This window comes from Lissotriton helveticus, chromosome 8, assembly GCF_964261635.1.
Source record: "Lissotriton helveticus chromosome 8, aLisHel1.1, whole genome shotgun sequence".
Lineage (NCBI taxonomy): Eukaryota > Metazoa > Chordata > Amphibia > Caudata > Salamandridae > Lissotriton > Lissotriton helveticus.
Window position 1 is genome coordinate 1009794771 of NC_136069.1, and position 72089 is coordinate 1009866859.

Sequence of the window (72089 nt, forward strand, 5' to 3'; positions counted from 1 at the left end):
AAGTAAGGAATCCTTGGTTATTGAGCAGTTTGCTAAAACACACGGAAGGTACAGAAGGTCTCAGAAATACAGAGGGAGAGAAAAGAAAATAGCAAATCTCTCTATTGGGACCTAATAGTGTCCTCTTTACATGCCCAGAATACACAGTTAATCTGGAAACAACCAAGAAAACAAAAACAAGAGAAGATGCACAAGGAGAGGAAAAAGATACCCATCAGCCCACTCATAAGTGGAATCTCGTCATCTGGGTATATGTTGGTAAATGGTGTCCTCTAGGGTCTGCCTTGGAAACAATCCATAGGACTGCCTAGTGATGGACCCAGAACATTTCACCAACAGATGACAGTATATGAGCGGGAGGGGTTGAGGTTGCAGTGCTCAAAGAAAAAGAAGAAGAAAAGGAAAATAATCCAAGTGATTCTAAAAATACCTACGATGATGTCATGAAATACTTTATTAGGGCTGACCATCAAAGTGGTATGGTTAAAAACAGTATGCTGATAGCATGTAAGGAATTGCTACCCACCAATGTTGTTATTCGGTCAACATGTTTCAGCCTCAAGGGCTTTCGTCAGGACCTATGGTGCTACTGCAACACTTACTTAAGTGATGTGAAAGTGGGATCTACATCTGCTTTCCAAACTGAAAAGAGTGTATCTTCTCCTGCATAGACACAATACAAAAGACAGAAACAGAGACATGGACAAATTATGTCAACAAAAAGAAGTGCACAGACTGCAAACTCTCGTTTCTATGGTCTTTATAATATGGCTATGAACACTTGAAAGACACTCACCCTTATTGTGGGGAGAGAAAACCTCACCTCACCTGGCCACTGCTCAGGAAGAAAGGGAGGCCACGCACTGGAAATAAACAGAACACTTAGAAAGTTATAACCAGTGGTAGTAGAAACACAATCTACAGACAAGAAAAACTGGATTCAAAACACATAAATCAGAGACACACATGGTGACACAATGGCCAGACTGGTTTCCTCTTGCATCAGGAAAGTATACCACAAAGCCTCACTGACTGCACTGCTTGCACAAACCTGTAGACCTATAAAGTACAAAGGCCCAGGTAGCCAGCCGCAGTCACTGGGAATAAAGGCGCCTACTCCTGTGCTTTCCACCTAGTACTCAAAGACCAAAGACCAAAGCAATAATGCTATTGACTGTACCACCACCACTGACCTCTCTGTCGTTGCCTCGGAGTGAAAACTGAGCCGAGGGGGAGGCGACGACTGATGGTCACACGCGATGTTAAATACACTGCAGTGGACCTGAAAGGAAACTCCTTTGTTTCAAAATTTGATTGGCTCATGTGTAGGCCAATGGGAATCGGCTCACAGGCAGCCAACCGTGACCTACACTGATAAGCCTGCAGTGGACCTGAAAGGAAATTCCTTTGTTTCAAAATTTGATTGGCTCATGTGTAGGCCAATGGGAATCGGCTCACAGGCAGCCAACCGTGACCTACACTGATAAGCCTGCAGTGGACCTGAAAGGAAACTCCTTTGTTTCAAAATTTGATTGGCTCATGTGTAGGCCAATGGGAATCGGCTCACAGGCAGCCAACCGTGACCTACACTGATAAGCCTGCAGTGGACCTGAAAGGAAACTCCTTTGTTTCAAAATTTGATTGGCTCATGTGTAGGCCAATGGGAATCGGCTCACAGGCAGCCAACCGTGACCTACACTGATAAGCCTGCAGTGGACCTGAAAGGAAACTCCTTTGTTTCAAAATTTGATTGGCTCATGTGCAGGCCAATGGAAATCGGCTCACAGGCAGCCAAACGTGACCTACACTGATAAGCCTGCAGTGGACCTGAAAGGAAACTCCTTTGTTTCAAAATTTGATTGGCTCATGTGTAGGCCAATGGGAATCGGCTCACAGGCAGCCAACCGTGACCAACACTGATAAGCCTCAGCCACATTAACAGGCCGACCGTGAGACATACCTCACGCGCATATGCACACCAGTCAAATCGTAAGGCAGTAAGATGGTGTGTTGTATTCTATCCAAAGAAGAGCCATAAGAAGAGCTAGGTGTGTTTATTTATTTATACTGCTAGAGGGCAGTCTGGAATGTTTGAACAATTCCTCCGGACCCTCAAGAACTGTCCAAAGGGGAGGTTCTCACGGAGGGACCGGGGGTGATGGCTATCGAATCTCAGCAGGGAGTTCCGAGCCATGGGTTTCCGATACAAGGAGCTCGCCAAATGGCCATCTTCTGGAAAGATGACAAGATCCAAGAAGGGGAGCTCCCTGCTGAGATTCGATAGCCATCACCCCCGGTCCCTCCGTGACTTCCGCCGAAAAGCGAAAGATCTCTCCATGAAGTTGAAAGTGAGACGCTATCCGAATAACCTTGTCCGGACTTCAATGAAACGCGCTGCGAATAACCATCGCGAAGCGCTGCTTGAGCCTCCAGTTGTCAAACCACCACTAGACAGATTGGTGTGCGTGACAACGTACAACACATCATCTTCTAAAATCCAAAAGATGATCAGGAAAAGGTGGCGCATTCTGAACAGCTCCGGTGAGACCATTCCCCTTCCACTCTTTTCTTTTAAAAGAGGGAACAACTTGAGAGACTCTCTTGTGCATACACGACCTCGGCAAGAAGTATGTGAACCCCCGCAAACTCTATGGGGTCTGCCCCCGGTACGAGGACATCATCCCTGCGGGAATTGCTCAGTATGCCCACTGACCAGCAAAACACTTGAAGTGGACATTGGGACCTCGCGACCATGGCAATTGAAACACCACACTAATTGCAACAGTGAGAAAGTGATATACCAGATTACCTGCCCCTGTGGACTAAGGTATATCGGCATGACCGCAAGAAAAATCAAATTGCGCGTGCAGGAACATATGAGCACCATGAGACGCAGAAAACAGGCAACACGGCTCACCACTCACTTCCTTGACAAGAGACATAGTCCAGATGAACTGAGATGGTTGGTTCTAGAACAACCTTACATACCTAGTCACGTCACGGATGTTTCACTTTTCCTATTGAGGAAAGAACAGAAGTGGGTTTTCAAACTTCATAGTGACACAGAAGGATTGAATGATGACATTCCTTGGATGCAGCTGTGATTGCGCAGATTGTTTTTCCGAACACAGAGTCCTTGTGCTAACAGCCTTTGGCATAAGGGTTACCTCCACTGAGCTCTAACACCCATGCTGGGTAGGGTTCCCCTTCTCATGTTCTATATATATTGAATATATGTAGCCAGTGTCTATATCAGTTTAAGCCCCCGGTACTATCCGACTGGAAGTTGGCAAACGGCTAAATTAGCGCGCGACCTCTAAACATTGCCCTCTAGCAGTATAAATAAATAAACACACCTAGCTCTTCTTATGGCTCTTCTTTGGATAGAATACAACACACCATCTTACTGCCTTACGATTTGACTGGTGTGCATATGCGCGTGAGGTATGTCTCACGGTCGGCCTGTTAATGTGGCTGAGGCTTATCAGTGTTGGTCACGGTTGGCTGCCTGTGAGCCGATTCCCATTGGCCTACACATGAGCCAATCAAATTTTGAAACAAAGGAGTTTCCTTTCAGGTCCACTGCAGGCTTATCAGTGTAGGTCACGTTTGGCTGCCTGTGAGCCGATTCCCATTGGCCTACACATGAGCCAATCAAATTTTGAAACAAAGGAGTTTCCTTTCAGGTCCACTGCAGGCTTATCAGTGTAGGTCACGGTTGGCTGCCTGTGAGCCGATTCCCATTGGCCTACACATGAGCCAATCAAATTTTGAAACAAAGGAGTTTCCTTTCAGGTCCACTGCAGGCTTATCAGTGTAGGTCACGGTTGGCTGCCTGTGAGCCGATTCCCATTGGCCTACACATGAGCAAATCAAATTTTGAAACAAAGGAGTTTCCTTTCAGGTCCACTGCAGGCTTATCAGTGTAGGTCACGGTTGGCTGCCTGTGAGCCGATTCCCATTGGCCTACACATGAGCCAATCAAATTTTGAAACAAAGGAATTTCCTTTCAGGTCCACTGCAGGCTTATCAGTGTAGGTCACGGTTGGCTGCCTGTGAGCCGATTCCCATTGGCCTACACATGAGCCAATCAAATTTTGAAACAAAGGAGTTTCCTTTCAGGTCCACTGCAGTGTATTTAACATCGCGTGTGACCATCAGTCGTCGCCTCCCCCTCGGCTCAGTTTTCACTCCGAGGCAACGACGGAGAGGTCAGTGGTGGTGGTACAGTCAATAGCATTATTGCTTTGGTCTTTGGTCTTTGAGTACTAGGTGGAAAGCACAGGAGTAGGCGCCTTTATTCCCAGTGACTGCGGCTGGCTACCTGGGCCTTTGTACTTTATAGGTCTACAGGTTTGTGCAAGCAGTGCAGTCAGTGAGGCTTTGTGGTATACTTTCCTGATGCAAGAGGAAACCAGTCTGGCCATTGTGTCACCATGTGTGTCTCTGATTTATGTGTTTTGAATCCAGTTTTTCTTGTCTGTAGATTGTGTTTCTACTACCACTGGTTATAACTTTCTAAGTGTTCTGTTTATTTCCAGTGCGTGGCCTCCCTTTCTTCCTGAGCAGTGGCCAGGTGAGGTGAGGTTTTCTCTCCCCACAATAAGGGTGAGTGTCTTTCAAGTGTTCATAGCCATATTATAAAGACCATAGAAACGAGAGTTTGCAGTCTGTGCACTTCTTTTTGTTGACATAATTTGTCCATGTCTCTGTTTCTGTCTTTTGTATTGTGTCTATGCAGGAGAAGATACACTCTTTTCAGTTTGGAAAGCAGATGTAGATCCCACTTTCACATCACTTAGGTAAGTGTTGCAGTAGCACCATAGGTCCTGACGAAAGCCCTTGAGGCTGAAACATGTTGACCGAATAACAACATTGGTGGGTAGCAATTCCTTACATGCTATCAGCATACTGTTTTTAACCATACCACTTTGATGGTCAGCCCTAATAAAGTATTTCATGACATCATCGTAGGTATTTTTAGAATCAATTGGATTATTTTCCTTTTCTTCTTCTTTTTCTTTGAGCACTGCAACCTCAACCCCTCCCGCTCATATACTGTCATCTGTTGGTGAAATGTTCTGGGTCCATCACTAGGCAGTCCTATGGATTGTTTCCAAGGCAGACCCTAGAGGACACCATTTACCAACATATACCCAGATGACGAGATTCCACTTATGAGTGGGCTGATGGGTATCTTTTTCCTCTCCTTGTGCATCTTCTCTTGTTTTTGTTTTCTTGGTTGTTTCCAGATTAACTGTGTATTCTGGGCATGTAAAGAGGACACTATTAGGTCCCAATAGAGAGATTTGCTATTTTCTTTTCTCTCCCTCTGTATTTCTGAGACCTTCTGTACCTTCCGTGTGTTTTAGTGTCTAGTTGGGGGACTAGGTACCAGTAGGTCTATAATAATTTTTTTCCCCTCGGACCCCCCCTTAACCGTTTATCTCTCTGTTCTATTGAGCAGTTTGACCAATTTTTGTGCTCTATTAACCAAGGGGTAATGGTAATTCGAGGGGGTGACTTCAATAGGAAATTTGAGCCTATGGTGGGATTTGAAACTATCTTCAAAGATATGGCAAATAATATCCCTAGCCTGGAGAGCAGTCCGGTAGTACCTTGGTGTTGGGACATAGGCTTCGAGCTTGTAATGCTCGACTTCCGTCTGATAGCCCAAATGCTGCCACGTTTTATAATGAGCAGTTCCAAGAGTTGTATTTATTAAATCTTGCCATATATTGGCCCATGGCCAATTATACGGGATCTAGTAGTTGAAGACAGATCCGAGAGTGACCTCTACCCCTATGCTTGACATTAGAGGCTCATTTCTTTCAGCAAGATACCTCTGGTAATGGAGATATCAAATGTAATATGGTTGAACCATTACTAAGTAATAATCGTAGAGCCTTAAAATGGCCCTCAATAGAGGGAAAGGATGTGCCAATGAAGCAGATTTATGAAATGTTTGCAGATACTATTTCTTCTTATGTAGATCTGCCTGCTTCAGAGATCCCAATCACGAATATACATCATGTATTAACAGAAGCATTGACACCTATACTAAGTCGGATCCTGAAAGAAGGCAAGAAGAGGGAGAAAGAAGTGAGCAATTTAAAAAATCCCTGGTACAATAAAGAATGCAGTGAGGCTAAAAAAGAACTCATTTTGGCAACAAAAAGTAAAAATGAAGTGGCCTCAAAAGAGAAAAGAAACAACTATAAGAGATTATTAATACAAACTAGGCAAAATTGGGATGATACCATTTGGACTGAATTAATTAACGCAGTCAAAACCAGAGATCATCTTGGTTTTTGGCGGTTGATATCGAAAGGTAACAAACAGGGAAGATGTAGCAAGGATCTCTTTTTGGATGCTAAAACTTGGGTCAGCCATTTTTCCTGCCTTTATTCAACATCTATAAGTGATATAGAATTCAATCTACAAAATTATGTAGTAGTCCCCACTGTAGCCCCTTTACACTTTAGCCTAGAGGAAACTTTGGCAGCAATGGACACAGTAAAATTAGGGAAGGCACCAGGTCCTGATAAAATCCCTGGAGATTTATTAAAATGCGATAAAAAAGATTTGGGGCCCCTATATTAATGTTTTATGTAATTCAGTCGCCGCAGGAGCTATGAGGCCAGAATCATGGAAAGGCGTTGAAATTACAACTATTTTTAAAAAAGGTAATCGCCAAGACCCCTCGCATTATAGACAGATTAGTTTAATAGATGTTTTACAGAAAATATACGGCCGTCAAATAAAAAAAAAATTAAATGACTGGACTGAGGCAAACAGTATTTTAACAAAATATCAGATGGGGTCCGAGGGGTGAGCTCAGTGAGCCTATACATGTAAACAGAGGCGTAAGGCAGGGATGTGTACTGGCACCCACTCTATTTTTACTATATGTAAATGATATTCCTCAATATCTACTGGGCTGCAAACCTGATTCTCCCAAATTAGGGGGGGTGCCAGTGTCAGCACTTTTATTTGTTAGAGTTAAAAGTTTTATAAAGCGCTCGTAGACCAAACGGTTTCTTGGTGCTGAGGACGGAAGTACGAGGGGAGCAGGGGGGCAGCCTACTCGGTAAAAGCTTGCAAGAAGAGCCGGGTCTTCAGAGCCCTACGGAAATCCATGTAAGAAGCAGTGGTCCTAATGCTAAGGGGTAGGGAATTCCAAAAGGAGGGGGCTATGAAGGAGAAAGTCATGCCACCATGTTTCTTCCTTCTGCAATGGGGAATGCACAAAAGGTGTTTAGAAGAAGACCGAAGGTCACAGGTGGGAACGTAAGCCTTAAGTTTGGCGGCTGTAAAGGCAGGAGCTGTGCCGGCTAGAGCGTTAAAGACCAAACAGCCGAGTTTAAAAAAAGAGCATTCAAAAAGAGGTAACCAATGTTATGTTTTTAAAAGTGGAGTAACATGGTAGTGTCTGGGGAATGTGTAGACCAACCTGGCAGCCTGGTTCTGGATTAGTTGGAGACGGCGAAGCTCGTATGACGGAATACTGACGTACAGAGCATTTCCGTAACCTAGACGTGATATAACCATGGCTAGCAGGATAAGTTTGAGTGGAGTGCCACATTAGAAAAGAAATGAGAGATTTTACGATTGATACATAAATTAAGAAAGCAAGATGAGACCACCGCACTGATTTGAGAGTGCATGGAGAGAACACTACTAACTCTAATGCCAAAACTTTTTACAGAAGCTGAGAGAGAAGGAGGGGGACCAAGAGAAGAGGGCCAGAAAGAAGAAGACCAGGGACTTAAGGTACCACCGGTAAGCATTAGCTCGGTCTTGTTAGGATTGAGCTTAAGGTGGTTAAAATTCATCCAGTCACTGATGACAGTCATAACTGATTGGAAATTGAGGACAGAAGAAGAAGAAGAAGAGATGTTAAAAATGAGTTGGAGGTCATTGGCGTAATTAAACACTGACGTCTAATTTTTGAAGAGCAGAGACAAGAGGGAGAATGTAGAGATTAAAAAGAAGGGGAGAAAGAGAAGAACCTTGGGGGGCACCACAGGTGATATGGCAGGCAGCAGCAGAGAATCCGGCCAGCTGAACGGCCAGCTGGCGATTCTACAAGTGGACAATACTATTTTAATATCCCAACTCCAAAAGGTTTACAATGTTTAATATACACTTTGGGGGTATACTGTGCGACTAGGGGCCTGGAAATAAATCTGGATAAAACAAACTATATGGCAAATAATCCACACAAGTCTTTTAAAAATATTGTAACTGTTAACAAATTGAAAATAGAATATATGCAAAATTGTAACTATTTAGGCATTACCCTGGATACTAAAATTACCTGGAAACCGCAATTGGAGAAAAGTAAGACTATTCTACTCCAAAATACTTTACCAATAGTAAAGAAACATGAGAATAGCATGTTGAAAGCAGTTTCACCTGCCCTTGAGGTGTATAAGTACATGGCACAATCTGCATCCCTCTACGGGGCAGAATTGTGGGGGCTCTCAAGTAATAATACTTTCATGGTGGGAGAAAATAATTTTTTAGGAAACTATTACGCCTTCCAATGCGTACACCAATAACACCTATTGTAATGAATTTAAACGTACGTCGTATAGACCCATCAGGCAATTTTATGACCATTATTGTTTTAGTTACGAGTGTGGACCATGGAAAAAATGTGCCCACTATAAAGATGGGCTACAGAAATTTTAAGTTTTAATAATAGCACAGGCTTGCCATGGTTCAAGCACATCTATGGTTGGTTTCATAAATTAGGATTGAAACACTTTTGGGAAGTACCAGCACAGTTAACTATGGCCTCTAAGAAAATACTGAAGCTAACCTTTTGGGTGTACATTAAAGATAGCCTGTCCCATAGTTTAGCTACAGGTACATTAACAATGCGATTCCTTTTAATGAAACCAACAGGGAGCTTCGAGCCATTTCTAGATGAGGTGCAGCCTTAGCTAGCAAAATCACTATATTTAAAATTCTGTTATGGAGTTATACAGATAAAATCATATACGTCAAATGGTCCTCTAAACAAGGGGAGGAGAACCCTGAGTGTTGTGCACTATGTCACACAGCCGCAAAAGAAAATTACCTACATTTATTATTCTTCTGCCCAGCATATACAAAATATAGAACTAAATGGATCAAACCCATTTGCCAGCAATTGGGCATTAGATCCTGTTATGAAGCAGAAAGAATATTGAGAACAGATGCATCTCAAAGAGTGTTTTTTAGCGTTAGCAGATATCTGTTTGGTGTAGGTCTAGTAAGAAAAAAGGAAGGTACGAAATTCTAACTTTTAAATTTTTATAAAAAATGGTTCTCGCACTTGCACTTTAGTTAGTATGTGGAAGTATTATTGCTATATTAAATTATTTCTTCTTATTTTATCACTGACAATACAAATGGAATCTTGTAGGGATGCCAGGTGTGAATTTTACAGTCCTTGGTTGCCTAGATGATAAGCATATTTATTCTTTTTAAAAATCAAAAAACTCTTGTATTAGAAATACTATCTCTAGCAAGTATGTATTGGTCTAGCAGTACCTTATTGATAATGATATTAAATGAATGTTTTATTATTATGATGTGTAAATTGTTAAATGAATATCTTTTTTGGTTTTTAAACCGAAATAAAGATTAATTGATTGATATAAGCGAAGTAGTGGAAGACAATCCCATGAACCAACAGGCATATGCTCTGCAAATGTACTGTCTTTTCCAAATCATGTTTTATGAATTATATCATGGTAAAAAGAAAACTCAGCTACACATGATGACTGCCCACACACTCTATGACAAGTGCACAAGTAGAGAGCTAAAAACTTCAATGGACAGGATTGGTGTATCAAGATACGATAAAGTACAGAGCAGGAACTTGTTAGCTGCTCATGCTGTAAAGTCCTGTGAATCTGACAGCACAACACTTCCAAGTCACTTTACCAGGAAAGGATTTACAATTGATGCTCTTGATAATTTTGATTTTGAAGACAGCTCTTCTTTATCTGGAACATCCAGCACACATGATACTGCCATGGTGCTTTTTCAAGACTGTACCAATGAAGTAGCTGCTGGTAAACAAACTGTGACAGCTGTAAGCACAAAAAGCCATATAACCCAATTTCATTGTCAACGTGTGCAGAATCACTACAAGTCATCAATACATCCCAGTCTACCAGAAAGTTTCAAAGTGGCTGATGACATGGATCTTCTTCTTTCTGGTACTGTAGTCCACAAAGGTAATTTAACTGAATTTATCATATCGTTTTTTTGGTGCGGATAGAAGGATGAAGAAAAGCCAATTGAGGCTGACATCTTAGGAAGCAAAACTGTCCAATCAGTATTGAGTGTAACTCATATTGTTCGTTCGTTACCAGGTATGCTCATCATTTCTGAGGCTACAGAAACATTGCGTTGGAATGTTTTCTGGAAAAAGAATGACACATTTGGTTTTGCATACCTTATCTCAGAAGTGAACAAGACATAGGATGCACTTCATTCAAAAGACATAATGCAAAGCCAGGCAATGTTCAATACACTCAGTTCAAAATCAGAAAACCTGAAAACCATGTTCGTCGAGTTTGTCAATAAATTTGAAAAAAACAGAACTTTGCAAGTACTGGGGGAATGTTTTACACATAATGGCTCTAGTGAAAAAATTGGAACATGTTGATCGAGAAGGTGAATAGGAGCTGCATGTGAAGACTGTAGAGTCACTGATTACTGTGTTTCACAAATTCGATTGCATAAACTACCTGAGATATGGGTCCTGGAAATTAAAAAGAGTGAAGAAGCTAGAGGTGGAAAAACCGTACCTCTACAAAAAATTGATCCAAAGACATTTGTGGTGAAAGACAGAGATGGAAGGTTCAATACTGTGGCTCCAGATAAGAAACTGGAACAGATGATCCAGAGATCACAGAAAAGCTCCAGGGGAATTGTTGTTCAGACACATAAAAATGAATATGTTGCTCAATGGGAGCTAGTTTGCCATGAAGTCCTTTCTATTTGCAATGTTTTCAGAAAGATAACAAATTCAAAATGAATGGACCATCGTGAAACTGTTCCTCACTGCGAACCTGTTTAAAAAAGAGGGGAACATTTGAATGAATGTGTTGGCAGCATTCATCAATTCATGCAGCTGCAAGGAAATCCCATTGAAATGATGGGACTGTGTGACTACACAACTACTTCATGACAAACAATATGTGGATAACAATATAAAGACACATCTGCTAGATGTCCTGGACATAGATTAAAACTATACGCAGAACTAAAGCAGGAGAGATTTGTATTGAAAGAGACAAAGCTGTTTGACATAATCACTAAAGCTTACTTCATAGTAAGAGTTTCATCCAACCAGTCACTTCAAAACAGGTTGCCAAAAAACTAACTCTCCTAAGCACATAGAGATAGATGTAGCAAAAGAAAGGGGTGAATTTATCAATGATATTCTGTCGCATGATCTTCTTCCAACAGCAAACACATTATTTGATGGAGATGCTGCAACCAAACCAGTGAAGCATCTCATTGAAAACTGCTGTTGTGGACTAAATGTCACAATTGTGAATGGTCAAGATTTCATCCATGCAAAACTTTGGAGAGGACATTCAGATTGTTCTACATATATTGAAGTCAGTGTGCACCTTGCAAGAACTGCACATTGTCTTTGAAAGTTATCTTGAACTATCTGTCGAAGAATGTTTGAGAATCAGACAAATGTCTACAAGTGGAACAATTAACCTTGCTTGCATCAAAATTTCAACACCTATACCTGTGCAACATGATAAATTCAGGACATCAACATTGAACTACTTGAAGATGTTAACTCACTGAAACATTGCTGCTGCTTCAGTGAACACTGAATTTCCAATTATTGCAAGTGGAATGATTGCCAATGAGGAGTTGGTGCCTGCAGAGATATATTAAAAAGGTACTGGCCATATTGTTCAAGAACTTAAAAACAAATTGGAAGATGTTTTGCAACATGCTGAGTGGGCAGTTAGAAATGGACCAATAGAGTCATTGTACTGTCAAATGACACAGATGTTATTATTGTGCTCCTTAGGTTTGTTGCACTGTTCATAAGTCAAGAATGCCAGACTTATGAATATGTTATGGAACAGGCAAGAAAATACACTTTATACCCATTGATTTTCTGTACAAGAAACTTGACCCAGAGATGCCCAGTGTTCTTAGCAAGGCACATATTCTTACGGGTGAAGGCACTATGAGCAAAATTGTAACAAAGCTTGGAGCTTTAACTGCTGACCCTGTAAAGTTTCTAATAGGATTTGCTGAGATAGAAAAAAGAACATGACTTTAAGGATGAAGAAGAATACCTTGTGCATGTGTGGAAAACGAGTTCTGACTGTCATACATTTGACAATCTTTGGTACAGTGAGTTAAAAAAAACAGTCCCGCTAAGTGACCTTCCACCAACATCATATTCTGTGCGTGGACAAATTAAAAGAAATCAGAAGATGCGTAAATGTTTTGCATATTGCATATGTAGAGAAAGATCTGTGTGACTTTGGTTGGGAAGATATTGATGAGGTGCTAAACCCTACAAAATTTCTAAAGCCTCTATCCACAGAACCTACACGTACATGTACATGTACTTTCAAAACCTGTTTTACAAAAAGATGGCCCTGTCAATATGCTTTTCTCAATTGTTCAACATTCTGCAAATGTACCACAAGCGATTGCTGAATTAATAAAGTGCGGTAAGAAAATCTGTTTAAAACAGGAATAATAAACATTATTTGTTTCATATTCAGATCATGAACATTGTTTAGTGTATAAATAAAAGAATTAAAAAACATTATTATTTATTTCATTTCTCTTTGTATCTTTTTTTCCTCTATTATAGACGCTATTCTGGAAAATGGCAGACGGGTTGCTCTGAGGAGTTATTTTCTGTCTCTATAAGACTACTTGACCCCCTTAACCTGTGTGACATAAAAAATGTAGTATATAGGTCTCCTGGTTCCTGAAATATCACATCATCGCCGCAACACATCCGTCATTTTTAGAAATGTCATCCAGAAAAATTTGGCCTCGATCAGCAATGTCTACCCAAGATAAATTACTTCTCTAATGATCCAAAAACACAAATCAAAAATGAAAATCCCTGGACAAACATTTGTTTACAGAGGTATATCATGGGGCCGGGATTATTTCAGGGAAATTACCAAAGTAATGGGGGTTTCTGACACAGAATGTAAATTGTCACTACATATACAAAATTGCAAACAAATCTTTCAACATCCTTGTCTATGGCTGGCCACCAAAAATCTACATGCACCTTTCTCTTCATGGCAGACATACCTCCTTGTCCCTCGTGCAAAATAGAAAATAAGCATTACCGCAACCCTACTGTTACACAAACCTATCATTTCTTCGTCCATTTCTGTTCACTACTGATAACTCTTCCCATGCAGGAATAACATCAGCTAAGCTTCTCCCTAACTCAGAACTCAGAACATTGTTCATGGTCAATTTTTCTATTACCGACTTTAAGGATTTATCTTCCAACAAAGCATCCTTCTATTAATTTTCTCAAATGGCACCCTTACAGGATTCCTTCACTTCCGCCACCATCCACTCTTCATTCTCAGACTCAGACTCGCACTGTAATGGCAACCATGATAAGCAATCCAAATTGATGTTTTTCATCCCAGGTACATATCTGACAGTAAACACGAATTCTTGCAAACTATATGTTCATTTAGCAATCAGTGGTGTAGCCTTCCCTCTTTGGTGGTGAAACTATTAAATTGGGGTTCATGGTCTGTACCTAACTCAAAATGGCTACCCTCCATGAATATACAGAAATATTAGACTCCCACCAGCAAGCTAATGCTTCTTTTTCAATGGCGGAGTATGAACTCGCTGCTCCCTTCAACGCAAAGGAGGCAAATGCTATTACCCTTTCACCCCCCCTGATCTTTTGCATGAGAACATCTCCCAGTCTATATGCACTGGCATCTATCACTATAATGGTGCTGTCATTGGGATTAAAAATTCCACAGCCTCTGCAATAGATCTTTTTACATTTTTAAACGATTGTTGACACTCTTTTGACCATTGCTTTTCTGTATTTGTTTTCATCAAGTCCTGCATAGCTTGCACCTTGTCAGAAATATTTTCCACAATCTTAGAGTACTACTCCTCCAAACCTTAGAAACTACATAATTGTTCCTTGTCATTGATGGAGCCTTCTCAATAACTTCAACTAGCTTCACTTATGGTTTGACAACTTTGTTAGAACAATGTATGTCCAAAGTACTCCACCTCCTCCATACAAAATGTACATTTATCTATTCCTACAGTCACACCCGTATTCTGCAGTCTTTCCAGCACATTCTCCAAAATTATGTCATGAGGACCTTTGTCAACGCGCCAAACCAGTATATCATCTTGGAAAAATAAAACATTCTGCATTTCTGTTAACGCCCCTTGCATCAATCTTTAAAATACTGCAGATGCAGAGGCTAACCCGAAAGGCATTCTTATGAATTGATAGGCCCCCTTGGGTGTAATAAATGAGGTTAAGTGCTTCGATTACTGATGTAATATACTTGATGATAAGCATTTGGCAAGTTGAGGGTTGAAAAACATTTGGCATCTCTCACTGACATCGACATTTCATTAATGTGTGGCAAAGGGTGGAGATCAATCCTGATGTTCTCATTCAAGTCTCTAACTGTCATATGTCCCGGGACGTAGAAACGGCGACGAGAAGGAGGACACGACATCGCGATCACGAGAAGACGGAAAGAACTACATTTCCGGTTTGACGACCCTGGAAGGGACTACAGTTCCCGTGAGGTGCTGTGCGGCACATGCGCACTCCGAGGGGCAGTACTTAAGCAATGGCGGCACCCGCGGGAATCGTCGGATATTCTTGCCGCACCGTCGAGCTGGGGAAAACTCCGAAGGTAAGGGACACCGTTCCTGTTTCGCTTGCTCTCTTGGACCCCAGGGAACATTTCTGAAGCAGTATTCTAGCGGCCGCTCTGCGAGGCGTTTCTGGTTATGCTCGCTAGTAGCGGACTTGTTTGTGGACTAAGGTCCTCCCGGTACGGAGTTGGTGCACTTGAAGCACGAGAGCGGCTGTTCCCGTGCTGTACCACGTCCACAGCACACGCTCAGTGTGGCCAACCTACCGAGTTTCAAGGGAACCAGTGAGACCAACTGTTCACCCAAAACTTTTGACATTGTACATAGGGGAGCCAGTGAGGACAACTGCTCACCCTGTGAAGACTGAACCTTGATACCCGAAACTAACCCTGATTGAAGGACTTCCCAGAGTAGAAGCCCTTAGCTCTTCTGGCCTCTGGTATTGTGAACCCAGGCCTACTGTACCCCTCGTTGGCGAGTGTCGGGACCGGCATTCATGCGGGGGACGGTGCAGACGGTGACATAGACAGTGTGTGTATAGTGGAAAGCTCGAGTGGCATTGTTGCCCACTACTTAGCACTGTGCCCTCCGTTGGAGAGTGTCTGAACAGGCACTCATGCGGAGGACGGTCAGAACGTATACAGGACAGGACATCTAGGGTGGTGTTAACCCTTGTTGTTCTTATGGGAGTGTAACAAACGAAATCACGATAGTTGATGTTATAACTCATAAAGTCCTATTCCACATACCTCGAGTTTCGGTTGCCTTATTCCGGAGTATTCGGGTCAAGGTCTAAGAGCTAGGTTCATACACCCAATCCTGAGGGCAGCCAGGGATTACACTAACATCCACACACATTCATATTTTACCATTGGCTTTGTTAGCCAGAATCACAGGGCTAAGCCATACCGATAGGCTCTATGAAACCCCTCTCACATAATTGGCCTAATTCATCCTTTGAATGACTCCTCAGTGTTAAGGTTAAATTGCATACCTCATGAATCTAGGGAACAACCATCTTTTTTAGTGTTATCCAATGTTCACATTTTTTAAATACCCTAACTTTTGGGCAAACAATCCTGGGCGTTTTGCACTCCATTTGATCACTTCATTAGAATCGGTAAGTAATACTTGATCTGGATGAATAGGATTTAACACAATTCCTAATGCTCATGGTTCTTTCTAGCCCAACAACATCCTTCCGTTTTCAGACTCTTTGCACAAAGCTTGCCTGTTCTTAGATTCCAATTTGGCCACACAATATCCAATTACAGGTGATTCATTACCTTAATATCCCTCAGGTTGCGCGTCCAGAGATTTTTGCTCACATTGGCCCAACCTCTGCCAAATTGACTTACCTTTTTTTTTCATCATCATCATAAACTTTATTCGACAGTTAAGTCATAAATGCACACCATAAAACATTCAGCAAATATTCAATACAATCTAAAAAAAACATGATATGATATTTTATATAAATAATAAAGATACAATTAAACTCCATACAACAACTATCGAATACATTGATTAAAAAATGATATGGGCTAAAATTATTTTAAAAATTATCAAACTTACAAAAGAGCATTATTAACATATTCATGTTTCAAGTTTCAAACAAGCTTTATTCGATGTAAAATGTCAAATCATAAAAGCGCATGATATATAAAAACATTTGAAAACAATCGGACAGAAAGCCAGTATACAAGACATAATTATGGCTAAGAATCTTAGGTCATTGAATTAAAAATACAGCAAGTCTACAGTAAAACTAAAAAGAGAATCATATTTAAAAACAATAAATATTGATAAAAAGGACATTACATTGTGTTCCGAAATTTAATCACAAGCTTAAAAAAACTAGTAACTGCGAGAATAACATGATCTTCATCTAGTTTTTGAAGCTTAATGAAAGCTGCAGAGCATATTCACTAATTCATTATATGGGATAGTGAGTGGTTCAGAAACACACAGTGTCTACCTCTTAAGCAGGAAACCCATACCCCATTACTTATTCAAGCGATTATTTCTACTGGGATGGGCTTGAGCCTAAGAGACAACCCAATGGGCCAACTACTCACTAGGCAAAAACATCAGTTTTGATCGTATTGCCCATGCCCAATTCAAGAACTTTGCTACAGCTATGGCTATAGGTGGGTTGGGGTCTGAACCTAGAATTCTCAGGGCCTCTGCATATCTTCGAGTACCCATTAATCGACAAATTGGTTTTATCCACTTACAACGTGGTGCAATATATAGAGGGCAGAAGAACAAGATGTGACTTACAGATTCTTGCTGGTCCATGCACCTAAAACATTTGTCACTAGTTGACCCCACCCATTTTGCAGTAAATAACCTTGTAGGAAGCGTTCCTACCCTGAATTTGGAAATACAGTTTACGATCATAAGGCTTTTCAATACCACCCCAGTACCTTTGTAGCACTGGCCAGGGCTTGAATTCGAGGAATCGTCCAGTAAGGTGAGAAGAAAGTCCTTTCGAACATATTGATGAGAAGACCATCTCCCAGTATCTTCCCTTCAAGATTTATTTAGAGGGAAAGACTGCTTTTAAGGGGTCATCCCATAGTTCGGTCATGCCCAACCTCACTAGCAAGGATCTAATCTCCTTCAGCTATTTAATTTAATGGAAGGAGTCATTTTCAATGATATCCATAAGACCCTGGGCATAGTGCGAGAGTTTCTCAGTAGTCCATATTCTACGCCAATACAATAATGGGCGAAGAATGGCCAGATCTTCAACTGCTTTCCTACCTAGATCCCATAAGAGTGGAGTTAGTGGGGTACTTTGAGGGACACTGGTGACATTACGTAGAAACTCATTCTCCACCAAGGACAGGCGTTTTAGGTTTTCAAACCCCCACAGTACGGCTCCGTATAGGGCTGAACTCAGTACCTTCATCCCATAAATGTCAAGGGCTGGACTAATTGGTTTAGTTAGCGAGATTTTACATTTTTGTAAAAAAAATCCTGATTTCTGTTGGTGCTTTAAGACAGCCAGATCGAGTTGGCTATTCCAACGCATGCCCCTCTGCAGGGTAACACCCAGATAGGTAAAAGCATCAACCTGCTCTAATGGACAATTATTCATATGTATACTACCTCTGAAGGATTTGTGTTCATTGAAAGACATAAATTTTGTCTTGGCAGTATTTATTTCCAGACCGTGCAAAAGGCAAAAATCTCCGAACCGTTGAAGGGCCCGCTGGAGGCTGCTTGGTGTTTTTGAGATAATCAAGGTATCGTCCGCAAACATGAGGATTGGGATACGAATACCTGCCACACAGGGGCATCCGTGGGGGCAAAGGAAAGGTAGTCCGCCACCCCATTGATGAAGAGCGAGAACAGGGTAGGCGCCATAACGCATCCCTGTCCCACTCCTCGCTCAACGGGGAAGGTTTCCATAACTTCACCCTGCAACCCCCAACGAACCCAGGCAAAGTTATCCTCATGCTAATGCACAATCAGTGTCAGCAACTCCGGGGCCATCCCCAACTCCTCCAAGACTCGCCATAATTTACAGCGCGGTACTAAATCAAAAACTGCCCTCAAATCAATGAACACAGCGTACAGAGCCCCTTTTCCCAAGACCACTGTCCGCCAATAGAGGGTAATAAAACAAAAAAGATGATCGATTTTGCTTGTTTTAGGGCGGAAGCCGGCCTGGGATGGACTCAAGATGTTATTTTCATCCATCCATCCAAGTCTGTATTTTACACAGGACTAATCTACCCATGATTTTCTGAATGGAGTCGATTAGACTAATAGGCCTATAGTTGCCTGCAACAGACTTGTCCCCAAGAATAAGGGACAGCCACTCCTTGAGCTATAGCATTTGCCAAATAGCCAATATATAATTGCCAAGTTTGTTTGTCATTTAAGAACACGTCGGCAGGGATGTAATCAATACCCGGTGCTCTTCCCTCAGTTACTGTCTCTAATGCCCTGTCAACATCTTCTAGGGTGAAAGCAGCTCCTTCGTAAAATGTGCAGGTGGATGTACCATTGTTCTCATCACTACCACTACAGGCGTATTGTGGCTTGAAATAATCAACCCACAAGTACTGGGCGACATTATTCTGTGGGCGGTCCGGACACCCACCCCATTTGTATGTGTCCCAGAATAGTTTGGGATTTTTAGCCGCACAAGCTTCTTTAAGCTCCTGCCACTTGCACTCATCCCATATCTTTTTTGCCTCTATCTGTACTTTCCTGTAACAGCCCTGTGCCCCTCTTATCTTACTCGGGTCCCTCGTTTTTAGTGCTATACCCAGCTCGGCCCGTGCTTGTCGACAAGCTTCATTGTACCAGCCCTCCGTTTTTTTTCTAAATTTACTTCTACCTGAGCCCGACTTACGAAAATGTGTTATAAATTGAGCAAAGAGTTTAGTATGGGCTTCGTTAATAAAAGAATGAAAGTCCCCATTGGTAGCACTAGGCCCCAGATCAACTAGTACCTTATTTACATAATTTTTAATAGAAATCAAGGTATCAGGGTGCTCAATAACTTTGCTCCACTTAAGGTGGCGGTCATCATTTGCTAGAGCAACGTCAGGAGCTGATTTATCCTGGGTTGCTGCTACAACTCTATCTAATCCCAACCTAAATAGAGATGTAAGGGGGTTATGATCGCTCTCTATACGAGCCGTTACCGCCATATCCACGAGGCAATGCCACAATTTTAGGTGGACGAGCAGGTAGTCTATACAGCTAAACCTGTGGCCATTATCATACGTTCAGTTGCCCTGTCTATCGGATGGCGTTCGACCGTTGGCAGCCCTTAGCTGGTTCCCCATACATAGCCCCTTCAGTTGTATTGCCGCCTCAGTCCATTTTTTTATAGGTACCAACTCAAGTTGGGGAATACCCCATCTTGAGTCTTCCTCCTCCGTTAAACTCTGGTCGTCATACCCTAGCGGCTCAAAGGTCGTATTGAAGTCCCCCGCTACGAGAGGCAGTGTATAACTAGGCAAGGCCTCAATTAGGACATCTAGAGCTGATATTATCTCGGACTTTTTCCCTCCCGTGTTTCCTCTTGCATAAACATTGAAAATAACAATGCCTACACCAGACGGAAAGCTGAGTCTCACTGCGAGGATATCATTATTTGAGACAGGAATTTGTTGAATGTTACAGCTTAAATCCTGCTTAGCCCAAATCACTAATCCTCCTATTGGACGTCCCTTTTTCTTTTTTACGGCAGGAACATAGAAATTGAGATAACTCAGCCGAAATACAGAATCCACCGACCAAGTCTCTTGAAAGAGGCAAATATCAAATTTACCAATAAAATCGGACCAATCAGGCGAGGCTAGTTTCGATCCCAAGCCCGCTATGTTCCAGGATACCAGTGCCATCAAGCAGTTTTTACTAGAAGATCTACCAACATTATCAACCCCCCCAATTAAAAATTCACACCGATGCTCTATAGTCGGCTCAGGAGCTAGAAGGAAATTTATCTCACTCAGAGCATAGTTTAGTGTTACCTCACAACCCATCTGGTTCGAGACTACACTCTCTACATTTAATTGAATTCCATTAGGCTTAAGGCCCAATGCACCACCCTAAGAGCTGACGTTGACAATTGATAGATTTAAACTCTTGTCTGAGTTATCCTCAATAAAAGCCACTGGGTTAAACCTCGGGCAACATTCAGATAGTTGTTGTCAATCGCAGTCTTCCAGCCCAGACAACATGTCATACCTATTAAACATCCTTATGCCCCCTGCGGTACTCCAATTCTGAAACCCCCATCTGATAAAATGTTCCTGGGGGCAGTATATGCCGATGGGTAAAAATAAGTCAAGGGCAATGACTGAATTAAGGACACTGGGCCTACATGGGCCCAGTTGCAAAGGTGTTCAATAGCCCTCCTATCCTTGAAGTTTATAATTACACAATCCTCCTCTGTAGCCTTTAACCGCACCCCCACCCAATCTACTCTTCTAGCAAACAAGATTTCAGCAGATACATGGGTGGGGAGTGGCCGGTTGGTATTAACCCAATGAATACATTTATTCTTAAGCTCCATGTACGACTCCCTTTTATCCTGGCTCAATGAAGGAACCCCCTCTAGGACCACCACATAAGGGGCAGATTCAGGTGGAAGATCTATACATGGTAGGCTTTTTGTAGGTGGAGCAGGAGGGGAATTATTCACTAGTGGTTGTTGGATTACAGGTCTACTGACTTCCACTTGCCTTGCCCTGCCACTCTGTGGGGCTTGATTAGAAGCTACTAGTTTACTAGAAAAGTGTAAGGGGGAGGGATGTGGAGACCTAACAGGGGTGGTAGCGTTAACTATGTTATTTCCATTCTGAGGGGCTGTGAGGTCAACAACTACATTATTATGCCCAGACAAATTCGTTTGTGTACCAGTTGCCCCCTTGGCCCGATTTCCACCCCGCGCCTGGGCCGATGCAAACGGTAGTTCTAGACACACAAGTCTATTTGCTATAGAGTCCAGTCTATCATATATTGGGAGGCATGTCTTTTTAAAAATGTGTTCCAACTTGGTCCAAAAAGTCGATCCCAACTCAGCAGGTAATACATCCCCAGGGCTCGATGATAGGGTATCCACTTCATTAATAGGCTGACATATGGCAGAACTGTGGGAAGGTGTTGGAGTCACACTCTCATTAGCTGTATTAGCTTTCATGATTTTTGCTTTCCTTCCTTTCGCTTGGACTTGGGCCCCACTCCGCTTCCTTTTAGACGTCAAACCTGCCATTGGTTGAGGTATCCCCGATTCAGAACTATAGGCAGATCGGGTCTTAATGCTAAATGACGGAGATCTAGAGGGAATATTATTAGAATTAGAATTAGTATTAGTGATATTACTAATGTCCAATGGAGCAGCGTCACTTGCCGGGGGGCGTACCAAGCACCCAGCAGGTTGCAATAGCTGGTTTCCCTCGCCCTCCCCAGAGCTGGTCGATATAGCATTAGCTGCAGCCTGTTGGGGGATTGGTGACCGAGCCTTGGCCAAACTTCCCAATGAAGATCTTTTGTCGAGTGCAATATCCAGAGATAATCTCTTTTCTGTCAGGTCAATTTCGTGAGCTAAGACAGAGGACGCTCTTACAAGGAATTTGTCCAGAGTACCTATTAATGACCCTCCAGTGATTGATTTTCTGCCGGTCCCGCCTGTAGATGAAGACATGATTTTAAAAGGAATAGAACCAGCTCCTCCTTGGGGTGGCTGATGGTAACAAAATCAATATCAATATCAACCTGCTCAATGGTTGCACCCACACGCACTAACCTTAGTAGCAGATGTTAAGGGGGTAAACTGTCCGGTTCTCGACAGCATATTTACCCACGGTTTTGACAAAGTTGTCTCCTAAAAGGAGGCCCTTGGTGTCACCCCTGTTCTCCTTGGTAGACAAATCAGCAGGTTTGAGATCCTCCTCTTAGGAGACCACTTTGTCAAAACCTTGGGTAAATATGTGTCCACCATTACGGCCTTCAGCATCCCAGGCAGCAAATAAAAGTCATTGCATAATGTTAGCCTCCATTGTCTTTAATGAAATCAAGACTCTCTCTGCATAGTAATTGGAGAATCTTTATTCTCCATGCGATTAAAGGTCTGTACTGTGCTATACTACTTGAGCCAAACAGAAAACAGGCCCTCTTCTGAGGTTCTAATTTGGATCTAGGATTGGCAATATGTGATCATTGTGACATAATGCACACTCATGAGCTCCCGGTGTGATCAGTGACTCTCACAGGGTATTATAATGTCAGATTGGAGTGTACTCCCCGAGCCAGGTACTCTCAACAGAGAACAATTTATTATCTCATGTCAGTACCATGCTGCCTTACTGGCAACACTCAAACCAACCTCCGCCCAGGTGTGAGCTGAGACTCTCCCTGGCTGCAGTCTCTGATTGAAGGTTGATACTGTGCTGCAGTGCTGGTGTAACATACACCAGAGTCAGGTGTGAGCAGAACGTCTTGCGGGCATCTTTGCCTGATCAGAAGTTGGCACTGTTATGGAATATAATATTTCACACCAGAGCCAGACATACGCGTGGCCTCTCTGGCAGCTGTGTCTGAACCTGGCACCATAGTGTGGCATGTGTATTAAACAAAGTAGAGCCTGGTTAAGCAATGTGTTCCTATTTCTCTATGTCTGGCCTGATATTATTATCTGCTGCATAATCTGCAGATTTCAGCAAAAAAGAAAATAATTTTTGTTGCACAAATGGATCAAAAGTTAGTAATAATATGACACCCTGTGGTGCAACGCAGTGGCAGGGCCTTTGAAAAGGTTGACTGGTCACTTTTCTGTTGCTTATTTCTGTATTTGGGTGTCAAAGTGGTACTAATGAGTTGAAACCTGTGGCCAGAAAGTGTTAACATTTGTAAAAATGCCGAAATAAGAAGGTAATACTAGCACAAAGTATGCTGCATTACACCACATAATTTGCCTTTTGCTGCATAATTTATTCAACTCTGCTGCCTTATTTTGTCCTCCTCTGCTGTGGAATTCCTGTGGCTCTGGTTAAAATCTGTTACTCTCCCTAGGACAGGGTGCTCCAAGAAATACCATTGTTATGCGAGGGTCAGCATTTTACCAGTAATGGAAATCATGACATGGATACCATCAATTTGATAAAAACCACCTCGATTAGAGAGGGCAGAATTTTACCAGCTGTGGGATATTGGCTTCATCCTATGGATGACCACAATGTGTCAGGAATTAGCACTATCATAGGAGAGCGAGAATTTTTCCTGGGGTGGACATAATTGCCTACTGCCCATGAGTTGCCAAGAATTACTAACCTTGGGCCAGATCCAGCTTTAATGGGATTCCCCCCATGAATGCCCACAAGTTTTCAAATATGTATACTAAATGCAAGTGCCAGCAGGTTTCCAAGGTGGGAAGTGTGGCAAGCAGGAATGGTCACTAGTGAGCAGCTGTGAGTTAGAGGTCAACATACTGTCTCACAGAGGGGGCAAGCAGGTGTGCCTCAGGTAGAAGATATGTCCTTGCCACTGGGGAAACCCCCAACTCTATCTAACATGTAGAGGGAAAGCATGTATGCTTCAGCCTGCAGCGACATTGTGGCGAAACCAAATGCTATCATGGCATTTCAGAAGCATGGGAGTTAGCAGGTTCTCTGGGATTCTGTGTCTGATCTGAAGTCAGTTAGTGCTGAAAAAGGCAATAATGCCTGAGCCCGGGTGTGAGGATGTCCTCCACAGATCATCTGAGGTCTTCCAGTGGCATTTCTTGAAGCAAATTTTAGGGTGCACACAATGGGTCACATATACAACAGTTGTGGCCACCTAGCAAGGGTGGTGTACATATACACACACACACGCATACAGATATAGATATATGGGCACAAAAAGTCACATTTAAATATTTTAGGCAAATATGGCTATTCATACATAAAAATAAACGCACACACATCTGCTTAACATATTTAAATTTAACTGTGTACTTGTGTGTGTATATATATATACTGAATTACCAATGTACATATACAGCTTTGGGTCAGGCAGTGGGACCGGCATTAACTGACAAAGATCCACAGATTGCCTTAAAAGACAGAGACTGGATCAAGATTGTGAGCCACATCCCGCGGGTCATCAAAACGCTTTCTCTAGCAATTCAATTATGTCCCATCACGTCTTCACAGGATGTTTGGTAGAGTGGCACACGTATGTCCCCGATGCGGCAAAGAAAATGTTGATTGTATCATGAGGTGGTAATGCGAAGCTCTGCACCCATTCTGGACTGAAAACTGCACCTATACACACTCTTAACAGGTAGGGAACACATTAACACACCAAAGACATGTCTGCTAGCCATGATCCCTTCCTACTAGGTGGACAAATAGGTAAGTAAGCTCAAACGTGGCACTTGCACTGGCACTAGTGTGATGCATTGAAAGGCAGCCTCAGCACCACAGGGTTGGGTTGGTAAAATAACATTTGTTTCTTGGCAATAGTGAAGATGACTTGGTCCAGCGGTTGGGCAGGACAACCAGATCACTGAATGGTACGCGATATCACTAGAATTAGAACCTGCCCCGGGACTACCTGTGAAGGTGGCACTCCTTGCCCTTTCATCACTTCTCTGGCACTGTCCAAATCTCTATTGGCGACTGCTCCCCTTTGACCTCTCCACAGAGACCGCCACAGGAGCTGCTTTGCAAGTTGTTTCGGTGGCTCGCCCTTATCTCTCATTCATGGTAATTAGGGCTCCCTATTATCCGTTTTTACTAAGTTTTTACAGATAAATACAGACAGAAAACATTTATTTTCTTGTCTGTATTTATTTTTAAATGTGGATAATAACGGAAAATAGGTTGCTTTTTCAGTAATTTTGAATACTGTCTGCCATAGTGTTAATAATTCCCAGTTTGCACAAATACAATTGTGCAGGGTCAGTTCTTTTTGATTGTTAAATTGCTAAATGATAATTTTGAATAAACAATTTTAATGTTTAGTTCAAATATTTGCACTCTTTTATGCAAGTTCATGCCAATATTTCTACCCTGACCTGCTCCCAAATTTTTGCTAGGGTTTTTTAAGTCTATTTTGGGGCAGTTCTATGACATTACAATAAATGCAATTATTAACAGTCGGCAATCTGAGCAGAAAGCACAAATGTAGAAGCACAAATAAATTACAAGTATCAATCTTCAGTATTTTCTTCTGGCTTAATTCCAAGCTCTTAGGATATAGATTCATATTTCAATCTTCGTGACACATAGTGTTATCACAAAGGGTAAACTATCCGCAATATGGTTAGCCCTAGTTATCCTAATATGAGCCGACGTGGTCACACATGGCTATATAAATTTAATTTGGGGTCATTCAAGTGCGGCAATTGTAGTATGTGTAAATTTGCCTTGACTGGAAAATATGACTTTCAATATAATGCATATAGATTGCACAACATTTGTGGTATAAGGTATTGTATGCAAATGTTCCATAATTTATGTAAGGAGCACCATCAGATGCCTAAAAGAACATAGCCCCCAACCCTTTAGAGCGCTTAAAAATCTGGATGAGAGATATGCCATTGTGCACCATACGTTAGAATGTGTTGAACAACGCAAATAATTGTCATTCAAATTCCATGATCTGGAAGCTGTTCCTATTGACTTCAGGGGAGGGAATCATGAATTGAAAGGACGTCAGGCTGAAGCACATTGGATTCTTAGACTACATGTGGTTGAACTGGGAATCAATATCAATAATGAACTGCAATTTTTCTTAGGAATTTGATTCTGCTGGTGTCACTATTTTCAACCTATCCATGCATCAACAGACGCACATAGGTCAGCATGTGAGTTTTGACATCTAGTGTGGGGTCTTTGAACTGTTTTGAAACAATTCCTGTAATGCTACTATATGTTGTCTGACAGTTATATTGATGTAAACAGGAGAGGTTGTTTACCCTTTTGGAACAACTATGATGTGACCTTCAAAATGATTTTGTAGGTCTTAGTTTCGTATCCTATTGACTTGGTGGCCTTGTCTTAGGAAGAATAATGTTACTCTTGCCTTTCACTTCACCTCTGCACTACTAATAATATTCTTCTATAATGATATCTTCTTTTATTATATCTGTATATCAATCTTCAATGTGGACGATGGGTTTTCAGTTTGGATATTATGCGGTTTCACTGAAGTGAATGCTATAATAATGCACTCATCAGTTCCACTTATTGTATTGTCTGAATGGTTATAGCCATGCGCTTAGATATGCTTCCTCATCAGGATACTGGAGCTGTGTCCCTTAGAGTTATTTTTTCCTTCACTGTGGTCGGAGTTCCTCGTTGGAATGATATAAGTTTATGTCCTCAATCTTACGTAATTCTACCTTTTTGCTCTTTAATATTATTGGAAACTTAGGAATTAGTGGCAGTTCGCGTTGCTGCTTACTTTGTACGATCCTTTTGCAATTACTGGCGTTTTTTATATGGGTGAGGATGCTTAGGGGTTTATCTTGTACATCTAAGATGGCGCACAGTTTATTTAGTTTTGTGGAATAGGCTATGCGTCTGATTTAGGCAACTACCTTATGTGCATACATGCTCCTAGCAATTGCATTAAAGAAATATGTTAATATAAAAAGAACTAACCAAAGTCTAATATTACCACACCACAACATGCTCATAACAGATATTTCATACACCTACCAAAAGAAAACTCATCATAATCTCCGTACTCAAAGAGTAAAAATAGAGTCACAAATATCTAGAATTATCCTGAGTGAGCAAAAGAATAATAAACTCTTAAGATCATAAGCAAATAACGAAAAAATATCCATAGTAGCAAAAAACTATTTGCTCAAAAAACTGGTTAAAACTGAATTTATCTAAAAGTCGTCAAGCATCAAATCCTAGCGTCAGTGCATAAGCAGCAATATAGCCCTCTATTATTATGCATCCAAACTCATTATAACAAAACGGCACTTAATATTAAAGCAACAAGCTAAATCTAGTCAGAAATGTCAGGGAGCGCAAAGCCATTCATATCGGTCATAATAATATATTATTAAGTAGCAAGGACCGCATTTATCTCTGAACATGACTAACAATCGTACAGATCTGCTATATCTCAAATTAAATCACTAAACAACTAATAGTCAGACAGTACCTTAAAATTGAAATACATTCCGAAATGTCAATCCTATTGTACGGATTCTTCGTTAGCAAAGACGTAGCTTCAAGGAGGTCACAATAGACCATGGCCTAGATGTATCAAGCCTTTTGCAATTTGTTAAGGCTGAAATTCTGCGAATTACGGCCTTAACGAATCACAAACGGACATTGTGCATCTTTTGGAATGTATGTGAAATTAGCAAAATAAGGAATCGCAAAAAATTGCGATTCCTTATTTTGCTTAAGCATTTAAGGAATCGCAATTTTGCGATTCCTTAACTGCCATGTATGAAGCTTTTTTAAATTGCGAATTCAGGTTAAGGAATCCCAAATTAACACCAATTTGAGGTTTGTGTTAATTTGCGAAATCCTGTCAAAAACCAAAATTTGGCAATTTTGAGGGTGGCATGTGACACACATGCATGCCCATAAGGCATGTATGTGTGCCATATGCACACACATGTAAGTTTCAGGGGTGCAGCAGGGTGTCCATGAGACACCCCTGCACCCTTGAAATAATTCTCAAATTGCGATTAGCAAATTGCGAATTCGCAATTTGAGAATTACTTCACAATGCATGGGAAATTATTCCTTATTTGCGAATTCGCAAAATGCGAATTCGCAAATAAAGGATAATAAGGAATCGCTAAAAAAAGCGATTTTTTACATACATTCCATTTTGCGAATTCTAAATAGCGATTCACTAAAAATCGCTATTTAAGATTCGCAAAATGGAATCTTGATACATCTAGGCCCATATGTCCTGATCATAAGTAAGCAAGGGATCTAGTGTTAGCACCACATTATCATAAGCTGCTAATTGAAAAAAGTAAGTCTATACATGATCACTAAAAAAACATCGACCCCTTAATAATATCACTTATAAAAACTATATCTACTCACAATATTCACTTGATAAATAACGTATAAGCCAAATTAAACCCATTAAACAATAGCTCATTACCTAAATCCTGTATTACGAAATGGGAAAATATTCTTCACGTCCTCCACGGCGTATTGCACTAGCGCGATCTTGAAGTTCTTTTTTGTGTTCAGAATAATTTTATTGAATTTTCAAAAAGTGACGAATAGACAATACAAAAAATACATGAGATAGCAATAAAATCTATTCAATTGAGTAAAACAAATTGCGTATCTAATTATAACAGATCCTTAGAAGAAGAGAAAATAAAATTCAATCAAAGGGCAAAAATAAATGCAGGGAAGGGAGAAGGTACATGAGGAGGGGAGGGAGATTACATCTTATATCATCTAATATGAACGATAGAGTTACTAGTAACGTTGAAAATTGAGTATATACAAATTATGAAGGTAAAACAGAATAATAGTGAAAGTTATTGTTATAACAACAAATATGAGTCTATAGGTAACCAGAAAGACTGATAAGAAAGCATATTATGATTAACTCCATGTAGGGATAGCTGGGCACCTCTTCTTGTAAAAATGATCCATGACCACCAAGCATGAACAGATAAGGAAGAAGCATCTTTCCAACAAAAAGTAATTGATTTTAAAGCAGCCCGAGATTAAGAAATTAAACAACTTTGCTTCAGAATCAGCAAGAGGATGAGTAAGCACAACTGATTTACAGATTAACAATTTATAAGAAAGAGCATCTTGAATAGGTAATATTTTCAAGATAATGTCCCAAACTTCAGACCAAAATTCCATAATGATGGGACAATCAAATAACATGTGATGTAAGGACCCAATATGTAATTTACAGTGCCAACAAATATCTGATGGAAGTAATTTAGCACGATGCAGACGTACTGGTGTCCATAAGGAATTAAACAAAATATATGCATTAGTCTGGTAGAGAGACACCGGTAACCAACCAGAAATGCTATTGAGCCAAATAACCTTCCAAGAGTCATCAGAAATAGAAATGCAAAGTTCAGTGTTCCAAAATGTAGAAATTACACTAATATTGGTACCTATTGAGGTAGCAATTTTTTTGTACAATATAGAAACAGCATTTGGAGATTTAGAAACAACGTTAAGATAAATTATCAAATCAGTTGTGACTAAAGAAGGAATACCATTAGGAAATTAGTCAAAAAATTGAGTTACATAAAAATTGATATTTATGCAGATCAGTAGTAGGTAACTTAAATTTCGACTGTAATTCATCAAAAGAAATAAAAGCATTATCACGAAATATATCTCTAAGATAGATTATGCCTGCCTTAATCTATGAATTCCAGAAATGTATATTTCTATTTAATTTATTAATAGGACTATGCCATATTGATAAATCCATGGTAGAACTTAAGGGAGAAGCAAAATTTAAATCTAAATCATTAAATATTAATCTTGAAGATTTTATTATGGACGAATGGTGTACAACAGTATATTTATGAGACATTGTAAGCAAGGATGGTAATGGAAAAGGATCAACCAGTGATTTTTCTATATCAAACCAAATAGGGAGTTTAACTACAGGAGAAGCAGTAAACCATAAGGAGCTTTGTTTCAATATAAATGCTTTATGATAAAGAAAAAAGTCAGGGAGACCAAATCCTGCCTGACATTTAGGTACTTTTCATTTTTTGTAAGCAATTCTAGGAGGCTTGTTGTCCGAGAGAAATTTGGACAACAATTTATCAACTTCTTTATAGAATGTCAGTGGAAATTGAGAGGGAATCATAGCAAGGGAATAAAACATTTTAGGAGCAATATTCATTTTTATAGATTCCATTCTTCCCCACCAAGTAAGATGAAGAGAAGACCATCTAGCAATTTTATTTTTAACATAATCAAATATAAAATTACTATTCAATTTTAATTTTGAAGGTAAGGAAGATGAAAATAAAATACCTAGATATTTCAGTTTAGTTTGTTGCCAAATAATATCAGTCACAGGTAACATATCAGAAGTACACAAAATATTTAGAGGGAAAAATTCTGTTTTACTAACATTAAGTTTATATCCCGAGACCACAGAATACTTGGCAATAATGTCTAATAATGTTGGGACAGAGGAAATTGGATTACTAATAAACAATAACACATCATCTGCCTATGCTAAAGTTTTGATAGTAACATTTTTAACTGTAATACCTTGAATACCATCACAATTACGTATATAAGTAAGAAAAGGTTCAATTCCTAACAAAAATAAAAGTGGTGAAAGGGGACAACCCTGTCTGGTTCCTCTAAATAGGGAACATTGAGTAGAAATGTGGCCATTGATAAATAAACGGGCAGTGGGAGCATAATATAGGGCAGAAATCATATGAATAAAAGAGGGACCAAAATTAAAGGAGAGTAAAGTTCTAAATAAAAATTGCCAATGAATTTTATTAAATGCTTTTTCTGCATCTAGAGCCATAACTCCCGCAGGAACAAGAAGGGTAGGACTTTGTTCAATAACATGTAACAGTGTTCTTGTGTTATTAGCAGAGTATCTATATTTCATGAATCCTGATTGATTGGGATGGATAATAGAATGAAGTACAGGGGCCAATCTAGAGGCAAGGATTTTAGCATATAATTTACAATCTTGATTAATTAAGGAGATAGGACGATAATTAGAAACTAGGGTAGGATCTTTATCAGGCTTGGAGAGAACAATAATTAAAGCATCAGCAAAGGAGCCTGAAATGGTTCCCGAGGAGCCAAAATATGAAAAGAGTTGAAATAAATAAGGTAAAAGATGAGGTTGGAATTCTTTATAAAATTCGGCAGGGATACCATCAGGACCTGGAGATTTATTTTTTTTAAGCGAATTAATGGCTTTTAGAATTTCCTCATTAGTAATGGGCAGATCTAAGCCAAGTCTGTCTGAAGAAGAAACTTGGGGTAAGTCACAATGATTTAAAAAGGCATCAATTAATTAACTGTCACAAGGATCTGGTTTGTTATAGAGGTTGGAGTAAAAATCTAGAAATTCTTTAACAATATCATTGTGGGACAATGCAATCTTGCCTTCGGGACCACGAATCGAGGTAATCTGTGTTTTATCTCTCTTAATGCATAAATAATTAGCAAGGAGTTTCCCTGACCTATTGGAATTGAACCTGAATCTAGCATTTGATTTAGGAAGTTGAACTCCAGCTCATTTACTGAGGATAGAATTAAATTCATATCGAAGTTTTTGTAGTTTAATTTTGTAGTGGGGATTATTAGATGAAATAAATAGGCGTTCAAATTGAGCTATTTGTGTCTCTAGGTTTTTAATATTAGAGTTAAACATTTTATTCTCATGAGCCATATTAGAGATTGTGGTACCTCTAACATAAGCTTTAAATGCATCCCATCTGTTAACTATAGAAGTAGAATTTTCTGGATTAAACAAAAAATAGTCCTTAATGCTTGTAACAATTTAGGTTTATTATGTTCAGTGAGTGCAATACCAGTATTCATACGCCATCTGGTTTGTTTAGAGAAGGTCGAAGAAATATTTAAAACAAAGGTAATTAAAGCATGGTCTGATATGTCAATATTACCAATGACCGGAGTGGTGGCAGTTTGTATAAGAAGTGGGGAGATTAAAAAATAGTCAATCCTAGAATGGGAATTATGAGGATTGGAGAAAAAGGTAAAACACTTTTCAGTAGGGAAATGCAACCGCCAAATATCAGCTAATTTGGTAGTTTGAACAAAGGATTTAAAGGCATGAAACACTTTAGGGGGACGAAATCTAGTTGTAGAAAGCCTATCCAACAGTGGGTCAGCAATAACATTAAAATCACCCCAACAATCATTGGAACATTACCCAATTTTAAGACTTCAGTAGTAATAGTAGACCAAAAAGTGGGATCATCCGCCGTAGGGCCATAAATGTTAAATAGAAATAAAGTAGAATCGTGAATTTTAATTTGAACTATTATATATCTGCCCTCAGAATCTGAAATTTTATTTAAAATTTGACAATGTAACCTTTAGCAAAGAAAATAGCAACCCCATTTTTCTTCCCATTAGCAGGAGAAGAGACAATAGTGTCAACCCACTTCTTATTCATATATTGCAATATCATATCATCAATATGAGTCTCCTGAACAAAACAAATATCAGCTTTGCAACTACCCAAATAATCCAAAGTTTTTGTACGTTTGACTGGGTGTCGCAAGCCTTTAACATTAAGAGAAATAACTTTAATATTATGAACAGTAGCCATCAAGAATATGAAAAGAAAGCGAAAGAGAAAAGGATATTGGAACAAGAAGAGATGAAGAAAAGCATAATGGAAAGAAAGAATAGAACAGTAACTCTATATTCAAGAATAAAGTAGGAAGAAAAGAAAATAGGGAGAGAAAAACAAACAAGATACAGAAATAGAAACATAGAAACGCGCACACGTTCTACAAGTATGGCCAGAACCGCTGAAGCCCATAAATAAAAGATAAGTCAAATATGTGTCATTAAACTTCCGATTAGAAGGAGTCAAGTATTAGGGTCATGAGTATCCATTGCAGGTGAAACTTGTTGATCAAGAAAGTGCTTCAACTCCTCAGGACGTTGAAAGGATTTGGAGAAGTTGTCTTTCCAGATACGCATTGTGGAAGGATCAAAAAGTCCATATTTAAAACCAAGCCTTCTAAGCTGTGGACGACAAGCAGCAAACTCTTTACGTATAGCAACTGTTTCCTTAGCAAAGTCCTGGTGGATAAAAAATGTTGGTACCATTCACCATTAGTGAGGGAATTTCTCTTGCGGCTTTCCTTATCATGACAAGATGGTGAGTGACGGCGCAAAACTTTAAATATCATTTGCCTCGGTTTAGTAAGTCTAGGGTTACGATGAGAAGGGATTCTATGGGCTTTATCCACTTCAAATTTTTCTGGAAACTTGATATTCAAAAGACCAGGAAGCAAAGATTCCAGATATAAACGACAATTAGAACCCTCAACTTCTTCCGGCAAATTAAAAATGTGAAGGTTGTATTGTCTATTCCGATTTTCCATATCCAAAATGTGAGCATGCATAGGAAGTATTTTAGCCACTAAAGGTGTAAAAGTGTCCACTTTGGTTTTATTATCCTGTATTTTAATGGAATTGTCAGAAATTGTCATTGACAAAGAAGCCATATCTTTACGCACACTTTTAAGTTCTGATGCAATGGTATCAGTATTAACACGTAAAGCTTTAATTTCTTCCAAAATTAATGAAAGAGAAGGTTCAGATGACTCCAGCACCTTAGATTTGACTGGAGGAGGAGAGACTTGCTGTCTCCTTTTGTTGTTGACTGGATTTTTGTTATCCATGGTGAGGTAAAAAGTTCCACAAGTAGTTGTAAATATAGCACAAAAGTTGAGAAACACCCAAAAATGTGGAATAAATGGGCTAATAGGTGAAAAAAGCAGTGAAAAGCTCTTCAAAACAATGGGTGCAGCAGCTATGTTAGACTGTGGGCGTGGCTAGGCCCAAGCCAGGCCCTTTCCTGAATAGTACTCCTCCCCATGAGCACACAGAGCAGGCAGTACCTGTGAGAGAGGCTGGGTGCTGGAACCAGGAGGCAGGAAACAAGGCTTCCGCTGCATGAATTCGGCCAAAAATCGCCACAAAGGTAGGAAATCAGATTAATAAGCAAGTGCTCCCATTTGCTCTCCGTTTGTGACACAAATTCCGTCGTAAATCAAGAAAACGGGCTGTCGAAATCACGGAGCTACAGCTGCGGCCGCCATCTTGTTTGACGCGCTCGTGCGTCTCCGCGATCTTGAAGTTCTATTTAAATCCTAATTCTGTTGAAACTGAGGACGGCTAGAGTGGTGAGTTGCTCTGGCTTCTTACTTATCTTTCCTTCTTTTACTTATAATAAGTCACACTGATTTAAAAAGTTGGCCCTTCTATGGTCTGACTCATGAGACCTCTTGAGTATACCCACCATTATCAGAGACGCTTTGGGTTAAGGTTACATTACACTGCCTAGGCAAGAGATTGGGATTTAAAAAAAATGTTACCTAGTTGCTTTGCTCTTGTTCTAGCCCTGATGAAGTCTATGGCTGAGAGCCGTGTAGCTGAGAGCCGTATAGACAAAACACGTGTTGGCATGGTTTGTGGCTTGGACAAGTGTCACGAAGTTTGAAATATGGATGTATACCCTAAGAGCTTGGAATAAAGCCAGAAGAAAATACTGAAGATTGGTACTTGAACTTTGTTTGTGCTTCTACCTTTGTGCTGTCTACTCATGTTGCCGACTGTTAATAATTGCATTATATGTGGACTTAGGTCTACAATTTACAAAGTAGGGTGGTCGTTGTATGGTGACCTTGAGGCATTGGCACTGATTGCACTATTTGAAATGGAAATATTTGTACATTACCCTGTGCAGATTTCCCCTACAGCTTTTCTTGTTATAGTTTATTACAATAAATGCATTTACTGCACAATGCCTTTACCACACGTCTTTACCATGCATATACCTTTACCACACATGCTTTTCCAATATATAAGCAAGAAAAAGAATATAAGAATGCACTCCTTTCCTTTAATATGTTCATGATAGTAATGACGACACCTCTTTGTTGCATGTGTACGGATACTGAGAACTGTCCCAAATCACAGTAGAATACATGAGTATGCAAAACAGGTACGTGACATAGCACACCCATCCATCTCACTGCTAAATGCAGGAATTTTTCCTCACGCAGAGACAGCGTAGTTCCACGTTGATGCTTTATTTAAACATTTTCAAATGTCTTTTAACAGCGGCATGTGTATACAAAACATTCAACATAGTTATTTTTCCATTTGTTTCAGCGGCCCTTGACGAAGAGCTTATAGGCTCAAAATGCATTGGGTGGAACACAATGAGCCATTTCATTTTGAATGTTTTGTATACATCACCTTGGAACTACACTATGTCTGCAAGTGATTAAAAAGCATGGGTTAATTTTGGAATGAAGTATGGAAATATCATTGGTTTACTCTTGGAAAAAATGTGATTACTCATAAAGAATGACTTATTTTGAGGAAAAATTCCTGCATTTAGCAGTGCGATGGAGGGGTGCTCCATGTCACGTACCTGTTTTGCATACTTTTCCAATATATAAGGCAATTGAAAACCCTGCATTTTTAAATATATGTGTGCGTGTGCGTGCGCTTGCGTGCGTGCCTGCTTGTGTGTGTCTATATATATATATATATATATATATATATATATATATATATATATATATATATATATATATATATATATATACTATTATGAAGGAAGAACTTTGAACCTTTGAGGCGGGTAAACTCGGGAACCACGGCGCCAATCGACACACCCGATACATCGTTGAAAATGTCAGGGTGTGCAGATGGACATAGGCTATATAAAATAAAAATTAAACGTAAATTTAAAAACTTTAACTTAAAAAAAAGTAGTCCCCTGGAAGTAGCGCCGGCCGAGACGTAGCGCTGGCTGCGACGTAGCGCTGGCTGCGACGTAGTGCTGGCCACGACGTGCGTGATGACGAGGGGAAGTGGCGGACATGAGCGGCGGAGAGGCAGGGAGGAGCGGCGGACAGGCGGGGAAGAGCGGCGGACAGGCAGGAGGAGCGAAGACAAGCGGCGAGCGGTGGTGAAGTCAGGAGCACCGGCTCAGGTAAGGCAAAGGGACACGTAAAATGTCAGGCTGGGAGGGGGCCAGGGGCGGGAGGAGGCTCCGGGACACGGACAATGTTGGGGTGGGCGGGGGCTGGGGTGGGCGGTGGCTGGGGCGGGCGATTGGCCCTGAAGCCTTATTGCCCCTGGACAACATCAGGGCGGGCGAGGAGGAGCGGTGACGAGCGGCGAGGAGCGGCGGTGAAGTCAGGAACGCCGGCTCAGGTAAAGCAAAGGGACACGTAAAATGTCGGGGCGTGCGGGCGCCTGGGTGGGCGGTTGGCCCTGAAGCCTCATTGCCCCCGGACAATGTCGGGGCGGGCTGCTAGTATATATATATATGGAAGAAAGAGTTGCCCCTGGGTGGGATGCACTTACAGGTAGGAATCAATGCCAACGCAAGGGCGCGAGCCGCGAACAAAGTCCTTTTCCTGCCAGACGCGTTTCGAGCCAACGCCCTCTTCAGTGGCAGACCATGTGACATGACGGCAAGCTGCAAGCACCAGTAAATACCCACAATAATTATACACTGGTGTAACATCTGAAGCAATGCTTTCTGGAACTGGTGGTTTAGTAGAACCAAAGTGGGTCGCCGCCGCCATTCACATGCAAAAAATTATTATTAGGATTGCCAATGTCCCCGCAAGCACCCCGCAAGTAAAAGGCACCTCCCGTACCACAGTAAGCTGCCCAAATGAGGTAGCTGTGGACCCGCAGTTTTTCCACGGTAATGCAAACCCACGACCAGGCTGGCCGCTAACAAATGGAAGAAAGAGTTGCCCCTAGGTGGGATGCACTTACAGGTAGGAATTAATGCCAACGACAGGGCGCGAGCCGCGAACAAAGTCCTTTTCCTGCCAGACGCGTTTCGGGCCAACGCCCTCTTCAGTGGCAGACCATGTGACATGACGGCAAGCTGCAAGTACCAGTAAATACCCACAATAATTATACACAGGTGTAACACCTGAAGCAATGCTTTCTGGGACTGGTGGTTTAGTAGAACCCAAGTGGGTCGCCGCCGCCATTCACATGCAAAAAAGTATTAAAAGGATTGCCAATGTCCCCGCAAGCACCCCGCAAGTAAAAGGCACCTCCCGTACCACAGTAAGCTGCCCAAATGAGGTAGCTGTGGACCCGCAGTTTTTCCGCGGTAGGGCAAACCCGCGACCGAGCTGGCCGCTAACAAATGGAAGAAAGAGTTGCCCCTAGGTGGGATGCACTTAACGGTAGGAATTAATGCCAACGCAAGGGCGCGAGCCGCGAACAAAGTCCTTTTCCTGCCAGACGCGTTTCGGGCCAACGCCCTCTTCAGTGGCAGACCATGTGACATGACGGCAAGCTGCAAGCACCAGTAAATACCCACAGTAATTATACACAGGTGTAACACATGCAGTATCAGGTATGCCTCTGATTCCACTGATCGGTCCACACCCTCACAACAACACTGGCCTCTGTCTCTAAAAAGCTAACAGTTACAGTTACATTTTACTTACGGCCCGACCCCCAGACCACTCCTTAACCGTTAGGACGCACCAGCCTTTTCCGAAATTGGAGGATGTCCTAAAGGCCAGAACCTCAAAAATGACTTGCCTGATGAAATGCATTCACATGCAACAGCTTGATTATACATGGCACAAGAGCGCTCAAGATGAAGCTTTGGAATGCCTCAGTCTTGTAACATTCGTTCATTATATCCAGTGGCGTTTTTCACATATTTATGGATTTACTGCACTTGCCTCATAATCATGGGATCCATAATTTGCATATATCAATAATACGTTGGTTTCTAGCTGTAATGCATCAAACATTGCTAAAGAAAAAGCACCATAGTGGGCCCAGAATTGCTACTCTTTGACACAACATGTTGAATCAAAGCGATAAAATATGCCATATCTACTAAGATAGGGCATAGTTTTTTTTCTCTCCCCAATACAGTGGCATAGCTAGACCTTTTGTTGCCACCCGTAAGAGCGGGGAGGGGTGTGCTGGCAATCACTGTGTTTTCCGGATGCCATCAGGTAAGAGTTGGGGGGGGTAGGAGAGGTTGGGGGGGTAGGAGAGCTGTAGCCCCTAGAACCCGTGCCACCCAGGATGGATTGCCCCACCTACCCCTCCCCCTTGCTCTGCTACTGCACCAAGAGGTGTCCCAGCTTTGGCCGCCATGCACCAAGGCCCACACCCTTGCATCATAATTTGTAGTGTGCCACTTTTTTTATGCAACTCAGTGCAAAGCATTAGTAAATGTGAGAGCAGATTTATCATAATGGTGTGTTGCCCTTGCGCTACGCAAGGTAATGCATGAGCAACGCAATACTAAAGTGAGATTTATCAAGCAACGCATTGTCAACTTATGTGGCCCTACATTGTTTGATAAATCTGGAGTAACACAAGGCAGCGCAAGTCAGTGCTTTCCTTGACTGTGCCCTAGAAAGGCGTTCCATGGGTGGTGCATGGATCCACCCATGGATCTTGTCACATTTACAGATTTACCATGAGTGTTGGGCCTTGGAATGCATCAAAAACGCTAGGCCTTCCCAGGGGAGGTGTAATGAGGAGGAATATGTTTATTCCTCCTCGTTTTTCCTCTTTCTTCACATGCTGCATTCTGCAGCACATGTACAAAGAGGAAACAGCCTCAGAGGATAGTTTTTGTGCAGAAAGGTATCCCTTCCGGCACAAAAGCAATCTTGCCTACAATGCAGGTACCCTTGCACCACGGAGCAAGGGTACCTGCATTGGCTCAAGTCAGCACATTGTGCACCTGCACAAAGATAGCACAGAAGTGTACTATGTTATGTTATCTGTGGCACATTCCTGTCCTCTCCCTTACACACAGTGTAGCGCAGTTCAGCAAGGTGTCTGGCTGCATTGCATGAAAAGTTGATAGATCTGCGCCTTAGCGCTGCATAGTGCCAGACTACTTGAAAGGGTTGATTGGTCACCATTCAGTATCTGATTGCTATATTCAGGTATTAAATTGCTGCTAATAATGTGTAACCATGGTTCAGACACTATTATTGTGTTTTAAAATGCCAAAATAATGAAAGATTACTGCAACAGAACGTACAGCACGATGCTGCATAAATTGTCTTTTCTTTCTGCATAATTTAGTCAACTGTGAGATGCATAATTTGGTTTTCAACTTCTGGATACAGTGGCTGTGATTTTATCTTTAGGACTGCGGATATGGGGTTGCTCATTTTACTGCAAACCGTCACATGTATTGAAACAGTTGCTCTTCACTTTTTACCTACAGTTTATGTGCGTGTTATGTTGCCTTATTTTGTATTTACCTTTAAGGCTTGTGTCTTGTGGTGAGAATGCCATGATGCTGTGTAGAATGTTCGAGTTGCATCTTTAGAATTAAGGGGCAGTTGCAGAGCAGTGGTGTTAGATAGCGGCTGCTCCCTATTACTACAATAAAGCTGGAAACTATATATAAGGCTGAGAGCATCATTACAATTGGCGACGATGGAACATGGAGAAGGACCCACAAACGTTTAAATGATTTATTTGGAGCAAATCTATGGAAGAATTGCCGTAGTGTAGGATCGTTTTGACAGTTATTACAGTGGAATTGGAGAACGAGATTACAACGGTGATTGGTGGTAAGCGGAAATATAAAGAGCAACATACCTCTAGTTTAAGAGAGTGTTATTTGGATTGTGCACGGTGCTTGTTGAATCTCTGGCTGCTGCATCTTATAAACAGCTGTGAGATTCTATATGGGAAGTGCGCGAGGCAGCAAACCGACTGCTGGAAGCTCTTCTGGATCGTGGAGGAAATGATGCAATAGCGCAGGGTCACGTAACGTAACCTTGCGCGGTGGCCATTTTAGTAAAGCGGAACCGGCTAAATCGAAGCAGAGACGTGAGGAAGTACACACGGCGAATGAATATGTTACGTGATCGCTAAAACAAAGAAGAAAATAAGAAATACAGGTGAGGTTGTCGGGGTAGTAATTTTAATACAAGGAAGGAGACTATTTAAAAAAATAAAAATAATAAGAGAGATTTATGGAGAGAGGAGACTCGAGTGAGAATACTGTAGTAGACAACTATAGAGAGAATACAGAGGGGAGGATGGCACAGCAGAACTTTACTATAAGTGCTCCTCAACCGTTTTGGGCTACTGGTACTCAACCGGAGATAAAGTGGATCGAGTGGAAAGAATATTTTATAAACTACATAGAGGCAGTTGATGAGGAAAAGGAAATGAAACCAGAGCAAAAGAAAATAATTTTATTGCATTCTTTAGGAGCAATTGGTTTAAAAACTCATTCTCGCATGAGTAAAGTGGAAGATGTGAATTTGAATGTATTTGAAAACTGCATAAAAAACATGAATAAATATTTCGCACCTAAGGTGTGCATGGGAGTGACTAGGCACAAATTCTTTCAGAGGAAGCAAAGCAAAACAGAGACAGTTGATGAGTGGATTAATGACTTGAAGAAATTAGCAATTGATTGGAAATTTGGAACTCTTAATGATGAATTGATACGGGACCAACTAGTTATGCATAATAATAATACAACGTTACAGGATAGACTATGGGTGAATGGCGATGCGCCATTAGAGGATGTGTTAGCCATTATGAGGAAGGCGGAAATGTCAGGGAGATGTTCTTCTGTGGTAAAAGAATCTGAACATGATAAAACGTCGGGTGCAGTTTGCAAAATTATACCACAAAACAGGACTCAAACAAGGTATCAACAGAGTTCACAGGGAAGATGGAATGGTCAACCAGCAAGATTTTAAAAAAAAGATACTAGAGGAGAAGAAAGAAGATGTTATCGTTGTGATAGCAAGGAACACTTAGCTTTTAGTAGGACCTGCCCTGCTATTAATAAGAAATGTGGTATTTGTAGAATGATTGGGCATTTTTCAAAAATGTGCCGCAAGCGTAGCAATGTAAAATATGTTTGGGATGAAGAAGAGGCAGTTGTTGAGGAGGATGATGGAAGTCTGGAATGGGTAAAGAATGTGAGAAGAAATTATGTCATCAACATATCTGATGAGACTTTAGAAGGGAAACCTTTATGTAAGGTATCCTTTGGTGGTGTGGTGGTGGAAGTGTATGCAGATTCGGGATCCCCTTACACTATTGTAAATGAAGAGGTTTGGAAGAAATATTTCGTAGGAAGAATTGGGGATCAATTAAGAAACTCAGATATTTGCCCAGTAGGCTATACAGGGAAGAGAATTGAGATGCTGGGTTACAGGTGGCTCACATTTCTATTTAAAGGAAGGAGTACAAGGGGAAAGTTATATGTGTCTAAGGTGGGACCATCAGTTTTGGGGTGGTGGGATCAGAAAAATGTAAGTATTATTTTGGACCCCAATAGTGAAGAAAAAGTGTTGGTTATGGATGAAGAGAGCAGATTGAGTGATGTCTTGAACAAAGAATTTCCAGGAGTATTTGGTACTGTGTTGGGAAAATGAAGGGGCTTTGAACACACAATACAACTTAAAACCAATGCAGAACCAAAAGTGCACAAAGTTAGACCCATCCTAATGTTAATTACAGATGAGGTGAAAGGAGAGTTACAAGGACTATTAGCAAAAGGGATCATTGAGGAAGTGGAAGCCTCCGAGTGGATCAGTCCTATTGTCGTTGCACGGAAATGTAACGGCAAGATCCATTTATGCATAGACTTACGCCATCTAAATAACATTATTGTTATAGAAAAATTTCCTTTACCTAAAATCAACGAGATGGTGTCCTCATTTAAAGGCGCAACATGGTTCTCAACTATAGACTTATCTGCTGCGTACCATCAAGTAGAGTTAGAAAGCGGGTCTAGGTATTTAACGGCCTTTATCACACCCTTCGGGTGTTATCAATTTAGACGAATGCCATTTGGATTAGCGTCGGCTGCGGCGGTATTTCAGAGATTGATGTATAGATTATTGGGGAACATGGATATGATTGCATTCTTTCAGGATGACATTTTGGTGGCAGCTAAAGACAAGGTAGAACATGACATAAGTTGAGACAGGTTTTGAAGGTTTTAGAAAAGGTAGGACTTACAGTGGAGTTATCAAAGTGTAAGTTCTGCAAAAGAAGTGTATCTTATTTAGGGCACATCATAAGTGAGGAAGGAGTGAAACCTAAACCGGCATTGATTGAAAATATTGTGAATTCAGGGGCACCGAGTACAAAGGAGGAGGTAAGAGCATTTCAGGGTATGGCAGAATATTGCGCAAAGTTTGTGAAAATTTTTGCGTCGAAGGTGTTTAATATTCGGAGTTTGCTTAAGAAAAATACGAAGTTTGTTTGGACAAAAGAGTGCCAGGATGAATTTGATAGGATTAAAGTTGATTTACAGAGTGTTAGTGCTTTAGCAAGTTTTGATCCTAATGTTGAATGTTTGTTGACAACGGACGCGAGCGATAAGGGTATCGGTGCAGTGTTATCCCAGAAAGATATGAAGGGAAAAGAGGAAATTATTCTTTTTGCATCAAGAGCACTTTCCCCGGCTGAAGTCAGGTTCCCTATTATTGAAAGGGAGGCGTTGGCATGCGCGTGGGCACTAGAACATTTTAGAGCCTTTTTGTGGGGGAAACCAGTAACCATTAGGACAGATCATCGTCCATTAGTGAAAATATTGTCATCAGATGGCATTTCTGGAGCTTCGGCTAGAATGGCAAGATTGTCAATGCGCATGAAAGAATTTATTTATAAAATGGTTTATTTGCCAGGAAGAGACAATATAATCACAGATTGCCTATCTAGATTGCCATCTCCACTAGAGGAATGTGTAGATGACCCGTGGGGGACTGTTAGTATTGCTTTGGTTCATGATTCAGGAGCCCCTGCTATCAGCAATAAAGAGTGGTTGGAAGAACAGGACAAAGATGTTGAACTCAAAAAGGTTAAGGAGTATATTTGTACTGGTTGGCCAAGACAATGTTTTATAGAGGGAAATTTTAGAGCATATTGGGAGGTTAGGATGGAATTGTCGTTAGAAAGAGATATACTTTTCGGAGGCGACAGAGTTGTTCCTCCGGTTTCTTTAAGGAAAAAGGTTTTAGAGCTGTGTCACGAGGGACATTTTGGTATTGGGAGGAGCAAAATTATAGTGAAAAATATGTTCTGGAGGCCAGGTGTGGATAAGGACATGGAAATATTTGTTCGGAACTGTGAAGTTTGTAGTTCAGCGGATAAAACTCTTAAAACCTTGAAACCTTGCATGAGTGATGGATTGATTCAAGAGCTTCCGTGGGAAACAATTGCAGTGGATATCATTGGGCCTATTGGTGAAATGAAAGAGTTTGGGTTGGTGGCTATTTATTTACAAAATGGCCTATTGTAAGATTTATGGACAAAGTGGGCCCATGTAGTGTGTTAACATTTTTGGACAAGATTTTTATTATGGAGGGTTTACCTGTTTGTGTCCTTACGGACAATGGAGTGCAGTTTTTGTCGCACATGGCTAGTAATTATTTTCAGAAGTGTGGAATTAAACATAAGACAACAGCGTTATACAATCCTAATGGGAACGGCACTGTTGAGAGATTCAATAGGGTGATCAAGGGTGTTATTCAGGCAGCGGTTAATAAAAAATTTGATTGGAAAGTTCAAGTACAAAAGGCAGTCTGGTCTTACAGGATTACATCACAAACGGGCACAGGGTTATCTCCATTTGTTATGATGAGGGGGAGATTACCGAGGAGCAAAATCAATCCTGGTTGGTTAATGGAAGGTAAAATTACACAGTGGTCTCCAACTGAGGTGAAGAATGACTTGGAGTTACTTCATTCTAAAAGTAAAGAGTTTTATGATAAACACTATGGTACGAAAAGTGTGGAAATTAAAGTAGGTGAATGGGTACGAGTGAAGAAACCTTATAAAGTACCAAAAGGTGAAAGTCGTTTTGAGCCACAGAAACAGGTAATTGAGGTTTTGAGAAATGCTGTTAGATTAAGTGATGGAAAACAATAGAATATGAAGAGTATTGCTATTAGTCGCAATCAGTCTGATGAGGTGGAGGAAGAAATGACAAATAATAAAAACATGTATGATTGGATTGATGACCATTTTGAAAACAGTTGTTTACAAGCACAATTTGCTGGTACAGAGGGGAACACGAATAGAGTTGCGAGTGACTCGCTTACTGTGGGTCAATCTTTTTGTGAAGAGGGGGGAAGAGTTGCTGGTTATTGCAACAATGGCATCAATGGTGATTCTAACAATGTCAGTAGTGAATCCAATTTAGTTGAGAGAGGTTATGGTAAAAGAACAAGTACATTACCCTCTTGGCTCAAAGACTATGTTATGAATTAATTATGCACATATATATAATTTATCTTTTCTTTATTGTTATTCATTTTGTCATTTTAATTTTTTTGTTCTTTTAGTTATTCATTAGGTGTTGTTTCTTTCTTTCTTCTGTTGAAGAGAGGGGGATGTGTTATGTTGCCTTATTCTGTCTTTACCTTTAAGGCTAGTGTCTTGTGGTGAGAATGCCATGATGCTGTGTAGAATGTTAGAGTTGCATCTTTAGAATTAAGGGGCAGTTGCAGAGCAGTGGTGTTAGATAGCGGCTGCTCCCTGGCGCTCACCTGTATTGAATTTATATTACTACAATAAAGCTGGAAACTATATATAAGGCTGAGAGCATCATTACAGTGTGGGTGAAGTAAACCCAGTAGTATAAAGATTCCCGATTATCTTTGATTTGTTCGATAATTCTGGGTTTGCACTGCTTTATAAGCAGAATCAGTGAAGAAGAGGCTGCCTTTTAACAATGCAAGTTTACCTGGAATCTTTCAACATGACATTATGCACAAAAGTGAAGTAGTGTAACAATCTTGTAATCTCAGTTTAAGATCAACTTATGGAAAGGTTGATAATTAAATATTCATTATCCATATGTTTTAGATTTTTGACAAAAAAGGAATGGTTCATAAAATATCTGCTGGGTTACATCTATTAATTTCGGATTCAACTAAAACCAGGTCAAATACAAATATCAAATATTAATCTGTAAATAATTGTGTGATTCTTTTATTAGTCATAAAGAAATGTAAAAACTTTGGGCGAAATGTACTTAACCAAACTGATGTTCCCTTTTACCACTTTATGTTTTGCTTTTTATCTAATTGCTTTTACTATAAAAAAAATAGTTCCCTTTCCCTCTTTTTTTGATACCTACTTGCCCATTTACATCTCCTCTGGAAAATTATTTATGTCCATTGCTCTGTTCTTTCCTTATGATATCTTCCTTTTTCCTACTTTACAACACGTTTTGTTTTGAATTTCAACAATTTCTCTTCATCCAATCGTCTTTCTTTGTTCTTAAATAATCCTTTATTCACTTTCTCAACCTTACCATTCCTCAACATATCTCTGCATTAACTTTCTAAGACACTGCAATCATAGCCGGAATTGTAGTTTTAGGGGGCATAGACCTCAGTTATGGCGTAACATTAAATCTGTGCATGATGGGTGCATTGTTTTACAAATAAATATAAGGAAAAAGGTACAGTATGTAAGACTTTAAACCACACTACGCTTTTTGGTGTTTCTGTGTGATTGGATGTATTACTAAATTTCAACCCCCAAAATATTGTGGTATAAGAATATCGAGGACAGAATATAGAAACATCAGCGCAAATAGGGAAATATTGAATTACTATTCCCAACTCCACATCTGCGTACCTTGAAAAAATATGCATATATTACCTAGTGGTGATCGCCACACAGTAGTTATGATTACGTCAGCTGTTCCTTAGGAAAAGTTTTTTGTGCTGCGAATAACGTTGGCACTATTATTTGAATTTTCACAAAGCTTTCTAAAAATGTGCTACTTTTTAACCAGTTTGTGCTTGGAAAGTCTGGGGTAATCCGTCAAGCGGCGGCTGAGAAAAAAGGGGGGCCCGATAATGCAAAATCCCCATGTATTTTCCATAGACTTCTTTAGAAAAGGCTACGGCAAAAACTGCTGAATGGAATTACACCAAAGTTGTCAGGAAGCTAGATATTGGCCCGCAGATTATACTTCCTGCAATTTGGTGTACATCCATTCAGTACTTTTTGAGAAATTATAATTCAAAAGTAAATTTATATCTGAATGATTGTGTCAGCGAGAGACTCGAGAGACTCTTGCGGGAGCGCCAATTTAAAAACAGGGTGTTCTGATTGGCCCAAACTGTTTTATTTCTCTTGGGCCAAGTCACTCCTGTGGGAGCGAGAGTTCTGATTGGCTGCCAGCCATTCTTTCAGATCACACAACACTAGGTCAATCGGAGCTGGTGTTTACATGCAAAGCTTGTTACTACTCCATTGCGCCACTACCAGAACCAGCATTGCGGTAGTGTCAGAGTTGAGAAAAGTTCTCTATTTACTCTTGGTCCAGATGAATTGCCACTAGACCTGTTAGGGGCTTCCTTAGGGAAGAAACATGTCTATCTTCCACATCTCACATGCCCTTTAGGACCATTGCATCCAAATAAGGCTGCCTGCTTTTAGTTAGGTTAGTGCACCGCTGGAATAAACTTTAGACTATAGGGCTGCCCTATACCTATTTTAAAAACCACCTTTCATTCACTGCACTACCCAGTCCACACACCCACATGCACCTTACGGCTTTATCAAAAAAAGATCTCCTCTATAGAGCCCCTTCGTGGGTGCCCATCGGGCATTGCAGTGCCGGCCCGACAAGGAACAGGCCCAATGATGAAGCATGACAGCCATCTGAATGTGTGAGGACACTGTATCACAGACCTGAACCTTCCCACCCACACTTAGGAACTGCACACTAGTCTGTTATATCAGTTTACATTTGGGAGTACGTGTGCTGGACCTGGATAAACAACTCCTGGTTCCTCTTCGTTTGGAGAATTGATTGCATGGTGGCTCAGCCATGGAACAGTCTTTACCTGTTTACATTTCAGTAGGAAACTCCACTGAAACCAGGGGAGTAACTCTTTGTGCTCTCCTTTTCCTTTACTCTATTCAGCCTGGAGCATCACTGTGGAGAACAACCAAGGTCTCTCTTTCAGCAACGTTCTTGCATCAAAAATCCTCAGAACCCCCTCACTGTTGAACCCAGATAGGGCGGCATCATCCAACAGCCAAGGCAGTGATTGGAATACCATCATTGCAATGAAAAGACAGCTAATGAAGACTATTATGCATGGCGCAATAATGACCTAGAACCTACAAGCTAACATAGCTCCTAACAGTCCTATTGTTACCAATGTGCCAAGGATCTTTGTGGAAGACAAACAATTCAAGGAGGATTGGTCCCTAGTTGCCTGGAAATGCACTAGGGAGTGGCTGGTATTGATTATAAGAACAGCCAAGCTCTTAGCGGACGACTTGATTAACAACATCATGGTGGCAGAAGGAGCTCTAAAAGCCAGCATTGCCATCACAGCATTTAAGACAAGGCTGGCAGAAATTACCAGCGAGATAGCAGAGAAAAAAGATTATCTGATGAAACAGAAGGTCACAAAATCTCAAAAAGATATCTCCAAGTTTAGTAGAGAGAAAATGTATCCTTACTTGAAAGAGGATTATGGCCCGACACTGGATGAGAACTCATCAGAGGATAGTCAATCTTCAAGAAGAAGGAACTCCTCGAACAACAGCAACTCGAGCATAGACAGCTGGGGTGGACAACAACACCAATAAGGACCCACTAACCCGATGTTCGGATATTTGATGCCTGCTTACCAAGGACCTCGTATCTGGCAATATCCGGGTTTTCCACATGGCCCACAGCCACCGTTTGCCCCTTTCACCAACCTTTTTAGGCAGAGGCCGGGGCAGAGGGAGATGCAAAAGAAAAGGAGGTTATAACCAACGGAAAAAGGTCCAATAGCAGGACCAACAACAACAACAGCACTTGGAGCTCAGGAGCCACACGGGGAAGAGAAGCTAATTGTAAATCTTTCCGCTAGACCCCTCTGCGACCTAGAAAAGAAAGCCCTGCACAGAGGTTTTGGCTTTGTCCCTACACCAAGAATTGACAACTTCAGAACTAATTGTGAACTACATAATTTCTTTAGGAAAGTACGATTACAAGCCTTCTTCATAGGCCAACCAGAATCACCACCAGTGGACTCTGGCCTACGAAAGCTTTCCTTGTTCAGCCCAAACGTGAGTATGGGCCCACCAGAGATACTGACCTTTGGGAAGGCAGTCCTAAAACAAATTACTGACAACCGTGAGAACAGAGTCTTCCGTAACACATCTAAGCAGGAAAATGAGGCAAACCGCAACTTGGCCTATGAAACCACAATTACAATCAGAGAAGCGGATAAAGGGGGAGCAATTGTTATAATGTCCACAACAGACTACAGGAAGGAATGCGTCTGCCAACTCACTGACGGAAGGTACTACGCTCCTGTGTTGGAAGATCCCACCGCACGCCTGATCACAAGAATAAAATCAATTGTGACTGTGGCCTTGAACCATGGATGGATTAGCAAGAATGAGGCGGCTTTCCTCATCAATGACAACCCAAGATTGCCCTATTTTTACACCCTTCCCAAGATACACAAGGGAACACGACCACCGCCGGGAAGGCCTATTGTAAAAAATTCCACTTTTTTAAACCATTGGTCAAGGAAACTCCCTTGTTCATCCAAGACACAATGAATGTCTTGAATTTGATTGAAGCCAAGAACTTGGAGGGCATCCAATTGGATGTCATCATCACCTTAGATATGGAGGCCCTCTACACAAACATCCCTCAACAAGCAACACTTGAGGTTGAAGAGTAGATTCTGAGATCGACAAATTGGACAGCCACAACACCCATAAGCTTCTTCATGGAATGTGCAAACATAGCCCTCACTGAAAATGAAAAAGAATTTCAGTTTGAGGACTGTCTCTATCACCAGCTTCAAGGGACTTTATTAGGCAGCACATTTGACCCGAGACTGGCATGTCTTTACATGTCAGACTTCGAGGCAAAACATATCCTCACAGACACTAACACTAACAGAGATAATATCTCTCTGTGGCGCCGCTACATTGACGAGGTCCTGGTTCTTTGCAAGGGGGACCAGGAAATCATCCCTGCCTTTATAACATAGGTCAATGGCCTACATCCGTAATTAAAATTCACTGCCAACACCTCTGACCAGGAATTACCTTTCCTGGACCTAATGATCAGCCTAAAGCCAGACAAATTGGAAACAAGGACTTATAAGAAAACTACAGACAGCCACAGACCTCTGCTATTCAGCAGTTTCCACCCTAAAGCCCTTCGGGAGAATCTCACCTATTGGCAGTTTATTCGCATCAGACAGAACTAAAGTAATTTGGAAGAGTTTACCAACCAATCATCAGAGCTCACCACCCATTTAGGAAAACGAGAATACCCAGAGAGAAAAATGAAAACTGCGCAGAATAAAGCCTGTAACACCAATAGTGAAGCCCTCCTTGAAACACAACCTAAGGCTGAAGAGAAGAACATGACCTCCGTACCCACTTATACACCTGAATAAAACATGATAAGATGGGTCATAAGGAAAGACTGGAGGATCCTCCGGATTGGTGACCTTGCACCCAGCCCCACGAGATATGCATTTAAGAGAACAGCAAACCTAAAAGACATGCTGATCAACACAAGACCCAAAAAGAAGAAGCCACAACAAAACCTGCTGTGTGAGCTACCGCCTATGGTCGGCCACTACCCATGTGGACAATGTATTGCCTGCCCTTCATGTGTGCCACCAAGACGGTTTCATTGACTGACATGTTGGTATGGACACAGAAGAAAAATAAAAATTGTAGTACACACAACTGAGTGTATCTCATCACCTGCCCATGCCAGCTCAAATATGTGGTGATAACAACTCGTCCTGTGAAAACAAGGTTTACTGAACACAGGAGCAACATTAGGTGTAAAAAACAAATACCAAATGTGTGCCCATTTCACAGACCACCAACGACGTACACTGGACAATTTTGGAATCCCACCCCCAAATAAGAAAGGAAGCCCTGTTCACGAAGGAGCAGTTTTGAGTCTTTAGACTCTCTTCCCACATCACAGGGATAAATGACAATATTCCTTGGCGTGAACTGAACCGAACAATGTAGTTACCTGAGGGAAGTTGCTGACAACTTCGGTCATGTCCTCCAGACATTTATAAAGGGGACCCTTGGCACTGCTCAAGCACCAGAATAAACAACCCACTTCCAACATCTTCTGTTCACTGTACAGACCCTACCAAACAACTGAACACATTATCGGTAAGGGATAACCAAGGCGCTTGCCTTTGGCTACCATACTGCCACCAATAACTGAAGGCACCAGATAAAGACGCCCATGCTAGCGATCTCCAACAGTGCAATCTTTCATTGCACTAGGAGGGGCTGCTTTTACCTTTTTTACTTTTTTTCTTATTTTAACTATGCTAAGAGGTAACTCACTTTAAGAGCACAATGCCCAAACCATTTGTGTCCTCTCATGCTAGCAATCCCCAGCAGGGATCGCTATTCTAATATTGTATATAAAGAGGTCCTTTGCCATCAAACCCCCATTCAACCACAACACCTTTTAGTTCCATCAGGGCTTCCTTTATTATTTAATTCTAAAGGCCGAAAATTCAGCACCCTTTAACAAGTGGCAAACTTGACCATTCTGCTTGTCACCAAAGAATCGCCAATAAAGTTCACTCCCAAGATGTCTGGCACCTCCTGCGCACTAGCACCGTTATGCTTTCATGCCATTCTAAATACCCCGCCCCCGGACCCACACCTCACGGAAACCTGACCAGGGGTAGGAACACAGCTAGTTACTGCACCACCTCCCATGAATATGCATCTCTCTAAATAAACACTGCCGGACATTATCAAGAACCCCCGAAAAGACAAATACATTGTATTGCTATTGACTGCATGCTCTCCATATACCTTCATTCTGTCTTAGGTTTTGAGCAACGAGGTGCTCTGCTGAAAAGCGCCCGTCAGCCTAGATTAACTTATTAAGGGGTGAGTGACTAAATAACAGTCCGTTTCGGACACCACCAAGCACGCAATCATGTTATTTTCTTGACCATCCTGTGCCCACTACCACAAGATATTCTGCCTGATAAAACCACACCAATGTTTAAAACCACATGTGTGTGTAAATATGTGTGCACTTGCTCAGTGCAGGAACTACGGGTTAGGTGGCTACCCCCGTTTTTGCATTTGGACAAGTTCGGACATATACCAAAACATATTAGTTGCATCCACCCACGATAAGTGGTTGTCAGCATTGTTTCCTCTAATTTTTTTCCTCTGTGTGCGGCAGTGGAGGGTCTCTGTGCGCTGCAACCATGGCTATGTGCACCAGGAACCAGGCCACGTGTGTGTGCAGCGCCAAATGTCACTCCAAATGTTTACTTAAAAAAGTGAAAAGATGGTGCATTTTCACACATACAGCTCCACATTAAGGGTCTTAGGGCCGGTTTGCAAATTGGATAAAGACGCCATGACATGAATTGGTTACACAGGCAAGTACATTTCAAGTTTAGAAAAGCACAAGACTCCAAAGGTGGTACCATCATAAGATTTCACTAAATATTCTTAACTGGAGCACTGTTCATTGGGTGTGGAAATTTTGAGAGCCTCTACAATATCACATATACACATTAAGTTACAAAATTACATAATATATTTACAATTTGATGTGAAAGCTACTGAGTAATGTTGGGCTATCTGCCAGAGAGTTTGTAAAACTCTGACACCCAGGCAAACATGGACTGTGGGAGAGGGACGTTCAGACACGTCAAATGGCATCACTAGATGGGTGACAGGGTTGCTTCTCCTTGCCATTTTTCCAGTGCTGATAAACTCTATCAAGGTCAACTTTCCCATTCAGGAGGTAGGCCTTTGTCCTCATCAGCATATCCAAATGCTTCTGCTCTAGTCTATTCCTCAATTTACTCTTGATAGTATTCATGAGTCTGAATCCTCGTTCACAATCTGCACTAGATGCTTGAAATGTTGCACAGACATCAACAAGCTGAGACACCACACTATACTGAGCAGCATTTTGTACAATGAAATTCACCATATCTTGAAAGGTGGTAAATAAACCACCCTTTACATGTTCTGCCACCACATATTTATAGTCTCTGTATTGTCGAACAACATCTTCTGGTGTTTCACAAACACCCAGGACCAAGACCAGGACCAAGACATTTTTATACTTTTCAACAAGTCTTTGTATATTCTCAGTCCCAAAATCAAAATGTGATTGTGTTTCTATTGCCTGGATTTCAAAACTTGCCCATTCTTTCAGTTCATCCTCAGGGAACCTTTCTTGCATGTGCTCACAAAGAAGGGAAACAAAAGACAAAATAGGCCTACTGTCAAACTCTTGTCTTTCCTTGTACAACACAATCATATCTCTTACATTGCTGCTCCAAAAGACAGTGTCCCCCAAATACTGTTCCTTAATTTGGCCAATATTTGCTCTTGCATACTGTACAGCTTCAACAGTAGTCAAAGAATTATTTTGGAACAGTTTGCACAAAGATGCAAATTCACTCAGAATGTCATTAAGTACTGCAAGGGAAATATGGTAGTTTGAGTCAGATAGCGTTATGTAACAATATTTAGCAACTGGATCACTCTCTTCAACTTTCTCATGCTCAAATTACTTAAGAACAACCTCGTAATTCCGAATTAGTTCACCAACTGCAAAATGCCTTGAAAGCCACGCACTTCATTCAGTGGTCGAAAAGAGACCATTTCACAATCAGTGACCAATGCCATTTCATCCAGCTTGGACTTCCTTGCAGGAGATCTGGACAACACAGTGTAGACAGTCCTCAATAATGTCTCCATCTCTTTAATCATGGGAACCCTCTTCCAGGCATCATCAACTCCCAAATCTTCTCGATGAGCGTCACAATGATGCTCAACTAGATGGGGAATGGATTGTTTAAGGCGAGTAGCAACACCATTATTTTTACCCAGCAACACTGACTCCCAATTGGATGTGAACATGACTATTTTCATGAGGTCCTGTTCATTGGCAGTGTAGAATTCCTTCACAGCAGTACTGATAGCCTCAGCATTACAACTAGTCAGCTTCACCATGCCCCCAAACAGTGTTTTGTGCTCTGTTGAGGTTACAGGTCGGAACTTGAAGTACAGAATGAGCATTTTTGTAACATAAATGTCTGTGCTCTCATCAATTATCAATGTGTGATACAAAGTGTTACAAAGTTCTGCCCTTCCTTCACAGTGTATCACGCTATTGATGGCCTCAAGGAACTCAAATGCATAGTTCTTGCTCCTCCAGCTGGCTGATATCTTCACATACAAAACTAGGTGGTTGTGGATGTCTTGTACAGATAACATTGAAGTATTCATCTTGACTGCCAGCAACACATTGTTGATGAGAATCTTTATCTCCTCAGGCAGGGATCTTTGTCGTTCAACTACTTCCTTTTAAAAAAAATATTTTTATTCAAATTCCCCCCCCCTTTTTGTTGTACAGGGCACGGATATTCATTCAGGATTAAAATGCAAGGTTATAACAAATCATACAAAACACAACTACAAAATATACAAATAAAATAGCAGTGCAAGGAGACAACAAAGCAAGAAAATAAATTAAATCCTAGATACATTAATTTTCAATACCTCCTCCCATATTTCTTTTCCTAATTTCTTGCCTTTTCTACCCCTCCTTGCATAAATTGCTTTCTCAAGGTTGTAAGTAGCTAATAGTTTCGTTAGCCATTGGTGGAATGTGGGTGGTAGACGATCCAACCAAGCTGTGGCAATGCACAGTCTCAAGACAGCCATAGCCATAAAGATAAAGTACTCATGCTGTGTCTGGGTAGCCTTATCCCCTATTCCGAGGAGTACCACTGCTGGCGTTAGGGTAATCTCTATCCTTAATGACCTCGTAAGGAATAGTTCAATTTCATCCGGGGTAGTTTTTAAATGGGTGCATGTAGCAAGCATATGGACTAAATCAGCCTCAGCACTATCACATCATGGCACGTGATACCAACTACCCCTCCCCATTGTGATATCCTGGCGGGCGTATGATACAGAAAGTACAATGTCTTATAATGTTGTGCCTGAAGTGGTGCTGAACACAAAAGTTTCTGACCTAATTCCAATGACCTACAGAAAAGTTCCTTCTCTACCCCCAGCTTCTGCATCTATTTATTTTCATATTTTTCCAGATCATCTACTTGGTGTTCTATTAATTCAGAGTAAAATCTTTTAATTGTACAGTCTGTACCATCCTGTATAATATCCAAAATAGGGTTCGACCCGAATCCCGCCGGCCCTCCAGTTTTTGTCAACATAAAACTCCTAATTTGCAGAAACTTAAAGAAATGGGTTGAGTCCAGACCATATACTGCCTGCAAACTGCTAAACTGCATCATCCCCTGCGATCCTAACATATCACCCATCTTACTAATCCCATGGCTTGCCCAATCAGAAAAAGCAGCCCCTGAAAATATGTCGCCAGGAAGGTTAGGATTGTTATTCAGTCTAGTACAAGCGTTGTATCTACCTAGACCACATTTTTTCGCAAATGAAGTCCAGATCTTGTGAGCGACCATAACCGTTTTAAATTTAGTCCTCTTAAAATAACTGTAATCAGTACACTTCAAAAAGAGGTTCTCAGCGTGATCTCCTAGCACCAATGCATAAATTGCTAGAGTTCCCAACCCATCTTGCCCTTCTCTTTCTGCCCCTCCAAATAGTCCTGCCATATATTGAAGGGCCGCCGCCCAGTAATACAACTTTAAATCAGGTAGGGCCCACCCACCTCGCTCTCTAGGGACTGCCATGAATGTCAGCGCCCTTCGGGTCTTTCCATGTGCCCAGACAAATCGATTTATCATGTGCTCAAGGGCTTTAAACCACTTTGCTTCAAACAGTAACGGTATGGCCCTAAATAAATACAAACATTTTGGGAGAAAGATCATTTTGATTATATTAGTTCGACCTACTATTGAGAAGTGGATGTTATGTAGCCTATCTAAATCCTTCATAGCTTTATTTATAATCAGTGTTATGTTTACCTCCACAAGTTTATCTAGATCTGCCGTTATTGTTACCCCTAAGTATACTCCACTTTGCACCACCTGGTGATCTGAACAGTCCAGTTTACTAGTTTTGATAATCTGTGTTTTAGCAGTATTCAAAGCATAACCGGACACCTCTCCAAACTGTTGCGCTTCTGCCTCGACCAGTACTATAGCTTCTGCTGGCTTAGGAGTGACAATCGCCACGTCATCGGCGTAAGCCAAAATTTTACATTGACCCCTATGGATATTTACTGGACAGATGTTATCATTTAAATCTATGCGCCGTATATATGAGTCCAAATAGAAAGCAAACAGGAGCGGGGAGCAAGGGCACCCCTGTCGTGTACCCCTCTTACTCTTGAATGGGAGCGTGTACCCTGCATTTACTCATATACGAGCAGTTGGGGCTAGATATAATACCTGCAAAGCTTTCACCAAGCCCCCCCCCAAACCCCACCCTCCTCAAGATAAACCACAGACAGTACCAGGAGACCCGATCGAAAGCTTTTTCTGCGTCTAATAACATTACCGCCATCGGGTCTCCTGCAACCTCTGCGGCATCAAACAGGGTAATAACTTTTCGGGTATGATGGGTGGTACCTCTCCCTGGTATGAACCTGTGCTGATTAATACTCACAAGGGTTTTAACTACTTTAGCAACTCTAAGTGCAAGGATCTTGGAGTATATTTTTGTGTCCGCATTCATTAAGGTTATTGGCCTATATGATCCAGGTTGATTAGGTGATTTGCCCTTCTTTAAGATTATGACAATGTCTGCCCCCGCCCAGCTACTCGGGATCGATGCTCCTGCCAGCTGCATTGTAATGGTCAAGTCCTGCTTGATTACGTCCCAAAAGGTTTAAAAAAATTCCATTGGGATTTGGTCAGGACCTGCGGCCTTCCCAGACGGGAAACTAGTTAAAGCGGCCAAGATCTCTTCCAAGCTAAATGGTTCCTCCAGCTTCCTCGCCTCATCCTCAGCTAGGATAGCTACTGGAATGTCCCATAGATAGTCACTTATCTTAGACAGATCGCTTGGGTGCTCTTGATCATATAGTGAAGTATAACATTTTCTAAATACTTCTCGTATCCCCTCTGGATCTGAGACTAGTATTCCCGCACCATCCTGGATCTCCCTCACTTGCCCTGTAGACACATTCTACATCGTGCGACTAGCAAGAGTACGGCCCACAGATTTGTTGAATTCATAGTACCTCTCTTTATATACTAGGTATGTTTTAGCTGCCTTATTGGCTATGCTCTCCTGTACCTCCATCTTTGCTTTTGCTATTTTAATTAACACCTGATCTAAAGGTGCACCCCTTACCACACTCTCAGTTAGTTCATCCTCTGAGTCTGCCACAGCTTTAACGAGGTCTGCCTCCCTTTGTCTTTCCCTCCTCCGACTTGCTACCCTAAAGCTTATTGTCTCCCCTCGTCGGCCGCCTTAAAAGAATCCCACATGTTCCCAGCCACCGTGCTACCTCTGTTGATATCCGAAAAGCTTCTGATCCACTCATTTATATGCATGATGTAAGCATCCTCTTTTAGCAGCCCTCTCTCAAATGTCCATACCCGATCCGGGCCTTTAGTTTCAAGCTTTACTGTTAAAATCAAAGGGTTATGGTCGGAGCCTCCCAATTTTAATTTTTGAATGTAGAGAATTTGAGACAAAAAAATAATCTAATCTAGCACATACCTTATGTGGAGCAGAATAATAAGTAAATCCCTGTTCGCCAGAGTTTAGGGTCCCCCATACATCAAATAGGGCATTGTTCCTTGCGAGATTGCATAATGACCGCCACACTCTCTTTTTCCTACCCTGATATCCCCCATTGGAAGCCATTACCAGTCACCCTGCCCCGTTACTGTTGAAATCCCCGGTCAAGATAATAGTCGGGGACCAAGTGGACAGCTCTAAATCTATAAAATCAAAGATATCAGGGTCATCTTCCGTCGAGCCATATATACACCCTAAGGTAACCCCCTCCTCATTAACTTTGTATTCTATGAGGACCCACCTCCCCATTGATCCTCGAGCTTTCTCCTTATTATAAGATCCCTTTGTTTTGACAGGATTGCCACTCCTCTGTTTTTAGCCCCCTGCTTAGAATATGCTAGTATGCAGAACCCCAACTGCTCCAGCTGATGGCCTAGCTCTCCCTCTATATGAGTCTCCTGGAGGCACACTAGGTCCACGTTCAAGGATCTTAACCATGTTGCAACCCGCTGCCTCTTAGTGCGATCATTTAGCCCACAAACATTTACCGTAATTATACGGGTACCCATTAATGCACACCAGATAACTGTCCCAGCAAGCTATCATCAGTAACAAACAGTATTTGGTCATTTCTCCCTTGTTGCAATATCTTCACCCCCTCAAACACCCAAGCTTTAATGATGCTTCCCTGCATGTAAATACCCAACGAAAAAACAACGTGCCCTGTACCCCTTCCCCTCCCCCCTAACCCCATTGCCCCATCCCTCCTCCCCCTTACGGGCAAATAGGTCAGTCCTGACCTATGTGTGACAGCTGTAGCCCCAAGTGCCACCCGCCCCTCCCCCCTGCTCTTGACTACCATCCCATGCTTATGCCATATCTGATCCGCTCATTGCCGCTGCTACTATATTAAGACATATATTTAGCCATACCCCTTTCCACTTATTATTAGACATTCTGTTTTGTCTGTCTTAGTGCAACCGTCATGTTTTTTGAGCCCCCTTTCCATTCTTTAATCTCATCAAGATATGTCTGAGCTTTAATCTCAGAGAAGAAAATCCTATTCTGCCCATTATCCACTACCTTGAGACGACATGGGAACATCAAATATGCCTCGCAGCCCATGTTTTGGAAAGGGGTTATAATTTGCCTCATCCGCCACCTCCTTTCCACCGTCGCGTGGCAGAAATCTGGGCGGGCGAAAAAGGTTGTACCATTGTAGGAGCGCCTAGCCTCAGGTTTGGCTTTATCTATAATTTCTTGCCTCAATAGGAAATTTCCCACAAATATCAGGATTGCCCTGGGTTTATCGGTAGCTGGCCCTTTCCTTTGCACCAGAGGGAACCTATGGGCTCTTTGTATCTCATTCTCCCAGTTTCAACCCGTTAACTCTGGGAAGGCCCCCTTAAGCAAATTGATAACAAATGCCCGCACATCCTGCCCTTCCTTTCCTTCTGCCACACCCAGTAATCTAACATTATTGCGCCGTTAGCGATTCTCATAGTCCTCAAGTTTCCAATGTACATCGGCTGCCATCTTTTCTTGTTCCTTTTTGAACTCGTACCACTTCCCAACATCTTCCTCCAGTTTCTCAGTTCTTGCTTCCACCTCAGTGACCCTTGATGCCATGTCCGTATATAACTTATTCACTTTTCGTAGTGATCCCTGTATTTTTTGGATGGCCTGCTTTGCCCTCCGTGATTCACTCCTAGCCTCCCCCTGCATTTGCTTTAATGTAGTGTACAGCATATCCATCGTAGTTGCTTGAGCTGGGGTATTAGGCTGGGCGTTGGGCAAGTTGTTACCCCTCTCCTGGTAAAGCTGGGAAGTGGCTGAGTAGTCGAAGTCCAGTTTTTTGGACACTTCCGGATGTGAGCGGCTCATGTTAATTTTGGACCTGTTGCGAGATCTATTCTTCAGGCTCCTAACCCTCCTTTTGGTACATGCCTTATGTATTTCCCCACTATCAGGAATTGATGCTTCGGACTCCAACTCGGGTTCCGAACTACCAATGTCACTTTCCGTTATCAAGGCAGAATCCCCCTTTTCCTCACCATCCTCATCATCATTTACGGAGAAAAAAGCAATCGTCACTGGGGAACCCCGGGTTTATAGGGACACCGTCCGTACCTTGCAAAGTGGGTATCTGTTTATTATGTACTTTCGAGCCTAACCCAGAGTTCTGGACTATAGGGGTGGAGTCTTTAAGACGTGTTGCCTGCCCCACATCTGTCGATAAGACCATAGTTGCCTCAGGGGCCTCCTTAAGGTGCCTGAGGGGGGCTGCAGTGCATTCATTAATTAGGGAGTCACTCTGTGGCCTGTATATTATATGCGGAACCGTTTCCTCCGTGATATTCTCTGTATGAATCTCTGTAGTGGCCTCAGCCCCTACCAGGGCTTCTAAATTTGCCAAAGTTTCTACAATTTGTCCGTCCTCATTACCACAGAAAGGCAAGGGTACTTTTCCGCCTCCCTCGCAGCCCCACCTTACCAGACACCACCGAGAAATCCATAGGCTGCTGTTTCCTGACAGAGTCCGCAGCCAAGTTATGTTATGTTATGTTATTATATTCTTCTAAAGCGCCTTATCACCCAGAGGTATCTAAGCGCTGCCTTTCGCTCGAGAAAGCCTTCTGAGCTTTCCCATCAGGGATCTGCTCACGCTGTGGTGTCATCGCGGCCTCCAGCATGACCGCGGGAAAAGACGTCGATCGTAGTGCCTCATCTGTCATCCGTACGTCAACCTCTCCTGCGGCTCCCATCCAGCCATCACAGAGGCCCGGGCTCGATTCTCCCAGGCTGCACAGATTCCTGCTCGTAGCTGAAGCCATCCATAGAGGGGAAAATACCGCTTCCGATAATAACACAGAGGCTGGAACTGGAACTGGAGCTGCAAAAGATTCATGGAGGGTAGGCTGACGCATGTTCCCTTTTTTGCCAGCGGCTTCGCTATTCTGTCGTTTTGCTCCCTTCTTATTTAGCTGCACTTTTTCCTGTTTTTTGTTTTGGCTTTACATTGTTTTCTTTTTTTGACTTTTCGCCATTCTCGGGATATTTCGAGTTGCCTTTCGTCATGTTCCTTCGGCTTTGGGTCATCGACCTTACATTGGAGCTTGGAGCTGCTGTACCAGGATCACTTGAAGCAGCTTTCTCCCTTTCTCTCTCCTTCTGTGGTTCTTTCTGTGGTTTTGGGTCGCGAGGGACCATACTTTGCATCGAGGTCTGCCGCAGGTGTAGGATGCTCTTACTCGGAGATTCAAACCAACAGATCACACTTGTAACAGCTTCAATGGATACAGCATGCTGTTTTTACTCGATCAGCGGCAGTGATCAGCGGCATTTTTCCATAAATTCGAATGTCCAGCAAGAGCGAGGAGCGGAGCAACTGCTCCCTACGGCCTGTCAGCGGCCATCTTGCCCCTTTTGTTCAACTACTTCCATTCTATTTGCTTTGTCAGTGCCAGTTTCTGTCAGTATTGCCCGCACTCCAAATCCAAACCTGGCAGCAGCACTTCTGTTTCTCAATTTCACCATGGCCCATGGCAGACTCGTGAACTTTGCTAACTAGATGGTGTTTCAGTTAATCCAGTTTCTAGCCTTCACTCCATTTCTTCCCTGTAGAAAAGTTCCCTACAATCTTGGCTTCGGCACATGCTTTGCAAAGTCTGGACTGTATTGAAATAGTTCCCCTAGTTGCACGCAAACCTTGCTTCATGATTTCTGTGTCTCAGCCTCCACAATTTCTTTCATCCACTCTTCCTTGAATACAAGGCAACATTTCTTCCTTTATGGTGAAGCATCACACTCTGCAGAAGGTACAGCTTTGCGCTTGAACATATTTGTGATAACTGGGTTTAACCTGCTATGCCACAAAGCCGTCAAAATAAAGGAACATGGCTAAAGTTGATGCCTATGCTCATGATTGCAAGCTGTCACATAATACTGAGGCATTGCCGGCAAAACGTAGAGTGCAATTAGCTGGATTTTTCTGTCCACTGCCCTGCCCTTTCAAACTTAAATGTAGCACTGTCCGTAGAGCCTGCAATAGAAGTAAAGATTGTTACAGCACATTGTGAATTTGTGATACAGAAATATACCATGTGCACCATAAGGGAACGCTACCAAACAATTACCTGTTGTGCTTGTACTCACGTATGCCGGTTCAAATGTGTGGGGTACTGTCTGAGAAACCTACAACAGAAGAAAACATGGGTAAGGTATGTTGTTATACTACAATGCACAAGATGCACCACAGTTAAACTCTACCAAACAATTACCTGCTCTGCTGGTACGCACATATGCCCATTCAAATATGTGTGGTACTGTCTTCGAAACATACAACAGAAGAAAACATGGGTAAGGTATGTTGTTATACTACAATGTACAAGATGCACCCCAGTTTAACTCTACCAAACAATTACCTGCTCTGCTTCTACTCACATATGCCCTTTCAAATGTGCGGGGTACTGTCTGTGAAACCTACAACAGAAGAAAACATGGGTAAGGTATGTTGTTATACTAGAATGTACAAGATGCACCACAGTTTACCTCTACCAAACAATTAGCTGCTCTGCTTGTACACACGTATGCCTGTTTAAATATTTGTGGTACTGTCTTTGAAACCTACAACAGAAGAAAACATGGGTAAGGTATGGTGTTATACTACAATGTACAAGATGCACCACTGTTTAACTCTACCAAACAATTACCTTCTCTGCTTGTACTCACGTATGCCTGTTGAAATGTGTGGAGTACTGTCTGCGAAACCTAGAACAGAAGAAAACATGGTTAAGGTATGTTGTTATACTACAATACACAAGATGCACCACCGTTTAACTCTACCAAGCAATTACCTGTTCTGCTTGTACTCACGTATGCCCATTCAAATGTGTGGGGTACTGTCTACGAAACCTACAACAGAAGAAAACATGGGTAAGGTATGTTGTTATACTACAATACACAAGATGCACCACAGGTTAACTCTACCAAACAATTACCTGTTTGTTTTGCCTGTACTCACGTCTGCCTGTATAACTGTATTTGTAGCACAGTCTCACAAACCTGCAAAAGAAAAGGGGTGCAGATTGTGAATCTATTTACCCAGCACCCCCCAAATCCAATGTTGAACGTAAACAGAATTACCTTGTCTTTGTGGGTGCTCACGCCTGACCATTCAAATCCAAATACCTTACAGTCTGCAAACCTGCAATTAAAGACAAGATGGTTAGCAAAGGCTCTAAGAGTTACAAACAATAAATAGGACTGGCCCAGATACTCCAATAGGAAAAACAACCAAATAGTTACCTGGGATTCCAGTTTAGGCAAATAGGTACGTGCCCTTGTGCTTCATTATTAGCGTTCATTAGGCTAAGCTTATCTGCACCTCCCCACACAATCCAGCCACTCTCCTGCATTTTCTTTACCTTTTGCATGTCAATGTTTTAACTGATATGCATCCCATTCACACACATTTGCTTGTAATCACATTTACAATAGACCAAGGGTACTCACAAATATTTTCCCATGGGCCAAAAATAGTTGGTTGCCGTGTGGCAGAGGGACACGCTGATGCATGCAGGGTAGTGTTCAGGGACTTGGGAGGTGTTAAGGTGGACTTGGAGAAGTATGTACATTTAGTGGCTGAACTTGTAGTCCTCTGTCTGAAGTAACATTTCCTATACATATGATTCAGTGTATCTCTGTAATGTGCATGCAATGTAAAGTGGGATTAGGTAGATTGGGGTGGAGTGGGGTAGATTGGGTGCATTGGAGTGTAATAGATTGGGGTAGAATGGGGTAGAGTAGTGTAGGGTAAGTGGTGTGGAGGGGAGTGGAGTGTCATGGCATGTTGTGGAGTGCCTTGGCGAGGAGCAGCATGTTGTACGGTGGAGTGGCGTAGAATGGAGTGGCGTGTCAGAGTGGAAGGGCGTAGAGCGAAGTGGAGTGGTGTAAAGTGGAGTATGCATGGTGTGGTAGCGCACTACCATTACAGACAACACATTTTCAATTGAAATGAGCATTACATATACACCAAAATGGGGTAAAATTCCACACAAACAATAATGTGTGCATCACCTAGTGTATTGATGTGTTTTTATCATATTCAAATATTTGTTTCCAGCACACTTTAGAATTAAAGTGAAGGGAAAGTGTCAGAAGCAAAAATTGTTTTGGTGAAAATAAACAATAATTTACCCTCTGGCAGATATAGGCAGCCAATGAAGGGAGAGCAGTATAGGAGAGGTGTGACAAAATGTGGGAGTTACAATGTACTGCAAAGAGTTAAGTCGACTGGAAATGTTTAAGCAAGTTCTTAGGTTCACCTAAATAAAGGGTATTTCCATTATCCATCCTTTAACCGATGATTGTATGGTGACGTTCGAGCCATCTGAGTCAAAGCAGGGGAGAACTGTCTTAAAATGCTTGCATTTAAAAAAGCAAGCATATTGATACTACCAACTTGAAAAGTCGTATGAAGATCAGCAACAAAAGGGATGCTTAGATTTGTGACTGCTTTGCATCAGGGAAGGGCTGAACTTAGTAGGCCAAAAACTTGGAAGACCAAAGCTCTGAATGGTACCCAAAGCATATATATTCCAGGTTTGTTCATATGGAGTTAAGAATAGTAAACTCGGCATCCCCATACCAACCAGTGATGGAGTTTAAACTTTCTTGTCCAGGGAAGGAGATAATATGCGATGTGGGCCTTCTATAAGTGATATATCAAGGGGGGAGGCCGATAGGCAGGAAATTAGAATGATGAGCCTCATAGAGGAACACGGGGACGGCAACCAAGCAGTAACTGGTAGATTGCAAACAGGGAATCAGGATACTAATGGACTAAGTCTTGCCGCACCCGTGAATAATATTGCGATTCTATCCTGGAATTTTGCCGGGTTAAGATCAAAAGGAGGGGACGTTAACTGGGAGGCTTTTTTTGCAGCTTACCATGTTATTGCTTTGCAGGAAACATGGGAAGCTGCGGAAAAATATTATCTGGATGGTTATCAATCATTCACTAAATTTGCAATTCCATCTACAATGGGGAGATCGAAGGGTGGCCTTCTGTTCTTATTTAGCTTGAAACTACTATACAAAGCTGTATTAGTAGGGACAAGCTCTCCAAATATTTTGGCAGTAAGACTGGAGGGTGACAATCTGCCAAGTCAAAACTTTATTCGGAGACATGTAAATCATGCCCATAAAAGTATATACATATAATACATGTTAAAAGAAAATACACTTTGCAATCGCAATCCGCAAAAAATACAGTATGATACATATAACAAATCAAATAACGCACTTTAAAAAGTTTCCAGTGGATAAAAAATTATTTAAAAATTCATGCTTTTCCTAGAACTAATTGCCTTGAGTAAATAACTAGCCGTATAAAAACAGATGTCAGGGTGATGCAAATTAAAAAGTAATTTCATTGCCGCTTTGATGGTTCTTGCTCCAAATTTAATAAATAAAGGTTTTAAAAAGAATTTACGATATTCACTATACAGGTTACATATAAGTAGAAAGTGCTCTGTGCTTTGTTCTGAAATGTTATCGCACCGACATGGACCTGTAGGGCGCATCTTAATCTCAGGGAATGCAACCAATAGGTGGACCGTACCCATCCTCATCCTGGTAAGAACAAACCGATGTTGCCCTTTAGTTACCTGGAAGAGGTAAGGGTGTAGGCCCACAAATTCGTTCAATTGGTTGTAACGTATACAGGTGGAAAGTTTGAGATCATCCGTGGCTCGTCTTTCAGCACAGTGATTTAAGAAGATTGATTTCAGACTGTCTTTAGAAAGATCCGAAGCAGAACAATGATCTAATGTAACGTTTAACCCAAACACATTAGAGAAGGATTCAATTGTGTATTTAATCCATGGGATTTTGAGAAAATAGTCTAGACGTAAACAATCCTCAATGATAACCCTATTAAATGAGGTTTCGTCTTTCATCCAGACCGAACGCCAAAGTGTCAGAGGTCTCAACAATAATAGGTCATTTAGATGATTTAGTCCTAGTTCTTTATGGACCAAATTATTCGCAGTGGATGTCGGGAGACACAATAATTTTTTCAGAAATTTATTCTCTTCTACCTGTAAAGGTTCTACCCTGGATACCCCCCATATCCCTGCTCCGTAGAGAGCAGCCGAAAGACACCTAGCTTCAAAGATCTTAAGCATTTCTTTGGGCCTTCTACTACCTAATTTGCTTGCAAAAGCAAATATTCCATTGGCGCTCCTAATCATTTTGTCGCGCACCACCTTATGCTCGACATCCCAGCGACCATTTTTAGAGAAGGTAACCCCCAGGTAGCAGAAATTTTCCACACACTGCACCACCTGACCATCAATAAGAAACCTATAGGGTTTTTTAGTTTTGACATTTCTAGCTCCACACTCCATCACATATGTCTTGCTCTTGTTAATGACCAACTTTCTTCTTTCAATAAAGGCCACAAAGTTGTCCATCAAAAGCTGTAGACCCCGGGGAGTCCTAGAAAGCAACACAGCGTCGTCCGCATAGAGTAACACGGGGATGGTACTTGTGTTTACTCTAGGGGCGTCCGCTGGTGCTTTCTTAAGGATAGAGTCTACTTCATTAATAAACAGAGTGAAAAGCAAGGGTGCCAAAACACACCCTTGTCTGATACCTCTCCTGACCCTGAATTTGTTTGTACATTCGCCCGAGAGCCCGTACCGTACACTCGAGCTAAGCCTCTCGTACAAACGGGCCAGAAAATAGATAATTTCCCTAGGTGCTCCCATTTCTAGCAAGGTAGTCCATAGTATGGCATGATCAACCAGGTCAAAAGCGCTGCTCAGATCAGCGAAACAGAGGTAGAGTGAACCATTTTTTGCTCGGGTATATTTCCCTATCAGGAGTTCCAGGTTTAAACATTGTTCAATGCAACCTCTTCCTTTCCTGAACCCATATTGGCAGTCTGTCATTATCTGATTGGACTCTGCCCATTCTTCTAATCGGACGAGGAGTACACGGCTCATAATCTTGACGGACGAATCCAGCAATGAAATTGGCCGGTAGTTTTTAACGTTTCCTCGATCCCCTTTCTTGTGAATGGGGACTATTATTGATTCAGACCAGGTACACGGGATAGTATAGCGAACAGCAGCATTAAAAACTTTGACTAGTACTGGCCCCCAAGTCTCAGGTGCGGATTTATACACATCAACTGGAACACCATCGGGTCCCTGGGCCTTTCCGCCCTTACTAGCCCTGATACTACTTAGAACCTCCTGTAAGGTGATATCTAGGCTAAGTACTGGCCAAGAGCAACTTGTCGTCAACATTACCATATTGGAATTAAAAATGCCGGAGAAGTGCTGTACCCATGACTCCTTACCTACGTTTGAGGTTAACACGGGGAATTTATCATCTTTTAAAAAAGGGCTGTTTGCAACTGTCCAAAAAAGAGTACAATTTTTCGAAACAGCCGCTAGATCGAATCTCTCCCAAGCTTCCTCTCGTAGTTCAGCTTTCCTTTGCTTAAGAGCTAAATTATAGTCAGATCTGAGCTTAGCTACAACCGTTTTGTCTCTAGGTTTGGTGGATAATGCCTTTTTTAAGGTCTTCAGGGCCACAGTACATGCATTATTGAACCATCCCCTGGCTTTATTGTTAATATTTCCAGCAGCCCTAGTAAACTTACCACTAATAAAAACATTGATTTTAGTAAAGTGAATAATACAGGCCTCCAAGTTTGACTTCTCATCAATGATTGATGTAATGTCATTTGAGCAGCATGAGATAATGTTACTTCAGCTTTATCCCCAGCCCACCTTATTCTAAATCCGTTCGACCTATGTACATCTATGTTTGTGATAGGGCTACTATCTGGAATAATACAAACTTTCCAAAACCTAGTTTCAATAACAAGACAGTTATGATCACTAACCATATAGTCTACAACCTTGACATCAGAACTAAAATGAGCTAGTTCGGAAGACATACAAATAAAGTCAATTACAGTGTTCGCCCCCCTCCCCACAAAAGTTGGCAAGCTATCACACTTCCCATCCTGCTCAATCTCTAGAACCTCCATATCATAGGCGAGTAGGAAGGAATTCAAAGTTTCTCCATATGTATTGTGTGGGAAATGTGTAGCTGGCTCTCCAACACGGTTCAAAGTGCCACACAACCTTTGGTTAGCGAGAGGGCAAACAGAAATATTAAAATCTCCAACATATATGAACTCAAAAACTGTATTAGAAGCTTTCATCAATTGTTTGATTGCGATGTCTAATTCTAAAATAACCATGTGTCTGCTAGCATCAAAAACATTATTATACATATTAATCAATAGAATGTTTTTGTCTGCCTCATCAGCTAACCACAGCAGTTGGGAATTATTGCCCACGGTGATATGCTCCTTCACCCTAATTCGCATTTTCACAGAAATCAGAATTAGCAAACCACCTTTGGCCCTCCCTGAAGTAGTTGCCACTGCTGGTAGCTCGTATGCTACAAAACCATCAAGGCCCTTGAAGTTTAGACACCAGGTCTCTTGCAGACATAAAATATCAAATGTTCTGATCAATTCTAGCCACCCTAATACTTCAAATTTAGAAGCTAGTCCTGCTATGTTCCAACTAGCAATATGGCAAGATGTTGATGCCCCCTCTAAGATATTGCAAGGTGTACCCACAGACTTAAGCAGTATACTACCTATAGTATTTGGGGACTGATGTAGGTCTACTCCTGCGGATGCTTCGGCAATCTCGTGTCTGACCTCTTGTCAATCGCAGTTATTAAGACCAGACAGGGCATCAAACCTGTTTTGTAATAGCAGGCTTGGTACTAGGGGAGAAGGCCAACGGTTATGCATATTCAAGTTGTTGTCCCATCCTAATGCTGGCGTTTTTGGTAGGGTTACATTTTGCTGTTCCCCATAAAAGAATTTTAATGTTAGGGGGACCACCGTACCTCTTCTACGCTGAGGCGGAAGAATATGCGTTAGGACATTTGGGAGTACTCCAGGGTGTGCAAAGGTCACCGCCACACAATCCCCTTTAAATCTTTTGGGGCGATTCCCAATCCAGGGAACGCGTTTAACTGCTTTAATATCGTGTGCCAATTGCTGTATCCCTCCTGGTGCTAACCTCATATTACCTGAGAGCCAATGGAGGGCCTTACTAGTCAGAGAGCTAGATGACTCGGTAGTGCCGGCGTCCAAAAGGGGAACATTAGCTAACACCAGCACAACAGGTGAGGCTTCCTCAATAAACTGCAGTGGGTCTATACCGTGAACTTGTGCTTGTGGTAAATGTACTATCAACGGGCGCCCTTCTGCTGTTGTTACGTGTTGATTACCTTTTGGGGACGGCATATGGACTTGATTAGTCAGCACACCAGATGTCCCTTCTCCAACTTGGTTAACCCCTTCGGTAGTATTTCTTGTTGTTAATAAGATATTAAGACAGCCTATTTCCTCCGTCAACTTGGTTTGCACACCTCCAAGTCTTTTTACTTCAGCCTGCAATTTATCAATTTTAGAGATCAGAGGTTTTACAATTTCATTAAGTTTACCCTCTAAAACCTCAAGCAGTTTACTAAACATTTCGTCATCCCCTCTGTTTCTTAAAGTCCCTTCCCCTACAGCCTTTTGGGGAGCTCTCGAGGGGCCTGGGGATAATGTTCTTTTCCTTTTCGCTCTTGGCCTTGAACCGCCCTGTTTCCGCTGATTCTTCACACAGGTGCGCACAGGCCGGGGTGTGTGCTCAATCGGTGGTAAATCGTCCTCCACAGGACCGATTACTATTTCTGGGTCTGAATCTATAACATTGTCAAAGTCTACATCCTGAATAACAGGGGATGGTGACGTGCTCAATAGCTGACTACCAGACCCAATAATAGGTGATGCATTTGTTGAGACCCTGGTTTCCACCAACACGAAAGGGCTATCGTCAGTCGACAGAGGTAAAGTAGGGCTTAACCTGCGCAGATCTGGTGACTGGCTTAGCCCAAGTGATTCCCTCCTTTGTTCATTTATTTTCTTTACTGTTTGCACAACATAGTTATCCATGGTGTTTGCGGACAGAGCAGCAGGTTTCTTTTTGGACATTGTCTGTATATAATGCAGTTAACAAACGTCACAGGGACGACAACAGAATCTTACTTGTAGGAACGTCTCTGAAGGGACAGGGGGTCGGGCCCAGCCCCTGCCTCTTCCTGCCGATGACGGTCGTAGACGGCCCGCCCTTTGCCCGGGCTTAGCCCGGCGTCCCGCTCGCGTCCCGCGCAGCGGTACGTTAAGTCAGTTATGTAGAATATGTGACAACCTGGGGGCGGGGCTCTCAGGGTGCGCAGACCAGCTGACTCGGGTCACGCAGGGACTCCTGGACAAGCGAGTCCCTGCAGCGCACACACCTGAGATTGATGACTTTCTCCCCTCGCCTGTGCAGGCAATCCAGGCAGCAAACTTTCAGGCAAGGCGCTACGGCAGGTCCGAGTCCACAAAGAAGCAATGCGGACAGAGCAGCAGAGTCCCAGAGCGTCCCGCAGCAGATTCAGGCAATCTGCCAAATATCCTAGTGGTAAACTTTTATAATTCCTTCACCAGGATTGATGAGCTAGAACATTTACGAGCATTATCTGGGTTCTTGGAGGATTATGAGGAACACAACACTATGTTTTATTATTTGTTAGTCCTTGGTGATTTTAATACTCATGTTTGTCACATGCATTGTTTAGAGAATATGGATTTTGAGGAAGACCCATTCGAGGATACCCATTTTGGGCACACTAGGAGTGGGGCCTATCTGGAGAGTGTTTTATCATCAAATAACTTGTTTGCCCCAGTGCAAGGGGATAAACAGCACCTTGTTCCAACTTTCAATGGCCAAGGTATTGAGTCTACAATTGACTATATTTTTGTGTCATGCAGTCTGAGGGATTCATTAGGCCCCTTCATCGTAACACAGAGAGGCTTTAGTGACCACAACCCACTTACGCTGATCATAAATATTAAGGCACTCAACACTGAACGTGCCACTTCTACTATTTTAAATTCCAATATAGTCTCCAAGAGCCTAGGCCGTAGGTTAAGGTGGGAGGTCATCACCCCTGGAGATTTTCTAGAAAACCTGTACAGCAGTAATAACACGGATCTGGCCACCTGCTTAGATGGTAACTCAGTCCCAATGGACATTTTGGCTGCTTTTAATCGTATTAGAGTACAGGTAGCAGTAAACCTGACTAGGAAAAGCAAAATAAGGCCTAAGAAACTAAAAAGCTGGTTTAACCAAGCTTGCAGCGACATCCACGTGGCACTGTGAAGGTGCTTAAAGAGCCTGGCAAGGATTCACAGAAGGTTGCGGAGGCAAGAAGGGCCTATAAAAAGGCCATTAAAGGGAGAAAATTGGAGTTAAAAGATATGGCTTGGGAGGAACTTACCAATGTGAATGTACTGAAAAGTAGCACTCAATTTTGGAAGGTGATCAACAGCCCCCTATTTAACGAAACAGAAAATATAAATCAGGACTGCCTCATTCCACCAGATAAGTGGGTTAAACACTACAGCGGCCTCTACGCTGAAATAATTAATTCATCTCCGATGACCCAAGGCGATCTCACCCAGCCAAGGAGAATAAAATTCACAGAAGTGGAAGTGCTGAAGGCCATTGAGTCTACAGCACATGCAAATGTAAATGTAAATGTCGGAATTTGTAAAGCGCACAGCTACCTCCACCGGAGGTGTCTCGGCGCTGTCCGTATACCGCTTAGGAACCCTTCCTGGCTTTCCTGGGAAATGTCCACTCCTGGGCACCCCCCAGGTGCAGCCAGGCATCCCAGCGCTTTTGGGGCCGTTGTGGAGACTAAGCAAGCTCTTTCCCAGAGTTGCAGCGTGGGACCCATGATCAGAACAGGCACTGAGGCGAGAATATCCAGTCAGGGGAATTAATGAGCCGGCGACCCGCCGAGGCGGGAATCGAACCCTGGTCCCTGGCCAGAGCTCTGCATCAAGGTCTGCCTGCTCTAACCATTGAGCCACACTTCTCCACATGGGAAAGGACCCGGTCCGGACGGGGTGCTGGCAGACTTCTATAGGGCAGACTCTCATTTATGGGCAAAGGTTTTAACTTCTGTTTTTAACGCAGTTACTACATCGGGTCCCCCAGTGTCTTGGGGAAAAGCAATCATTGTCCCAATATTTAAAACGGGCTCAAGAGAGTATCCGGCGTGTTACCGCCCGATCTCTCTTTTGGACTCAGCTGCCAAAATAATGGGGAAAGTAGTCCTGGAGCGGCTGACAAATTGGTTGGAAGCGAATGCAGTAATTTCCGACTTGCAGTACGTATTCCGAAAAGGAAGAGGTACTGCCGGGCAATGCCTTAACTTACACCTTCTTATTGGAAAGTACACGGTAGCAAAGCAGGTGGACATACATCTAGCGTTTATGGATTTGTCCACTGCTTTCGACCTGGTAAACCGCCAGAAACTTTGGATTGTCCTGTCGGACACAGGATTAGATCCTGTACTGATATCCTTTCTAGCCGATATGCACAAAGATACTAGCGTGGCAGTTCGCTATAATGAGGACGGGAGCTTGACAGATGCTTGGCCAGTAAAGAGAGGGGTAAGTCAAGGGTGTATACTTGCTCCCTTGCTGTTTACACTCTATATAAACAAGCTGGGTGAAGCCCTCATTTCATCATGTAAGGACATCCCCAGAGCTGGCCAAAAAAAGATCCCGGCACTACTATACGCCGATGATGCGGTGTTAGTAGTCAGGACCGCTCGAGGCCTACAATCATTGTTAGACTGCTTTATTAATTTTATGGACTCCTTGGATTTAAAAAACAATTAAAAAAAATCGCACGCCATGTCAATAGGCAGTAGACGGGCAAAAAGGGCCCTGTTTGTCTGCAAGGGGCAGGAGCTCAGTAAAGTACAAACTTTCCCATACCTGGGTATTGTTTTTGATGACAAAAGATTATGGGCAATGCAGCGGGCGCTGAAAAAAAAACATACTAGCGAGGGCCACAGGTGCCCTGTTGGGCTTTGCTAAACCATTAGGTTGTAAGCCTTTACCGGCTATTATGAAACTTGCCAAATGCTTGCCCATGGTGTTGTATGGGAGTGAGGTTTGGGGCTACATCAACTCAAGCGAGATTCAAATGGCAGAAAATGTTTTCTTTAAGAAAATCCTATCGCTCCCTCAATCAGCAGCATCATTTAACGTTCATGAAGACCTGGGGGCTGGTTATATTTCTGATCAGATTGCTGTAG